Here is a 71,196-nt window from a genome sequence, read left to right on the forward strand (position 1 = left end):
TCCAGCCCTGCCTCACAAAGGCCTCTTGGTTTCACAAGGTCCCAGAGTATCACAATGGTCCTCTTGGTTCTGTGGGGACTCCCAGGGCCACAGTGGTCTCACTGGTTCCATGGGGCCTCATAGTGTCACAATGTCTCCACGATCCCATGAGTCTCCTCAATGTCACAATGGCCCCTTGGTTCCATGAAGCTGTGAAGTGTCTTAGTGGTGTCTTCATGGTTCCATGAGGCCTTGCAAAGTCACAATGGGCCTTTGGCGCCTTGAAGTCTCACAGTGTCACAATGGCCTCCAATGGTTCCATGACACCCCAAAGTGTCACAGTGGTCTCCACAGTTCCATGAGGCCCAGTGGTGTCACAATGGCCCCTTGGTCTGATGGGGCCTCAGAGTAGTGAAAGGATCCCTACATTCCATGGAGTCACACAGCGACAGTACAGTCCCCTTGGTTCTATGAGGCCCAGCAATGTCACAGTGCCCTCCATGATTCCATGACACCCCACATTGTCACAATAGACCTTTGGTCTCACAGGGCCCCACAGTGTCACAATGGTCCCTTGGTCTCACAGGGCCCCACAGTGTCACAATTGTCCCTTGGTGTCACAGGGCCCCACAGTGTCACAATAGTCCCTTGGTTCCATGGGCCCTGTGCTGCTGCATTCCCCCCTCCCCTGCTCAGGCCGCCCTGACAGCTGACAAATGCTCCTTGGGCCTTGGCCTTGGCCAACAGCCCCTGGGCTCAGCTCCTCTGCAGCTCAGCACAAACACTGTCTGCTCCAGGCACTGCTGCTGCCCAACCGGCTCCTGGTTGCTGTAGGAGCAGCCCTGGGAACCGGTTTTGCTCCTTCAGTGGCACAACATCCCTGTCCTCACACTGCCAAAGAAAGCTGTTGATGCCAAGTGTGGCCAGGATGAACCATTGCTGTGACTGAAGCCCTCTCTTTTTCCTTCCTTTCAATAATCTGTATTGGGTCAAATTTTCACCTTTTTTTTTTTTTTTTTTTTTTTTTTACAGAACCTTCCAGCGGCTGAGCTGGAGCTGTAGAGGAACCGATGAAACTTGGAATTGCCTCAGAAGTGGTTCTATTGTTGGTTTATTAAGTTTGGGATTTATTTGTGTTTTCCTTACATGTGACTTGAGAGAAAATAAAATATTCATCAAAATGATTTATGCAGATTGAAGTTTGATTTCTGCCAAGTTTATTTTGTCCAGTGCCCAGGGGATGCTCAAGGGGTCTCTGTGCCTCTCACCCTGGGGGATGCTTGGGAAGGGCTTGGGGGGGGTTGTCCCTCTCACCCCAGGCTGTTCTTGAGGGGGTGTCCCTGTCCTCCAGGGGGGTCCCTGTCACCCCAGGACATTCCCCAGGGGGTCTACATCATTCTCACCCCAGGGAATGCCTGGGGGGTTTCCCTCCCTCTCACCCTCATGCCAAGGGGGTGCTCAGGGCAGTGTCTGTGCCCTCGCCCTGGGGGATGCTAGAGGGGGTATCTGTCCCCTTGCCCTGGGTGATGCTTGGGGGGTCTCCATCCCGCTGGCCTCAGGGAATGCTTGTGCAGGGCTGGGGACCAGGGTCTCTGTGTCCCTCTCACCGCTGAGGGTGCTCGGGGCTGGGGGGGGCTCTCCAACCTTCTCATCCCTGGGGAGGCTGGGGGGGGCGTCTCTGTCCCTCTCAGCCCCTGGTGTGACCCTGCCCAAACATCATTGGGGTCAGAGGGACAGAGACACCCCCAAAACTCCAGAGGCGCTGAACCTGGGATCATAGTCATGCCCCCATTTGTCTGTTTAGCACAGAAATGAGTTCTGCACCTTAAGGCTGGTTCTGAGAGTGAAGGGAGGAAGGAAGAAGTGACCAGTTTGTTTTAGAAACTAAACTCACTCCTCAACATTTCGGCTCCTGGACAGACAGATGGCAGGACAGGGCTCTCCTTTGCTTTTAGTTAGTTTTTAGCTCACTGAGGCAGCTAACTTTCCTGGACTGTGATTTTTCTTTTTCTTTGGAGCTGTTTAAACCTGCTCTGGATAGAACACCCAGAAGGTCACTGACAGCTCGTAACTGTGGCCCACCGGGCTGAACCTGGTCCATGGCATTTCCAATGCCGGGGGAACTGATAAGAGACTGAGTGAGCCCAGCTACAGCCCACGGAGGGACTTTCTCAGTTTGTCATCTCTTTTGGAGCGACAAGAGGTTTTATTGTTTAATATTGTTCAATTCTTGCTGGCTGGTGAATACTTTGCTTGTTAAATAACCAGATTTTTCCACTTTTCTCCAAGGAGATATTTTCCAGATCTGGTTGGGGGAGGAGCCACTTGAATTTGCTTTCTAGGAGAAACCACTGTGAAGGTTCTCTCCCAAATCTGCCTAAACCAGTACAGGGCAGTGGGGAGAGGGGGAGCCCCAAGTGGCTGGATAGGGTGGAGGCTGGAGAGGGTGACCCTAGCACCCCAAAACCCCCCAGCATCCCTAAGCAAGACCCTGGAGAGGGGGGACCACCAGAACCCCCGAGGGATGAGACTGGAAATAGGACACTCCTGGTGGCTTTTTTTGATTCACCTTTGCTTTTTGAAGGTTTTTATGGACAGCAGGTGACTTCTAGAGATAGACTTGGGCAGAGGACCTTCAGCCTCACTGTGCTCATCCCTTGTTTTTCCCCAAACCAGGATTTCCCATAGCCAAATCTTGGCCCAATGGAGGAGAACGCTGCAAGGAAGAGGAGGATGCCCAGAGATATCCAGGCAGGTGAGGAGGAAGTCAGTGCCCCTTCCCCCTCTCTCCTGCTCCATCTCCCAGACCAGCATGGCCCCTGGCTGCAGGACAACCCCACTGCCAATGCCGTCCTACTGGGGATGCACTGGGGAGATCTCCTTTTCCTTCCCTCTGGCACGGAGACACATTCACAGGCTCTGGGGCAGGAGGGGGAACCGCGGGCGGTTTGGGGTGCGTGGCTCGGCTGCTCCTGGCGCGGTTCCCTCGAGCCCCCAATGCGGCTCTGTCAGGACCCCCCACCATGGCAGTGGCTGGAGGTTCTTTAACAGAAATGCTGGTAAATTAACCATCTGGAATTACACTAAATACGATTTCAAGAAACTGCTGATTTGCTGGGCAGTTTGCTGAATTCCACATTGTTGTTTCTTTTAGTAAAACTTCACTTTAAAAGGTCTTATTAAATTTATGCTTGCATAAAATTTGTGGCTACCATGGGCTTCTCACAAAACTAATTTACATAAAATCATGACATACTTATTACAGCGTTTTAATCCCTCCAGTAAATCCTTCATGCTGTTATTTCAATCCCAGATTGTTCAGCTTTTCAGTGCCTTTATCCATTAACAGTATCTGAATAAGTTAAATTTTGTTGTATGTATAACTTTTAAGGATATTAATTTTTGATTATGTGATGTTTAATTTAATGCAAATTCACTGTTAATAAGATTAAACAAAGTTAAGCTTCATTATTGTTAGATTTGAGCAATGTTAAGTTACATTTTATTAATTTGAAATCCTGTTGTTCCGGCTTGAAAGATAATGTGTGTATTCTATTTGCCATCTGTGACAGATAGGGCAGTTATCTTCTGTTAATTGGGCAGTAAATTGGACCCCCAATATCCCCAGACACCTGCAAGGACCTCCAAGCTTTCTAAACTCCTTCTTGTGAGAGGAGCCTTGGAGCAGATTGGAGCAGTATCCAATCCCAGTCCCAGACTTTCAAGATTTTGTATGTAAGGAATTATAAAGGTGGAATGAAACCTTTATAGAATTTGTCCCACAGGATTAAGGATGGCAAACCAGAGATATTTCTACAAAAATACATTATTGACTATATTAATGATTAGACAATATTATCTTAATCAGAAAAATTTACTCCTAGGTATTAGAGCTGCAACATATTATATATCATATCATATATCATATCATATTATATCATATACTAGCAAGTGATTTCAAAGTAACTGTATGAAAGCAAAACCAGTTATTAAGCAAAGATTGATGTCACTCCCTGTCTTGGTTTGGAAAGACAGGTGTCTGCTAAGGAAGGCAGGAGCCTCTCCTAAAATGTAAAATGCAAACCCCCTCCCTCTGAATTGTTGTAAATTTGAAATTAAGGGGCTCTCAGGCAAAAATATGAGAGCAGGAATAACAGCTTTTTATTAGGGAAACAAATAAAAAGATAAAATAAACAATGCAGTAAAGCAAGACAACACTGACAGAGTCAGAACATGACTTGACACCCTGTTGGTCAGGGTGTTGGTAGCAATCCAGTTGGAATGGTGGCTGCAGTCCTCCTGGAGTGTCAGGTGCGGTTCTGTTGGAGCAGGGATCCTGTAGAAAGGCGTAGTCTTCCTCTGACCATCCCATGGACGAGGCAGCTGCTGTTCCTCTGGAAAATCCAGTGGAGAAAGCCATGCTGGTGTTCCAGAAACTAAAGATTATATATCTGGGGAGAATGCTTGGTTCTCCCTTCTGGATGGCGCATCTCCCAATGGGATGCTGTAGTTCTTATCAGTCATGAAGTGACAGTCAATAGCCTGTTATCAGCAGATGTCTCCCTGGAGCAAGGATTGGGTGTGGAAGAGATAAGGAAAACTGCTCACTTAACAGAAGACAACTGCCATACAGATGGCAAATAGAATACAATCTTCTTGGCAATCGAGGATGGTGGGTTAGTGGACTACCCTCAGGGAATGCTCGCCTGGTATCCAGGGGCAGCTTGGGACACCTCGACCTTGGAGCACCCAGCTGCCCCCTATGTTTGGAGGTGCCTGAGGAGGGCTGGGACGATGCCAGGGACATCCTGCAGTGACATCCCCTCCGTCCCGCTCAGGTGAGCTCAGTTCCAAACCTGACCCTGATCCTGGTCTCAATCTCACTCCACATTAAGACACACTCACAGTTCTGTATTTTATCTCATCCCAGTCCCAGACTTGTCTAGCCCCAGATGCAATCCCAACCCCAGCCCTAAAGCCAATCCCATGTCTAGCCTTAACCCCAATCCCAGCTCTAATCCAAATCTCAGCCCTAACTCCAACCCCAGCCCCTTCCTAAATCCTCAGCCCATAACAAATCCCAGGTTCAGCTCTTCTAGGGGTTTGGGGGTGTCTCTGTCCCTCTGACCCCAATGATGTTTGGGTGGGGTCACACCAGGGCTGAGAGGGACAGAGACGCCCCCCCAGCCTCCCCAGGGATGAGAAGGTCAGAGAGCCCCCCCAGCCCCGAGCACCCTCAGCGGTGAGAGGGACACAGAGCCCCTGGTCCCCAGCCCTGCACAAGCATTCCCTGAGGCCAGCGGGATGGAGACCCCCTCTAGCATCCCCCAGGGTGAGGGGACAGAGACCCCAGAGCATCCCCTGGGCTGAGAGGGACAGAGACTGCCCTGAACAACCCCTGGCACAGGGTGAGAGGGAGGGAGACCCCCCCCCCCAGGCATTCCCTGGGGTGAGAATTATGTAGACACCCTTGGAGAATGGTCTGGGGTGAGAGGGACAGGGACAACCCTCCCATGCCCCTCCCAAGCATCCCCCACAGTCAGATGCACCTAGACCCCTCCAGCATCCCCTGGGCACTGGACAAAATAAACTTGGCAGAAATCAAACTTAACTGAGGCATAAAATACTTTGATGAATATTTGATTTTCCCACAAGTCACATGTAATGAAAACGCAAACAAATCCAAAACACGAATAAACTGACAACATAAGCATTTCTGTGGCAATTCCAAGTTTCATCGCTTCCTCTACAGCTCCAGCTTAGATGCTGGCAGGTTCTGATGAAAGAAAAATGAAAATTTGGATCAATAAAGATCATTAAAATGACAGAGAAACTCTGTATAGAAGTCACAAAGGTGACAGGGACAAAGAGAATAATGATTCTCACATTGGGCAAAGTCCCCGAGCCTGTGAATTCAGGAGTTATTCAGGAATTTAGTTACTTGAGCTGGGCCTCTTGTGGGACTTTTAGCAGCCTTGTGTTCCTCACCTTGGGGTGAATGAACCTGGTCAGTCTTGCTGGTATCATTTGCTCCCTTTCCTCCAGTGATTTGAACAAACTTTTCAAGGAAGGACAACAAAATATCTTCTTTACGCTGGCCACCAACAACAGCCATTTTCCTCATCAGTTTTCCCATAAGTTGCTTAGATGAAGCTGCATCCAAGTTTCCAAGGGTTCCTCCGGAAAGACCCACATGCTCCTCAGAGGAGGGAACCATGCTGTTGTCAAAGGCACTTGGGGAAAGACAACAGTGCCTAAACTCAATGTGCCAAAATAATGTCACAATCTGGTTAAGAAAATTGTTAGAGAAATGCCTCTGCCCCAATTAAGGTGCTAATGAGACCAAATGCAAAGTGGATTTTTTTGAACATTAAATGCAAGGTAAAGAGAGATGGAAAGAAAGACAAAAGGGCGAGAGCGAGAGACAGGGACAGAGACCTCCCCTGGCAGGGCAAGTGTGACATTGTCCCCTGTGTGTGTGGCCTTCCCGGGGTGGGGGTTTTACACCTGAGCCGGTTTGAGTAACGGGGGTGGTGTTCACCCCCCAGCAGGGATTACCCCACTGTTTCAGGTTACAGTGTAAGATGTAACCAAATGCATGTTTTCAATCCCCATCTTCATAAACTGTTATAAACAGGCGGGGCAATGTTCTTTATCTCTTCCATGTCTCAGCCCTGATAATGCCCTCCAGGGGCTATCTTCTGTTAATGGGCCATTGAGTGTCCCTGCAGGACTGGTAAAATGACATCATCCCATTGTGGGATGCTCCGCCCAGGGGGAGGAGCCAAGCATTCCTACCTGCATATAAGCTGAGGCTTGCAGCACCAGGAGCACCTTGCCTACTGGATGCCCAGAGGACAAGAGCTCCATAAGCACCACTGGACCTTCAGAGGAAGACCAGACCCTTCTACAGGATCACTGCTTTGACAGAATCACGTTCATCACTGCAACAGGACTGCAGCCATCATTTAACGGGACTGCTACCAGCACCCTGACCAACAGGGTGTCAGGTTATACCCTGACTCTGTCAGTTTAAGGCAGTGTTTCTGCTTCATTGCCATGATCTTAATTTTCTTATTAAATTGTAATTCTGGCTTAGGCTCTCCCGCTGGTTTGCCCGCAAACCAGTGCAAAACTCAATGCACTCATCTCTTGTTTTCCGCCTAAAACAGAATTTCCCATCCCCACATCTTTGCCAGATGGAGGAGAAGGCTGAGAGGAAGAGGAAGATGCCCTGGGACACCCAGGCAGGTGAGGAGAAAGTTAGTGCCCCTTTCCCCCTCTCTCCTGCTCCATCTCCTAGCCCAGCATGGCCCCCAGCTGCAGGACAGCACTGCAACCCACACTGTTCTACTGGGGAAGCCCTGGACGGATCTCCTTCCCCTTCCTTGTTGTACAGGGACAAATCTCATCCTCTCATTGCCCTGCCTTCCTCAGACAAGGAGCTGAGGATGGAGACCAGTGACGACAAATCTCCATGGCAGAACCTTGTGGAAGAGGCCATTTTAAGTGGCTCCATGGCACAGTAATCCAACAGGGAACAAAAGACACAGAGATCCCACAGGATGAGGGGCTCCAAACCCAGCCCAGGGTGCTCTGAGGTGGAAAGACCCACCCTGTGCCAGGAAAGTGGACAGAGCTTCTGCCAGAGTTCAGAGCTGGTGGTCCATGAGCAGCTTCATGATGGGAAGAAGCCCTACAAATGCTTGGAGTTTGGGAAGAGCTTCAGGCAGAGCAGCACGCTGTTCTGTCACCAGAGAATCCACACTGGGGAATGGCCCTATGAGTGTGCGGAGTGTGGGAAGGTGTTCATCTACAGATCTACCCTTGTGACCCACCAACGCATCCACACTGGGGAGAGGCCCTATGAATGTCCTGAGTGTCAGAAGAGATTTCAGACCCGTTCCACTCTCCTCATGCACCAGAGGATTCACACCAATGAGCGACCCTTCCTCTGCCCCGACTGTGGGAAGGGCTTCAAGCACAATTCCCAACTCATCGCCCACCGGCACATCCACACTGGGGAGAGGCCCTACGAGTGCTGCATGTGTCAGAAAAGGTTTCAGACCAGCTCAAATCTCCTCCTGCATGTGCGGATTCACAATGAGGAGAGGCCCTTCCGCTGCCCCGACTGCAGGAAGGGCTTCAAGCACAACTTCACCGTCATCAGGCCCTGGCGCATCCACACTGGGGAGAGGCCCTATGAGTGTCCCCAGTGTGGGAAGAGATTCATTCAGAGCTCTGACCTGACCCAACACCAATTGAGTCACTGGTAAGGGAAGCTCTGCAAATGCCCCAGCTGCAGAAAGAGGTTAATGAACTGCTCTAGCTTCATCTCCCCGTTGGAGGACCCATGTTGGGAAGAGCCATGGTGATCCATGTTCCCTGTAATTCATGCTGGGAAGACACTTGTCCCTTTTCCTGCCCCTGCCAATTACATGATGCAGGATCAAAGAACGTGAGGGTATGGCCATGGCTGTGTCATTACATTCACTCTCACCTCAAGTCATTGCCAGGGGCAGGAAAGGGACTCTCTCCCTGAGGAAAAGGGTGTCCTTTCCAGGCAGGAGGAAATTGTGGCCAGGAATAGACAGTCAGTTGTGTTGTAGTTTTCCCTTTTTTATTGATGGAGAAGGAAGACTTGCTCACCATATGATGATCGACAAGTCTCGTCTTTATTCCCGAATCACCGATTATTATACACCTTTTAATTAGCTCATGCATAGTGCAAAATCCCAGCTCACCATTGGCTAACTAGCTATCAGCTATCTACGTGCTGTTTTTGGTATAACTATCACACTTTCCCAGGCTGTCCCGCTCCATCACCTGCTCGGTGCATTACTTCATCGCTCGGGGCCAAGGACACAGTTTAATTGGAATGGCAACTCCCTTCATTTTCTATCTTGGTCAAATTAATCTCACTGTGAGCTTTAGCTCGGAGCCAGCTTGTTACAAAGCTCTCAACATTTTCCCCGTTTTCTTTTTGGGCCAGAACTGTTGTTTTATAAGCCCTTTCTATCATCTGACTCACCATTCTTTGTATGCAATTAAGCAAGCATGGTAATACAAGCATTAGCAATACTATCACACAATATCTCTATAGCATATTGATACAGAATGATCTGATAAATTCATACAACACATACTCTCAAATTCTTCACAACCATAGCCTTGAGCTAATAATAAGAAATCGATTGCTGCTCTATTCTGCAATACTGCATGATTTACACTTTATACATCTTGAGACCACATGTCTAATACCTGGGAGGTGGCGTTCAGTTCGTCTTTGGCCCAGCAGCCTAACTGCTTGGCCAAATTCATGGCCTTGTTAGCTGCCCCTCCAGGTAAAAGTGTGGCTACTACTACCTGTTTCAGCTCGCTCCAGAATGTGGGTTGCCCTATTTGGCAGTCCTTCTGGAGTGAAGAGAACAGGACTTAAGTTGCTTGATGCAGTCGTCTAGTGCCTCCTCAACCCCACAGTCCTTTTTAATCAGTCCAGCAGTGGATGTCTGTGTGAGGGGCACAAGCTTTCGACAGCGCTAAGCTATTATGTGAGTACGTACTTGCTTTTCTACTCGCTCACACAAGGTTTTAAGTTGCCAAGTAACATATGCTAAAATAATTTGCTCCGGGGCTTCATATAAGCCTAACGATCCTCCGAAATCAAGCCCTGTGAAATCCCTTAGTGCTCGCTGCCACGAGTTCTGCAAGTTCCAAGAGAATCGGCAGCTTGGGCACCAGTTTTGCTGAACGGTCGATTGCTCCAACCAAAACACCTTATTACAGCCTCCACAGTCTAGCGCGATCCATGCAGCGCATTTATTGTCCCCACAGTCCAGGCATGGCTGTGATTGAGGAGCTTTTACTTCTACCGTAAGGTCCTGACACCACTCGATCTAATCGTCAGGAAGATGAACGCAGGCACGTCGCGCGTCGTTAGAGTAGGGCTGAAGGCGTTGCAAATAGGGTCGCAATATCAGCGTCAGCTTGTTGTGCACCCTCTCTTTGTCCTCCGGTGACAAGGCCGCGACGGTCCTGAACATCTGGTACAGCTCGAGTCCACTTTGCGGGGATCCACAAGGGTCCTGTTGGAGAGGAAACACAAAGATATCCCCTCCCCCAGTATAGTACCCTGGCAGCTACTCCTGCTACATAAAGGGAGTCAGTCACAATATTCAAAGGACCTTTTAAATTCATCATTGCCCATACTACAGCTAAAAGTTCCAATGTCTGTAGACTATCCCTGGCATCTGCATCTAACAAATGTTGTCGCCACTGTCCTTGCTGTTTCCATGTCACGGCTGCTCTCCTGGACTTTTTACCAGTGTCCGTAAAGGCCGTGATAGCCCCCCTTAATGGTGACAGACTCCGAATGGGCTTTGTTATCCAGTCCCATTCTGTCATCCACTGGAGGGGACTAGGATGAAGTTTCCCAGTCTCCACGACAGCTCCAGCTCCTAAAAGGGCTTCCTGGAGCTCCCCAGAGTTCACCAAATACTAGTCAAGCTTGTCCCTTTTTGATAGGCAATCGTATTGTAGAAGGCTCTGCTCCTGTAACTTGGATTGCCCTAAAACATCCTTTCTTTATGAGGGATGCAATCATTTCAATTTTCAGTCTCACAGTTCTCTGTTGCTGTAGCGGTGGAGAGAGTCACTCTAATACCCTGAGCTCCCCCGTTTTCTTTTCAAGCTGAGACAGGGCACCTGTTGAAACACAAACAAATCCCACATCCCTGCAGGACTGAAGAATCTTTTCAAAATCCTGGAGGTGAAAAATGGGTCCTGGTTTCATCTTGCAATGTTACATAAAGAAATGTTAAGATAAGAGTAATGATAAGAGTAATTAGGAATTAATTTAGATAATACACACAATTAACAACACATATAAGTGGTGCCGAAACCCGGGAACACAAAAGAAACAGAACCCGGGATCGGGAGTCTCCTGGACAAGGCCAGCGGCTGCGGGGGGTCCTGGACTCCACCACAGCGAGGAGGGACGCCTCCGGAACCGCCACAGCCTCATAGAAGCTGTGGCCTGAGTTTGAATTGGAACCGCCATAGCCTCATACAAGCTGTGGCCTGAGTTTTACGAGGACCGCCGCAACCTTGCAGAAGTTGTGACCAGAGTCGTGTAGGACCGCCAGTCTCGTGGAAGTCGTGGCCCGAGTCGCGTGGGGACCGCCTCAGCCTCATGGAAGCTGTAGCCCGAGTCGTGAGTTATTTTAATTTACAATGGGGTATTAGATGTGACTTCAAGCATTTTCAGCTTGCTATTAATAAGCTCCAAGAGCTAAGGACGATAACTCGTCCCGTAGACATATTAAATTCGGAGGTGTGGGAGAGATGTACACTCGCTTTAGCCGAGGATTTAAAGGTTACAGGCAGTGGGAAATGCCTTAAGGTGTGGGCTAAAGCAGAGGAAGCTTTAAAAAAGGCCTCAGAACAGCAGGAGGCATGGGAAGCAGCAAAGACCATGCTGTTAGCAACCCCAAAAATCGGGAGCGTGGTTGCGACCCAAACTGCCCCGGGAAACAGCCCGGAGGGGGGGGGGCAACACGCGGGAGGCGGGCGTTCCCCGCCCGAACCCGCGCACGGACGCGAGCCCGGGTCGCGACCACCCGGCGCCCCGGGGGGACCCCCCGACCCCTCCGCAGTGCCCGCGGGACTCCCCGACCCCGCAGCCCACCTTGCGGGACCCCTTGAACCCCCCACGGAGCGCGCCCGGCCCCGGCCCGCCCGAAGAGCCCGCCGGGGTCGCGGAGCCGCTGCCCCCTCCCCTCCCCCCACCGCGAACCGCCGATTCGGGGACGCTGACGGCGGAACAGGACTCGCGTTCGTTCTAGGAAGGTTTAATAGCAGACGCGCGCCGCACGGAGAGTATCGCGGCCGCGGAGTCCGGCAGCGCCGTGCCGGCGGCGGCCGGCGGACCCGGCACCTCACCAATGACAAGGTGCTCAGACACGTCATTACACCAGACGCCCCATCCTTCATACTTCGCATTACAAACCTGTTCCCGGGACGACCAAAGCCAGACCCTCATTCCCCATACGCCAAAAACACATACCTATCCTATTGGTACCCAGCCTCAAACCCCGGAAAAAGTTACTGTAATCGCCCGGGGTGGAGATATTGCGGACACTACGGTTGTGAAACAATAGTCACAGACACCAGACCGACAGGGCCGGGGTGGGACCCACAGGAACCCGACAGATTCTTGCAGTTCACTTGGGCGCCAAAAGGCTGCAAAACACCACTCTTCCATCACGAAAGCACCCATCGAAACAGCCACAAACTCCCAAAAATCCAGAGATGCATTAGGTACAACATGACAGTCTTGCAGCCCAGAGACCCCAGTTGGGCCTTCGGAAAAATGTGGACAGTAGTCCTTCACGGGACAAACGAGTGGGTTAACGTGCAGATTATCAGGCTCATACCGTCAGCACCCCGAGCGGTCGGACCAAACAAAGCAATCAAAAGCGTGCAGAAAGGGAGAAACACGACCTACCCCAAAACCTTACCTACAAGGGTCGCGAATACCCAGACAGGCCTAGCGAGAACCATTCAGACACATCGCTTAGCTAAGTCGGATTCGGACCCAATCCTTCGCATGTTAGAAGCTACCTTCCTATCCCTAAACGAATCCAACCCTAACCTAACCAATTCCTGTTGGCTATGTTACGATGTCAAACCACCCTTTTACGAAGGAGTCGCCCTAGATACCCCTTTCACATATTCCTCAGCAGACGCCCCTCACCAATGCAGATGGGACACTCCCCGCAAAGGAATCACCCTAAGTCAGGTCACGGGGAGGGGGAGATGCTTTGGAAATACAGCCCTAGCTAGGCGGGAAGGCAATGTGTGCACCAAAGTAGTCAAACCCGACAGGAGAAAAAAGTGGGTAGTCCCATCCGCATCAGGCATGTGGGTTTGCAAAGATCCGGAGTGAGTCCCTGTGTGTTCCTAGACAAATTCAATGACTCAACAGACTTCTGTGTCCAAGTCTTAATCGTTCCCAGGATCCTGTATCACTCAGACGAGGAGGTGTACCAACTCCTCGGAGAACCCAGCCGACTCCACAAGAGAGAAATAATAACAGGCATAACAATCGCAATGTTGCTCGGCCTAGGAGCAGCAGGAACGGCAACGGGAATCACGGCCTTGGCGACCCATCACCAGGGTTTGTCCCAGCTGCAGAGGACCGTCGACGAGGATCTGCAGAGAATAGAGAAATCCATATCCTTTCTAGAGAAATCAGTTTCCTCACTTTCAGAGGTGGTCCTGCAGAACAGGCGAGGACTGGACCTCCTACTCATGCAACAAGGAGGCCTGTGCGCCGCCTTGAAGGAGGAATGCTGTTTCTACGCAGACCACACAGGAGTCGTCAGAGACTCCATGGCAGAACTCCGAAACAGACTGGCTCAGAGACAGAGAGACAGAGACGACCAACAAAGCTGGTTCGAATCCTGGTTCAATCAATCACCATGGCTAACCACTCTAATTTCTTCCCTAATAGGTCCGTTAGCAATCCTGCTTCTAGCCGTCACCTTCGGACCGTGCCTACTGAACAAGCTAGTCTCATTCGTCCGGACCCGCTTGGAGCAGACCAACATCCTGCTTTTAGGCAGACATCCGATGCTGTGAATTCAACAGGGAGTTCAACAGGGAACGCTGCCAGACGCAAGAACCCGAGAAAGAACTTGCCAGGCAGAAAAACTAACTCAGGAACCCCAAATCCCCTTTCCTTGTCAAGCGACAACCTTAGATACCTCATATCAGCATGTAGACAACTACCTCATCCATTTGTGGGAGAAGGGGGGGGAGATGTGGCAGAGAGAATAGGGACAGGCGGTCGGAAGATTTCGGGCTGTCACGGAAACCTGATAGGGCCTCCCTCACCTGACTCCTAGAGATAAGGAGAGCCGCAGGACAAGAGACCAAGAATGTTGTAATCCCCCCAAGAATGTTGTAACCCTACCTAACACGGCCTCCACCCAGTCCCCTTACTAACCATATAAGGTAAAAGTCAGACCCCGAAGGTAGGGGAAGGACCAAGGGTATATATACCGAGGAGAAAACCAATAAAGGGCCTTTTGGACCGTCTATCACATTGATGTCTGCGTGTCCTTAGCCCGAGCGGCCAAGAGCATTGGGCCGTCGTGCTGCGTTTCCTTGGAACCAGGTCGTTACGCCTTGCCTGCAAGGCAACATATAAGATCAGAAAATTACTAAACACTATAACACTAAACTCTTATCCCAGAGTCTGCGACAGCTGATAAACTTTAAAATGACAGAGAATTGGAGAAATCATGTCCGGACTCATGTTTCTCCAAATCACTTTTGAAAATGGCTCAGCTGTCATAGATGGTCAAATTGCCAAGTCAAAAGGACTTGAATACTTTTTGATGCAGAAAACATCTGGGTTGATTATCAGTCACTCCATCCAAATAGAGTTAGAACTTGGCCAGAGCTCGAACTCTAATTGGTGAGTATCACTTAACATACCTTTTAAACAGGACTTTTAAAAACAACTGTTATAAACAAAAAACCTTAGGGTTACAAACCAATAAACCAGCAAATAATTGAATCCTTCTGAAGTTTCTGTCAAGACAGAGATTTTCCAAACACAGCAAACTTCTTGAATTCTCTGCTGGAGTATTCCTGTAATAATAATTAAAAGACTACAAAACTGGAAATTTGGATAAAAACCCTCAGAAACATCTAAATAGTTAGGAAATAAAAAGACAGGATCTTGAAGAGACACGTGTCTTGCAGGTGATCACACAAAAAAATAGAAAAACACATGAAAGGAAAACACATGAAAGTCGGCTGCAAATGTTACAATATACCAACAACAATTTTCATCACAAAAATCTGAAAACTCCCTAACAAGAAGTGCTTGAAGGGGTTAAGACAACCTTCCCAGAGTATTCATCTAGTATTAACAACAATCACTATCTATCAGCATTACTTACAAAAACTAAAAATAACAAAGGTTATAAACTTAATATAAATAATTCTTAAAACTTTGAATCTTGGATAGATATTTTAAAACAAAACTGAGAAAGATGACAGATAATCTTAAACACAAATAATTTCACTTAAAATAAGGATAGTACAAAATAATTAGCACATTTACATCCATTTATCTAATGCTATCTCTTAATGAATAGAAGAGAGCAAAGACTATAAAAACCATAGTATACAGAAATATTACAGTTTAAATCTTCTTACACGTAGCCCAAACAGAAACTAGGAAGTTTACTTAAGACTCTGCCCCCCTAAAAGGTTGTTCTCGCCTCAGGCAAGGGAAAGGTAATAAAGTCATCAAACTTAAAGCCATCAAACCCAAATACTGAGTCACTTTTAGAAAAGCAAACACATTTACAAAAAAAAAAACCAAACTGGTAAACTAATTGTAAAGTCTGTGGAACAGTTGGGTGAAATGCCTTGTATAACATCTGCTGTATGATGCACTGTGTGAAGTTTCAGAAGTTTTCTATCCTGATCTTGAAGGAAAAATTCCTGACCTGTTTTTTCTTAGACACTTGTTTGAATTGCTGTGATGGGCTGGTTGCCGAGCAGCTGTGACAGGGTGGTGCCCCGAGGAATGTCTGCTCGCGCCTGTCTCCTGCCTGCTCCGGCAGCCTCAGTCTGCGCTATCCCGGGGGTGCAGAAAGGAACGCCCTCGCCCGAACCCGCGCAGCCCCGATCTCCTTTGGGCTCCACTCTGCTTGGATTTCCGCTCGGGCTGGTTCTCCCTGGCTCTGCGCCAACACCCGCAGTCAGCGGGAGCACGTCCCACACCGCTGGTGCTCTTGTGCACTTGCAAAAAGTGAAAAAGCTCTCCTAGCTCCAGCTTTCAGGTTTTGCATTACTGGTGCGCGTCCGCCGCCGCTACCATTGGCACTGCGCTTATCGCTGCCGCGTATTCGGCTGCCGCGTCTCTCTTTGGCCGGCTTGGCCCTGGCCGGCACCCCCCTCCCGATCTGTGCGCTTTCCCCACGGACAGCTGCCGTGCGAGTTTTTGTCACCGTGCGTGTCACTGGACCCGCGGTGCGCGTAACCGCTGCCGGCACCGAGCACGCCGCCGCCACAGCGCTCGGTCCGCTCCGCCGCCGCACTGCCGGGACCGCCGCTACTATACACGTTTTCGCCGCCGCGTCTGCCCTGGGCTCTCCCGCGGCGCGCATAACCACCCTCATGGTCCCGAACTTACGCCACTCTGTTAACTCATGTAGTGCACAAGGATCTTGAGAAACTCCTTGTGCACAACCGGAAGCTAACAACTGTGGGAGCTCTTTCTGCAAGTCTATGTCCTTAATCTGCTGCTTTTTTAAAAAGCAAATAAATAAATCATATGCTGCTTGCCTTTCCATTTCTAATCAGCGCTGTTGCAAGGCTTACAGACTTCGGCAGCACGTAGGCTAGGACCACCTATATGGCTCCTAGGGCCGCGAACGCAGTGGTTCGTTTGCCATCCCCCCCCTTGCTTCAGAAGGACCCGCTCCTACTTCCCCATCCGTGGCAGCCGTGTCCGTCCGTAGTCGTCGACGTCGGGGTCAGCCATTTGATGGAGAAGGAAGACTTGCTCACCATATGATGATCGACAAGTCTCGTCTTTATTCCCGAATCACCGATTATTATACACCTTTTAATTAGCTCATGCATAGTGCAAAATCCCAGCTCACCATTGGCTAACTAGCTATCAGCTATCTACGTGCTGTTTTTGGTATAACTATCACACTTTCCCAGGCTGTCCCGCTCCATCACCTGCTCGGTGCATTACTTCATCGCTCGGAGCCAGCTTGTTACAAAGCTCTCAACATTTTATATCCCTTCTGTTATCAATATTGTTTTTGTTTCTGTTTGTTTTTTGCTGTCACCAATAAATTGTTCTTATTCCATCCCTCAATCTTTGCATTTTTGCTTTCGATGGAAGGCGGGAGGGTAGCAAGCGGCAATGCAGTTTTACAGGAGCTGGAAATTGGGGAATCCTATTCGTAAAACCAGGCCTGTGGAAACCAAGCATCCCAGTTGGTCCCAGCCCTGCTGGCCATGGCAACAGCCTTGGGAGCGAGTCCCTGGCTGGGGCTGTGGGAACCTCTTCCCTCTGGTGCCCAGGCACAGTACTGGAGGGAATGGCTGCAGCTGAGTCGGGGAAGGCTGAGGCTGGATCTCAGGAAAAGGTTTTTGCCCAGAGGCTGCTGGGGCACTGCCCAGGCTCCCCAGGGAAGGCTCCCAGCTCCAGGGCTCTCTGAGTTCCAGCAGTGTTTGGACAGCACTGCCAGACCCAGACTGGCATTGTTGGGGTGTCCTGTGCAGGGCCAGCAGTTGGACTCCAGGTTCCTGATGGGTCCCTCCCAGCTCAGCCAATTCTGTAGATATAGGATCCCATGACCCTGGGTATGGGACTGCCAATGGTTGCCATGGCAACGGGCTCTGGTTGCAGGCCTGAGCTGGTGTCCATGGCAACCACCTCTGGCCTGGGGTCTGCATGGAGCTGCCAAGGGACTGAGCACAGCAACAGGGGGCTGGGGATGGTTGCCTGCTAAGGATCAGATTTGTCACAGGCACTCAGAGGGGTTCCACCCGTACTTTCCAAGAGTCTCCAGGCTGTTCAAGAGCTGGAATGTCACGGGCAGAGACAGGGGCTCCATGGAGACCTCCCAGGGGTTTCTGGGGATGGTAAAGAGCCCTGTGCTCAGATGCAGTCACAGCCATTCCACAGTGACATCCCAGGGGACCTTGGGCTGCAAAGGCACCGATCTGTCACAGGCACACACAGGGGGCTCCATGGTGACATCCCAGGAGTCCCCAGGCTGCCAAAGAGCCGGGATGTCCCAGACACTCCCACGGTTTCCTGTCATAGGCACAACAGGAACTTCAGGCTAAGTTTACTGGAGAAGCTCCTGTTGGGTCACAAGGTGCAGAAAGGATCCCCAATAGGCCCCACAGATCCCCAAATATCACCATGGAGTCAGAGATGACACAGACTCAGATGAGAAGGTTAAGGGCTAAAAGCCACCCATTTAGTCAATCGTCTTATTTTATAGTTTGGTTTGCTACAAGTGGACCTCATTGGTCATTTAATCAACACATTTCACACGATTGGCTAATTAATAAAACACCTTCCATTAAACAATTTTATGGAAAAAAAGCCAACTTATTCCAAACACCACCTGTGGATAGTTTACAATTCCTTCTCTCCAGCTCCCTAAACGTTCCCAGACCAATTCATGGGAAAGCTTATCTTGCTTTCTTTGTCTCTGACCGGACTGTCATATCCACACTCAAACACCCCCAAGAACCTCCAGGCTTTCTAAGCTCTTTTTTGTGAGAACAGCCTTGGAGCAGCTGGTTCCAATCCCAGCCCCGGACTTTTCAAGCATTTGTGTTTGGAGAATTAATGAGGTGGAATTAACATTTTGTTGTGGTTTGACCAGGAAGTGAGTTTCTGGGAAAGTTGTGGTCAAACCAATCAGTGGCCAGATTTGAAAATTGGCACCAGGTGTGGCCAATGGGGACCTGGATACGCCTCTGAGAACACACAGGTGTTAAAAGCAGAAGATTCCCAGAGGGACTCTCTCTTTTGAGTCCAGCGATGAGTTGATTTGACCTCCCCCCTGCCCAGCTGCATCTGGCTGGGGGACTGGGAGGCCATGCGGCCTGAGGGAAGGGAGGCTGGAGCCCTGCAAGGTGCAGGGTGGAGGAGATCTGGGATGTTTGGGCAGAGAGTGATAGAGACTGTGCTGGCTTGAAATTTGATATCTTGTGCCAACACCACGGCCAGGAGGAGAAGGGGGGGCGGGGGGGCAAGGTGCCCAGCCGCTGGCAGACCGCTGCTGAGGTTTTAACCCCTTTTGGTACTGAAACAATGGAAGCTGTAAAAACAGTGATCCTCCCCAGCTGAGAATTGAGAGGGAACGAAGGATGAGCAAATGAGAAGAAGGTTTGAGTGAATAAAGAAATGCCAGCAGATGAGAAGTGTCATAGATGGAGGAGATGATGGAGTGGACTGTTGGGCTAGACTTTTCTCTTACATGGCCACGGGACAGAACCAATTTCTTCTTGTAATGTAGAGACTGCACCTTGGGGGAGGCAGTTGGCCAAAAACCAAAAGTGACAAAGCTGTTGTAAGAAGAAGTAGAGGGAACAGAGACTGATGAGGAGGATGTGGTGGAGCCCTCTGCCTTCAGAGGAGAAAGATCTCTGTTCACGAGGTCCTTCGGCCCCAAGGGGTGAAATATGGGGGGGACTGGTGTCCCAAATAGTGAGAGGCTGCCACTTCTTGAAACTGAGCAAAGCATTCTTAAAAAGACCTAAGAAGCAGTTTAGATCCATGGTCAGTGGTGAGAGCACTGGACATGGAAGGAAGATGGTCACCACGGCAGATTCTCTCCGGGCGGCTGCCACGTGTGACACAGAAGCACAGGAGGTTCCAACTGTGTTTCGTGGGGAGGCCCATGGTGTAAAAGGGAGACTCCTCTCTCCTGATGAACTGGGGGGAGGTTGTGTGAGAGATGATATTGGACTGAAAAGTGAGTGTTAGAGAGGATTGAGTGTTAGAAAGGTAGAAGGAGGAAGAGTGTTTTGGAAGTGTTCCATTGTGGATTGTCGTGTGTAATTTTTTTTCCTTTTTTTCCCTTTTGTCTCTATGTTGTAGATTAATAAAGTGTTGGGTTTTTTTTTCTGCTCCATTCCCAAGTTGGAGCCTGCTTTGTTCTGTTTCCGAGTCCCATCTCACGGTAACCATTTTGCAAATATACTTTTCATGGGGGCACTGGTATTGTGCCAGGGTCAAACCATGACACCTTTATAGAATTTGTTTCACAGGATTAAGGATGGCAAAGCAGAGATATTTATATAAATATCTATTATAGCAATGATGAGACAAAATTATCTTAATCAGAAATATTTACACCAATATATAAGAGCTATAACATATTATTTGTATGGAGCACTTGGAAGTGATTTCAAAGCAACTGTGTTAAAGCAAAACCAGTTATTTAAGAGAGATTAATGTAACTCCCCCAGACTAATGATCATAGGCAAATTCCTTTGGCTCAGCCTGGAGAAGTGACCTTGAGCGGTGTCCCCACTGCAGGGAATCTCCACACCCCCAAGTAGGGAAATGTCAGGAGACGCTGCTGTTAAAATTTGGGACGGGGCTTCTCTAGTCTGAAGTGCTGCCCTCTCAGTCAGATGTGCCCAGGCTGGGACAGCTCAGCAGCTCTGCAGAAGCTCTCAGTGCTGTCCCTTGGTTATTCCTTTCTCTGTGAATTATTCCATCCCTGCCACAGTTTCCTCTCCCTCTCAGGATGTCGAATTTTGGGATGGAGAAGTCTGCTTTCAGCATTATTCACACCAAACGCAACGTGACTGTCCTGGGTTGACTATATGATGCTTTTATCCCCAGTCGTCTTGTTCTGTTTATACTGAATAATAAGTTTTACACCTTTAAGACTCTCTTCCAGACAGTCAGGAGGGGAGGGAAGAAGCGCACAGTTTTTTTTCAGACTTCTCTCACTCCTCCACATTCCTGCTCCTGGACTGTGTTGTCCGCGGATGGACAGACAGCCGGACAGAGCTCCTTTTTCCCTTTTTTTCTGCTTTTAGTTAGTTTTAGCTAGCTGAGGCAAAGAAGTTCCCTGGACTGTGCTTTTTCCTTTTTTCTTGGACCTGTTCAAGTCTGCTCTAGACTGAACACTCAGAAGAGCACCGTCAGCTCCACCTGTGGCCCCCCTGGCCAGGCCTGAGCCACAGTGTTTCCAGCACCAGAGAGACTGATCAAAGACTGAGTGAGCCGAGCTGCAACCTGGGGAGGGGACTGTTCTGAGTTTGCTTTCTTTGGAGCAGGAGAAGTTTTATTGTTTAATATTGTTTGGTTTCTATTATTTAATAAACAGGTTTCTTTCCACTTTTTCTCCAAGGAGATATTTTCTCCCGAACCGGTTGGAGGGGTGAGGGGCAATTGAATCTGCTTTTGTAGAGAAGCCCCTTTGGGGGTTATCTCCCAAACTTGCCCTAAACCAGGACAGCTGGGCAGTGGCCGCTCAGTTCCATGGACTGGACTCGCCTCTGGACGCTTCCCTTGGAGCATCTGCAGGGAGGGAATGCTGGGGCTGTCACCACTGGGGTGTCACACACAGGGGAACGCTGGGACTGTCACTGCTGGGGTGTCACAGACAGGGGAATGCTGGGGCTGTCACCGCTGGGGTGTCACACACAGGGGAACGCTGGGGCTGTCACTGCTGGGGTGTCACACACAGGGGAACGCTGAGACTGTCACCACTGGGGTGTCACAAACAGGGGAACGCTGGGGCTGCCCCACTCCTGCCCTGTCCCCAACAGCTCTGCCAGCGCCTGCAGGGGACACAAATGCTGAGCCAAAGGGTGAGAATTGCAGAAGGGGCTGAGCTGGCAGGGGCCCATTGGGATCACTGAGTCACAGAATCAAAGAATTGCAGGGTTGGAAGAGACATTCAAGATCATTGAGTCCAACCCAGCCCTAACAGCACCTCAACTAAACCACAGCACCGAGTGCCACATCCTGCCTTTTATAAACACATCCAAAGATGGTGGCTCTACCATCTCCCAGGGCAAACAAATCCAATTCTTTATCACCCTTTCTGCAAAACACTTTTTCCTAATATCCAACCTATATTTCTCTTGGTGCAGCTTAAGACTGTGTTCTCTGGTTCTGTCAGTTGTTGCCGGAGTAAGAGATCGACTCCCACCTGACTACAACCACATTTCAGGAAGCTGTAGAGAGTAATAAGGTCAACTCTGAGTCTCCTCTTCTCCAGTCTAAACAACCCCAGCTCCCTCAGCCACTCCTCACAGAATGTGTGTTCCAAGACCCTCACCAGCCTTGTTGCCCTTCTCTGGACATGCTCCAGGTCCTCAATGTCCTTCCTAAATTGGGGGGCCCAGAACTGGACACAGCACTCAAGTTACAGTGCCAGTACACAGGAAGAATGCCAAGTACACCAGTGCCAAATACAGGGGAAGAATGATCTCTCAGCTCCTGCTCGCCACACCATTCCTGATCCAGGCCAGGAGCCATTGGCCTTCTTGGCCACCAAGGCACATTGCTGCCTCATGTCCAGCCGGCTGTTGACCAGTATGCCCACGTCCATTTATGCTTGGGCACTGTCCAGCCACACCATCCCCAGCCTCTAGCATTGCAGGGGGTTATTGTAGCCAAAATGCAGGACTTGGGATGTGGAGTTACTAAACTTCATCTGATTTGACTCTGCCAATCCATCCAACCATTCCAGATCTCCCTGCAAAGCCCGCCTACCTTCCAGCAGATGGACACACGCTCCCAGCTCAGTGTCATCTGCAGATTTACTAATGAAAGACTCAATCCCCTCATCCATGTCATCAATAAAAATATTGAACAGAGCTGGTCCCAGCACAGAGCCCTGAGGGACAGCACTGGTGCATGGCTGCCAGCTGGATGCAGCAGCGCTCACCAGCACTCTCTGGGCCGGCCATGCAGCCAGTTCTGAACCCAGCACAGAGTGCTCCTGTCCCAGCCCTGGGCTGCAGCTTTTCCAGGAGTGTGCTGTGGGAGACAGTGCCAAAGGCCTTGCTGGAGTCCAAATAGACACATCCCCAGCCTTTCCTGCATCCACCAGGAGGGTCACCTGGTCATAAAAGGAGACCAGGTTGGTCAAACACCACCTACCCCTCCTGAACCCCTGCTGGCTGGGTCTGATACCCTGGCCATGCTGTAAGTGCTGGGTGATGACACTCAGTATAAATTGTTCCATTTCTTTACTGGGTACCAAGGTCAGATTGACTGGCCTGTATTTATTAGGATCCTCCTTCCCACCCTTGTTGTGAATGGGTGTCACATTGGGCAGCTTCCAGTCATCTGGAACCTCACCAGTGAGCCAGGACTGCTGGTAAATGATGGATGGAGTGTGGCTTGGCAAGCTCATCTGCCAGCTCCCTTATCAACCTGGGGTGGATCCCATCTGGTCCCATGGATTATGAACATCCAAGCAGCTCAGAAGTTCTCTGACTGCCTTCTCTTGGATAATGGGGGGACCATTCTGTTCCCTGGCACCATCACCCAACCCAAGAAGACAGTTGTCCTGGGGAAAAGTTATGTTCCCACTAAAGGCTGAGGCACAGAAGGTGTTAAGCACTTCTGCCTTCTCCTCATCTGTAGTTACTAAGTTCTCTCCCTCATCCAGTATAGAACAGAGGTTGGTCTTACCCTTCCTTTTACCATTAATATACTTGTAAAAAATTTTTTATTATCCTTTACAGAAGTCGCCATTTTAATTTCAAAATGAGCTTTGGCCTCCCTGATTTTTTTCCTATATGCTCTAGAAGCCCTCTTAAATATTTCCTGAGATACCTGACCCTCCTTCCAAAGATGATTCATCCTCTTTTTATGCTTAAGGTCCTCCAAAACCTCCCTCCCCATCCAGGCTGGGCAATTGCCTCGTCGCCTCATCTTTCACCACACAGGGATAGTCTGTTCCTGTGCCCTCAAGATCAGTATTTGGAAGCACATCCACTTTTCCTGAACCCCCTTGCATTTAAGGGCTGCTTCCCAAGGAACTCTTTGAATAAGCCTCCTAAATAGGCCAAAGTCTGCTCTCCAAAAGTCTAGTATAAAAGTCTTATTAATGTTCCTCCTGACTTCACCAAATATCAAGAATTTTATAATTTCATGATCACTCTGCCCCAAGCAGTCTCCAGCCACCACATCTCCCACCTGCCCATCTCTATTTGCAAACAACAAGATCTAACGCAGTACCTCCCCTGGTGGGCCCACCCACCAGCTGTGCCAAAAGTTGTCCTCCACATACACTAAAAATTTTCTGGACTGCCTTTTTTCTTCTGTATTAAGTTCCCAGCAGATGTCTGGCAAGTTGAAGTCACCTACAAGAACAAGGGTTGATGATCCAGAAACATTCTCTAGCTGTTTATAGAATGAGTTGTCACCTCTTCTTCCTGGCTGGGTGGACAATAACAGACTCCCAGTAGGATGTCAGCCTTGTTGGCCCTCCCCCTAATTCTCACCCACAGGCATTCAACTTCATCATTACTTTCAACATCCATAGCATCAAAGCCCTCCCTAATATAAAGAACCACCCCTCCACCTCTTCTCCCTTTTTTATCTCTTCTGAAGAGTTTCTAGCCATCTAATGCAGTGCTCCAGCCATGTGAGTCATCCAAACACATTTCCATGATGGCAATTACATCACAGCTCTGCTGCTGGACCATGGCCTCCAGCTCTTCCTGTTTGTTACCCATGCTGCGTGCACTGGTATCCATGCACCTCAGCTGGGCTGCTGATTTCACCCCTAACTCAGGTTTACCACCCTTGGGTCTGCTTCCAGAGAGCCCAGCTGCATCCCCTTCCCCCTTCAATCCTAGTTTAAAGCTCTCTCAACAAGTTCTGCCAGTTCACGAGCTAAAATTCTTCTGCCCTTAACAGAAGGATGGAGCCTGTCTGGTTCAAGCAGACCAGCTGCCATACAAGTTGCCCCGTGATTAAAGAATCCAAAATTCTGCAGGTAACACCAAGCCTTGCGCTACTTGTTAGTAATTTGAGCTCTCCTATTCCTTTCACTGTTCTTCTTAGCCACCAGAGGAACTGAGGAAAAGACAACCTGTGCCCCTGTCCTATCAACCACTTGTTCCAGTGCCCTAAAGTCCCTTTTAATTGCCCTGACACTCCTCTTTTCAATCGCATCACTGCAGGCCTGGAGTATCAGCAGTGGGTAATAATAAGAGGGCTGAATCAGCCCAGGCAGTCTCTCAGTGATATCCCATTTCTGAGCCCCAGGGAGGCAGCAGACCTCTCTGTGGGGTGGGTCCAGTCCACATTTGGGGCCCTCTGTTCTCCTCAGAAGGGAGTCACTCACCATGATTATCCTTCTTTCCTTTTGATGCTAGAGGTGGTAATCCTTCTCAGACATGAATCATAATTGGGAGGCTCAATGGACAGATAATTTTCTTCTAAATCATGTGGCTGACTCTCCAGATCCAGGGGCTCATACCTGTTCTGAAGTGGCACCTGGCTTGGGAGTGGGGGTCAGGAGGAATTTTTATAAATATTATTTATTATTTTTATTATTACCCCCTCCTCGAGTAGATATCTCCTCCCACTCCCCATCATCTACCAGGTGTTCTTCTATTGTCTGAGAGTAAGAGGTACAAAAGACTGTGGGAACCAAGGAGAACATTGCTGCAGTGCCAGACCTCAGGGAACCAAGGATCCATTGTGATATTGCAGGGACTTGGAGGACCACGGCCCCACTGTGAAACTGCAGGGACCAAGGATCCAAGGGACTTTGTGACACCAAGGGGTTCCATGGAACCAAAGGGACATTGTGACACGGAGAGGCCTCATGGAATCATGGAGACAATTGTGACACTCATGGGCCTCAAGGAAGTGTGGTGACACCAAGTTGGCTGGGAGTGTGGATCTGCTGGAGGGCAGGAGGGCTCTGCACAGCGCCCTGGATAGGCTGGATCCAGGGACCAAATCCAACAAGGTGAGGTTGAACAAGACCAAGTGCCAGGTCCTGCACTTTGGCCACATCAACATCTGCAGCACTACAGGCTGAGGACAGAGTGGCTGGAGAGCAGCCAGGCAGAAAGGGAACTGGGGGCACAGATGGACAGCAGGCTGGACATGAGGCAGCAATGTGCCTTGGTGGCCAAGAAGGCCAACGGCTCCTGGCCTGGATCAGGAATGGTGTGGCCAGCAGGAGCAGGGAGGTCATTCTTCCCCTATACTCAGCACTGGTGAGGCTGCACCTCGAGTGCTGTGTCCAGTTCTGGGGCCCCAATTTAAGAAGGACATGGAGGGGCTGGAGCATGTCCAGAGAAGGGCAACAAGGCTGGGGAGGGGTCTGGAGCAAAAGTCCTTTGAGGAGCAGCTGAGGGAGCTGGGGTTGTTTATCCTGGAGAAGAGGAGGCTCAGGGAAGAGAAGGAGGTGTCAGGGCACAGGTTGGACTTGATGATCTCCAAGGCCTTTTCCAACCTTGCTGGTTCTGGGATTCTCTGAAACCACCCTTGCGGCAGTTGCAGGATGAGCCCTGGGCCTCCTCTTCAGAAGCTCCAGCAGCCCAGGTGCCTCAGCTTCTCCTGCCAGCCCCAAAGCCCATCCTGTCAGTCCTGCAGAGCCTCTGCAGCTCCTCCTCATTGCCCAGAACAGGGAGCCCCACAGGCAGACACAGCAGCCCAGATCTGCCCCCCTGGCCTGGTGTGCCTCTGGCAAGGGAGGAGCAACAGGCACTGCAGGAGCCTGCAGACAACTCCTGCAGCACTTGGAGGATGATCCTGCTCCCCAAGGGACATTCCCATGGTGCCAAGTCAGGAACTGCAGTGGGGAGTGGGGCCGCAGAGGGAAGGGCAGACAGGGATGGGCTGTTTGCAGGGGAAGGAACAGGGGTAGACAATAGGAAGAGATTTGTAAAAAGGTAGAGAAAAGAAAGGAAAGGTGAAGCCAAGAAAATGCTGAGGGCAGTTTGGGGGTGGCTGCCAGGCAGCCCCAACTCTGAGCAACAATGTCTGCAGTGGCACAAGAAACTCCCAGCTGATGGGAACAAACTTTGTGGCTGACTGCAGAGGCCACGACAAAGCTGAGTGCTTTCCCTGGTGTCCCCCAGCCCTTACTGGCCCCAGGGGCTGATGGCATTTGTGCTGCCTCAGGTTCATGTCCCCACAGCAACAGCATGGGGGTGCTCCCGCCTGCTCTGTGCAATGCAAACAGGGGCTCCTGAGCCACTGCTCCTGTGTCTGTGCCTGCAAGGATGTGGCACCTCTGTGAGCTGGGGGAGAGGCCAGGGCTGCAGAGGGGGGATGTTGTTGGCAGCTCCATCAGGATTCTCTGGGACGCTGCCCTGGGCTGTGCAGTGCACTGGGGATGGATCAGCCCCTGCTCTGCTGCTCCTTCCCGTCTCCCCCAGGGCCCTTGCAGAGCCCCAGCCATGCTGTTTGTTCCCAGCCTGCCCACGGCCAGCCTGGGGCTGCTCACCCTGGGGCTTTTCTGTGTTGAGCATTGGCCTGGCTGTGTTCTTGAGAGAGCCTGGGCAAGGAGCCTGGAGCCCCCAGGGCCTGGCCTGAGGCGTCAGCGCTGCCCCAGCAGTGCCCATGGCCTGTCCCTGCTGCAGCCCCGGCACTGCCACCCCCAGGACTGTGCCCGGCCCCAAGAGCACTCAGGACCTGCAGCAACACCAGGGCCACCAGGGCAGCGGGACAGGGCCACGGCAGCAGCACTGGCAACACCAAGTGCTGCTGCTGCTGCTGGGCACAGCTGCTGTGCCAGCACTGATCTGCCCCCAGCTCTGCACACAGACATTGCTGCTGCAGCTCCAGAGAAGGCAGCAAAAGGGCATCTCTGCAGAAAACTCTGCTGGGAGATCCTTTCGTTCCTTTAAAGCCACTGAGAGTGCAGCCCCGTATTGACACAGTCTGTGGCCACAGGGACTGTGGAGAGAAACAAAATGAGTAATGGCACATAGAATGGCATTTCACTGTGGACAATATTAATAAATTTTTTAAACTAAAAAAAAACCCAATGAAAACAACAAGAAGCATCAAAAATGACATTTATTAAAAGTGATTTGCAAACACTGGCCAGGAGATTAATTTTCCTGAAAACATCCAGTCATCAGTCTTCTCACTTCAGCCTTTAGCTCCTGGTTCCTGAGGCTGTAGATGAGGGGGTTCAGGGCTGGAGGCACCACCGAGTACAGAACTGACAGGGACAGATCCACAGGTGGGAAGGACATGGATGGGGGCTTCAGATGAGCAAACATGCCAGTGCTGATAAAGAGGGAGACCACAGCCAGGTGAGGGAGGCATGTGGAAAAGGCTTTGTGCCATCCCTGCTCAGACGGGATCCTCAGCACAGCCCTGAAGAGCTGCACATAGAAGAAGACAATGAACACAAAACAACCAAATACTAAACAGGCACTGATAGCGATAAGCCCAAGTTCCCTGAAATAAGATTTGGAGCAGGAGAACTTGAGGATTGCCGGGATTTCACAGAAGAACTGGCCCAGGGCATTGCCATGGCACAGGGGCAGGGAAAATGTATTGGCTGTGTGCATGAGAGCATTGAGAAAGCCACTGGCCCAGGCAGCTGCTGCCATGTGGTCACAAGCTCTGCTGCCCAGGAGGGTCCCACAGTGCAGGGCTTTGCAGATGGACACGTAGCAGTCGTAGCACATGATGGTCAGGAGGGAAAGCTCTGAGCAAAGGAAGAAGAAATTCAGAAAAACCTGAGCAGCACATCCTGCGTAGGAGATGTTCCTGGTGTCCCAGAGGGAATTGTGCATGGCTTTGGGGACAGTGGTGCAGATGGAGCCCAGGTGGCTGAGGGCCAGGTGGAGTAGGAAGAAGAACATGGGCGTGTGCAGGTGCTGGCCGCAGGCTACGGCGCTGATGATGAGGCCGTTGCCCAGGAGGGCAGCCAGGGAGATGCCCAGCAAGAGGCAGAAGTGCAGGAGCTGCAGCTGCCGCATGTCTGCCAACGCCAGCAGGAGGAAGTGCCTGATGGAGCTGCTGTTGGACATTTGTTGTGTCTGCACATGGGGACCTGTTGATGGAGAAAAGACAGTGACAAGTGAGGACAGGCTGCTTTGAGCCAAACCTGGGCCATCCCCTGTGCCTGCCTCGCTGGGACTCACCCACCCTTGTCCCTGCTCTGGGAAAACCTTCCCCCAGGTCCCTGCCTGAGCTCCAGTTGAGCAGGTAGAGTGTGCCAGGAGCAGCCAGGCCTGTGCATGGGGGCTCTCAAGGAGCCATCCCTGCCCCACTGCTCATGGTTTTTGGCCATGTGTCCGAGGGACAAGGCTGGATATTCAGGATTTGGCAATGGAATCATTCCTGATGCAGAAAGGCTTGGTAGCATCTGCATTCCCAAGTCTAAAGGATGGCAGGAGTTGGTTTTAGGAATTGTTTTCCTACCCATGCATCATTCCTGGTTGTGTGAGGTCATAAATCCCCAGCATTTCTGATGCACTCAGAGTTTGCCACTGAGAGATGGGAGAGGCAAAGGATTCCCTGTGGCTGAGGGGAGGTGAGGGGCTGGATGGGCTTGTTCCCAGCTGCCCTGGCTTTGCACCTTTGGCTGCAATCAGCGCACAGACACACTCCCAGGTCAGCCTGGGATAAGCCAGACCCTGCCCAGAGCAGAGGAATCCCTGAGTGTCTCACCCTCTCTAAAAGTCTCTGGACAAGTTCTCCGCCCACCTTGTGCCAAGGACACTCACGGCTTACTTGGCAAACCCAGCAGCATTTCCTCAGCTCTGGCAGCTCTGCCCTTCCCCGTGGGAAATTCAAGGAACTGCCAGAGGCTCTGGCACAGATTTGCACCCAGGAGGGCAGCTCAGAGCTTGGAAGGGCACAGCAAGGAAATCCTTGGCTGTGCCCATGATGGGATCTCAGGGAGGGGGCTCAGCTCATTCCCCTTTCCCATGGACTGCTTTGCCCACAGCCCCACAGGTCCCAGGGAAGCTTGGACACCCCATTCCCATGGACACCCCTGCCTGGCAGGAATGCCAAGGGCAGTGCCTGACTCAGCTGCTGCAAATGCCAGAGCCTCCCTGAGAGCAGCAGATAACAGTGACAATATCAGGGCAGGGCAGAAACAAGAGAAGATGTTGTGGTGCTACGCCTGAGAGGGCAGGGCAGAGACAGCCAGGCACGCAGGACAGTGTTCCCGTGCCCAGCTGTGCCCGGCACCTCCCACACACCAACAGTGCCCTCCTGCCCCAGCACTGCTCTCTTCAGCCCCCTCTCCTTGCCTGAACATCTCCCTGGGCCTGGACATTCCCTCCTGAGAGGAGCCTTGTCCCTGCCAGCGCTCACAGAGCCCATCCCACCCCGTGTGCCCTGGCCCCGGCCCTACAGAAACCTGCCTGTGTGCAAGGCCCTGGCTGGGGCAGGCTCTGTGTGCAGGTGGGCAAGGGCAGCTCAGGAGAGCCCTGCTGGGCCCTGCAGAGGGGATGCTGCTGCTGCTGTCCAGGGCTGAGGAGTGGCTGAGGGCCCTTTGGGAGGCTCCCAGCAGAGACTGACGACCCAAAGTTACAGTTCAGGAGTCTCTGTAAATGTTCAAACATTCCTTTGATGATCCTGTATGTCTCATTCAACTCAGAATGTTCTGTGATTCTGGGATTAAAATTCCTGCTCTGCCTCTCATTCCTCTGTTGGTCTATAATCAAAAGAGTAAAAACAACTTGCAACAGTGTTGGAACAATAAAATAAAAACCAGACCTTTATTGGAAGCTTCCAGGTGTCCCAGTGGGGATGGGGCACACCTGGCCCGTGATTTCAACAATTTATTAAGGTTGAATAATCGGGATATTTAACAGGAACATCCAATAGGAGACTCAGTTGCCCTGGTTACACACCCCTGGCTCAACCCATTGGAGTATGTCCTACTCTTTGCCCCACTCTTTCTTATGACTGCTCACATGCTGGTCAAAAACCAAAGCATTCTCCTTGTAGGTCCTCTACCTGATAATAAGACTATACAGTATTTCAGGACTTTATTTAGACAGTCGGATTATTGTTCTAAAATCTAATAGAAAGGTTAGGAAATGTACTAGAGTTAATTAAGGAGTATAAATATAGAAGTATATCATAGTAGTTTAATAGAGTTAATAAAGAGTTTAATAGATTTAAATAAGGATTATAGTTTTGTAACTGTATAATAGTAATTTACAGAGCTACGAATATATGAAGAAATGTATAAAATGCAAGAATCTTTTTTGTCATCACCCCAAATTTCCCATCCTTTTCCAAGCAGGAAACTGAAAACACTCCCAGGAAAGCTCCTGATCTTTCCAGCAATGCCAGGCTTACCTTCTTTGGGAAGTTTCTTCCAGAGCTGTGCCCAGGCTGGTCTGGAGCTGGGAGCAGCCCTGCCCCACCCAGCCCCTCACAGCAGCAGCACCTGCCCTGCTCAGGATGGCTCCTTCCCCCAGCAGCTTCTCCCCAGTGCTGGGAGCAGCTCCCCGGGCCGGCTGAGAGCTGTCCCTGGCAGGCAGCAGAGTCCCTGCCCCAGCACAGCACCCTGGTCTGCAGGAGCCTGCTCTGCAGGACAGCCCTGGGCACCCCTGGCTGCACCCGCGGCTGTTCAGCCCTGCAGCAGAGCCTGGCAACAGGAGCTGCCTTGGGCTGTGCCTCGGCTGGGGCAGCAGGGAAAGCCAGCCCTGCCCTAGGGCCACATCCCTGCCCTGGAGCAACTTTGAGTGTCCTCCTGAAAGCTCCTACAACCTGTGGGATGTGCCAGCTCCAGGAGATCCCTGCAGGAGCTGCAGCTTCTCTTCCACAGCCAGAGAATTACTGTTTGAAACCTGGGATGATTTCTGCTCTAGTGAGCTCTGAGTGAGCTCTGCTCTGTGCTCCCAGCCCAGGCTGAGTTTAACCCCTCTGTGCCTCTGGGCTGTGCCCGGGGTGGCTGCAGGCAGTGCCCCAGCCCTGCTGGGCTGGTAGAAGAGCTGCTCATCAAGAGAAATGTGCTTTTGAAGCTCTTCTTGGTTACCAGGAGCTGCCTCTGTGCCAGGAGCCCAGCCCAGCTCAGCAGCACAGACCCAGCACAAGGACTTTAATGACCCTCTGGAGCTTTGTGCTCAGGCCCTGAACATCAGTCCCTGAGAGGCAGCTGAAGAAACCTCTCCAGAACTCCAAGGCAGAATTCAACTCCAAAGTTTCTTGGACTTTTAATGGGTCCTACTGAGGGACACGACTGAGGAAGTGTCCCCAGGCCCCAGGCAGAGCAGAGAACTGGAGGCAGTGATGACAGGTGGGGACAAAGAGGAGCCAGGTCTTGGTGGCCTGGGGCACAGCACCAGGGTCTGTGCCACCAAGGGCTGGGAGGAGACACCTTGTCCTGAGGCCCTGGGGCCTCCTGGCACAGCCCCAGCCAGGCTGGGCACTGTCAGCCCCTTGCCCTGCCCTCAGCATCCCCCCCTAGCCCACATCCCAGTGGGCTCAAGGATCTGCTGGAAGGAGTCCCTGTGGAGCCTTGCTCAGGAATGGCCCTGGGGGCTCCTGAATGCTCCCAGGGACTGCAGGTTTTTCAAAGGACTTTGGGTTTTGCTTTTGCCTTGGAGTCTCTGAGAAGTTTGTGCAATCATGGCCTCCAATTATCTGCTGTAATTAGTCCCTGGAGAGGCTTTGTCAGAAACAACACTCAGTGGGGCTCATTAATGCTTCAGGGTACTTCAGTTATTTTCAGGTACTTGATGTTTCCCTTTTGATACAGACTCTGTGAGAGTTTTGTGCAATCATGGCCCCAATTATCTGCTTTAACGAGTCCCTTGAGAGCTTTGCATTAACACTCAGTGGGGCTCATTAATACTTTGAGATACTCAAGGTTTTTAAGGCACTTTGGATTTTCCATTCCACACTGAATCTTTGAAAGGTTTTTGTGCCATCCTGACCCCCTAGTTCTCTCCTCCAAAGAGTCCATGAGGAGCCTGTGTTGGGGATGGACCTCAGTGGGACCCATTCATACTTTGCAACACTTTGGGGTTTATTTCTGACTTGGACTCCTGGAAAGCTTTGTGCAATCTCCTCTCATGCCCTGAGCTTCAGGGGCTCCACTCCAAATGTACCACGGGGCTCATTAGGATCAAAGAGTCCTGACAGACCATGGCTCTGCCTTGATTTCCCTCTGCTCTGGGCAATTCATCAGGAAGATTTCTGTAGTGGTTTTGTTTCACCAGTTTGACATTTCTTGGAGGAAGGATTAAATAGTATGGTGTGTTCAGTTTTGCCTAATTTCCAGTGAACTCACTAGTATATTCTTACTCACAGAATCACAGAATCACAGAATAATGAGGTTGGAAGAGACCTCTAAGATCATCAAGTCCAACCTATGCCCTAACATCTCAACTAGACTATAGCACCAAGTGCCATGTCCAGTCTTTTTTTAAGCACATCCAGAGATGGTGATTCCACTACCTCCCTGGGAAGACAATTCCAGTGCTTTATTATTCATTTTTATGAATTCATTTATATTTATTACTCATTTCCTGCTGGGAGATAGGATTAAGAGAAAGGCAAAGTAGGCTCAAAACTTCAGAAGGGTATAAAGATAAGTTTATTAATAGTAACTGAAAGACAGAGAATTAAGAATCAGGAAAAAGCTTTCAGAACACTTCTCTCCCTACAACCTTTTCTTCCTTACTGACTACGTAAGGAGACAAAACATAAACATTCCAGTTTGTTTGCCACCTCTAGAATAGTCTTTCTTCAGTTCACTTAGGGAGAGGATTCTCTCTTTCATGCTATGGAGACGTCTCCATAACAAAACAGTTCTCTCATGGCTCTCAATTTCCAGGAATAGAAGCCGTCCAGAATATCATGAAGTCCTTCCAATTTTTTCACAGCCTTCCCACAGCTGTGTTTATGGGCTATGCTGGCTTATGGGGCATTAGTTTAAAAATGAGCCATTTAAAATCAAAAGTTCTTTTCATCCATTCTTGATACAATTTTCATCTCTGAGATCTTCTTCTCTCCCTGAGGGCACAAGGTCTCATCAGTCTTGCCAGTTTCAATATTCAAACTTCTCATGGGATCACATCTACTTCAACATTTGCTTACTGTAGCATGGAGGCCTTTGCTGAAGAAGTCATCCCCCCATATTTTTCAGTGAATTATAGGGCAAAAGAGAGTCTTCTGTATCAATTACGTCCTTCTCCATAGCTTTACAAGAGGATTTCAGCCCCAAGATCAAGACATTTCCTCATCCCTCCCATTTGGGACTCAACTTCCTCCTCACTGATCTCGGTTGCTCCTCTGTGTGCCTGCACTTTGTCCATTTCTCTCCCTCGAGGGAGGATGGAAGCACTGAAAGAGTTAATATCTCTCCCGGGGCCTGCAGATGGTTCCGTGACTGTGGCCGGGCTGGGTCCTTGAGGCCGCAGCTGTTTTACGATGGAGGTTTCTGCAGCGGCTGTGCTTGGGCTGTGTCAGGATGGGCCGCGCTGGGGCAGGGCCAGGATCTCTTCAGCCAGGCCAGAACACAGCAGCAGCACTGCCGGGGCCCATGGCTTCTCCTCCCCCTCTGCCCGGGGCTTGTGGGTGAACCCCAAGGGTGGCAGAATCTTGGCCGAGCTAGCCCGGCCCGGGGCTACTCCTGGGGCCTGGCGGATCCTGGCTCAGCCCGGGCTGGCGGCAGGGCAGGCCTCGGTAATGCCCAGGTGTTGGCAACCGCAGCCATGGCCCGGCCCGGCCTCGGCCCCGCGGCCTCCCCTGCCCTGCCCGGCAGCCGATGGGGCCTGGGGGGCTCCCTGGGAAGGGGCCCGGCCCCACGTCAGGAGCCGCCTGGCCCGGCCCGGCTGAGATGGGGGCTGGGCCAGCCTTGTTACCTCTTTGCTGGCCAGAAGGGAAAGAGACCCTCACAGGCTTTCTAGTCTTTAACATGTGTCTTCACAGAGGCATGTACAGTTTCCTTAGTGGTTTAACAGACTTTCAGTCCTCAAAGCTAAATACTGATTGTTTTTTTTGTCAGACACCAACAAAATTGCTAGCAGCTTCTCTATAAAACATCACTTCCATGACGCAAAACCCCCACAACAGCACAGAGCACAGAGCTCCTTTTTCTGTATGCAGTAGTCATGAGCCGTAGGACTCAAAACCCATCCTTGGAGATCTCTGGGCCCTGTCCAAAGTGTGTCCAAATGAAAATATTCAACTAAGAAAATCAGCAGAGGACAGTGCCATCCTGAGGTGCCTGTCCTGGCTACTTTTGTCTGGGAGCAATCCATGGGTATACAGAATTTGGGAGGCCAAATTCTAATTTTGGTCATGGCCCCTGGATATGAAAGCCAGTTCTTTTCCACAGGAATGAAGGAACAGAGCCCCAGTGTTTCAGGGGCAGATGAGAGGTAACCACCAGAGGCCAAGGCCAGGCAGAGGTGCCAGGTTTTATTCGGAGAGATACCCCTCCAGGAGCTGATGAGAGGCAGCCCTTGACATCCCAAGATCAGCCAGACCTGTCAGGTGGCCCCTGGGAGGCCAAGCCAACCAGACCTGTTCCATGTTCCCTGGGTTCCATCAGGCCCCACAGAGTCATAATGATCTCTGGGTTCCATGAAGCCCCGCTGTGTCACCATGGCCCCTTGGTTCCATGGGCTCCAGTGGTGCCACAATGATCCCCTTGGTTCCATGAGTTCCCCACAGTGTCCCAGGGATCTCCATGGCAAGGAAAGAACCAAGCCCCTGTGTTGCAGAGGCAGTCACCAGAGGCCAAGGCCAGCCAGACTTGATGGGACTGGCAGATTTTGCCTGGAAGCAACCCTTGGATATACAGAATTTTAGAGGTAGAATCCCAGTTTCACACATGGACACTTGGGGGAGAATCTCAGTCCTTTTCAATAGGAAGGAAAGCACAGAACACTGGTGTTTCAGGGGCAGCTAAGAGGCAGCTATGCGAGGCCAAGGCCAGCCACACCTCTCTGTCCTGGTAGCTTTTGTCTGACAGCAACCCTTGGATATAGGGGATTTTGCAGGTGGAATCCCAATTTTGGCCATTTCTGTGTAGATAAGAAGGACACTTCTTTTCCATAGGAAGGAAAGCACAAAACCCAAGGGTTTCAAAGGCAGAAGAGGAGAGAGGTGGCTCCTGGGTGGCCAAGCCAGCCAGACCTGTTTGTCCTGGCAGCGTTCATCATGGAGGAATCCTTGGATATATGGAATTTGGTAGGAAGAATCTCAGTTTTGTCCACGGGCATCTTGAGAAGAAGGATGGTTCTTTTCCATTGGAAGGAAAGCACCGACACTCAGTGTTTGGAAAGCAGATGAGACGCAGCCCCCAAGAGGCCAAGGGCAGTCAGACCTGTCTGTCCTGGCATCTTTCATTGGGGGGAAATCCTTGGATTATTGTGTTCTTGAGATGGAATCCCAGATTTGACCATGGGCACCTGGTCAAGATGGATGGGTTTTTTTGTATTGGAAAGAAAAGTGCAAAGTCCAGGTGTTCTGGAAGATGATGAGAGTTGGCCACCATTAAGACAAGCCAGACAAACCTCTCTCTGCTGGCACCTTTTGTCTAGGGGCTATCCTTGGTCACAGGGCATTTTGGAGGTGGAATCTCCATTTTGGCCATGGGCACCTGGACAGCAAGAAGAGTTCTTTTCATTAGGAAGGAAAGCACAGAGCCTCAGTGTTTCAGAGGCAGATGAGTGCCAGCCCTCAGGAAGCCAAGGCCAGCCAGACTTGTCACTCCTGGCAGCTTTTGTCTCAGAGTTATCCTTGGATATAGGGAATGCTGGAGGCAGATGCCCAATTTTAGCCATGGGTCCTAGTCCAGATGGATGGTTTTTTCCCGTAAGAAAGAAAAGCACATGGTCCCAGTGTTTCAAAGGCAGATGAGAGGTGGTTCCTGGATGGCCAAGGCAGCCAGAGCTGTCACTCCTGGCAGATTTCATCTGGAAACAACCTTTGCATATAAGGAAATTTGGAGGAGGAATCCCAATTTTGACATGGGCCCCTGGAGGACAAGGACAGTTCTCTCCCATAGGAAAGAAAGCCCAGAGCCCCAGTGCTTCAAGGGCAGATGAGAAGCAGCCCTCGACATGCCAAGGTCAGCTGGACCTGCCAGGTGGTCCCCAGGAGGCCCAGCCAGCCAGACCTGTTTCATGTTCCCGTGGTTTTGTGAGACCCCACAGTGTCCCAATGGTCTCCTTGGTTCCATGAGGCCCTGGAGTGTCCTTTGTGCTCCCACAAAGCCCTGATCTGTCACCATGACCCCTCGACTCCATCTGCCCTCACTGTGTCACAATGGCTCCTCTGTGACACTACAGGATCCACAAGGTCACCATGGACCCTTGGCTCCTTGGGGCCCCTGAGTTTCACAATGGAGACAGTCCTGGATTGCCAAGCAGATTGTATTCTCTTTGCCATCTGTATGGCAGTTGTCTTCTGTTAAGTGGGCAGTTTTCCTTATCTCTTCCACACCCACTCCTTCCTAAGGGCAGACATCTGCTGATAACAGGCTATTGAATGTCACTGCATAACTGATAAGAACTACAGCATCCCATTGGGAGATGCTCCGCCCAGAGGGGCGAACCAAGCATTCCTACCAGATATAATCTTGAGTTTCTGGAACACTAGCATGGCTTTCTCCACTGGATTTCCCAGAGGAACAGCAGCTGCCTCTTCCACTGGATCTTCAGAGGAAGACTACACCTTTCTACAGGATCCCTGCTCCAACAGAACCGCACCTGACACTCCAGGAGGACTGCAGCCACCATTCCAATTGGACTGCTACCAACACCCTGACCAACAGGGTGTCAGGTTGTGTTCTGACTCTGTCAGTGTTGTCTTGCTTTACTGCATTGTTTATTTTATCTTTTTATTTGTTTCCCTAATAAAGAACTGTTATTCCTGCTCCCATATTTTTGCCTGAGAGCCCCTTAATTTCAAATTTATAACAATTCAGAGGGAGGGGGTTTACATTTTACATTTTAGGAGAGGCTCCTGCCTTCCTTAGAAGACACGTGTCTTTTCAAACTGACACAGGGAGTGACATCAATCTCTGCTTAATAACTGGTTTTGCTTTCATACAGTTACTTTGCAATCACTTCCTAGTACATGATACAATATGATATGATATGTGATGTGATATGATATGATATGATAGGATATATAATATGTTACAGATGTTATACTTAGGAGCAAATTATTCTGATTAAGATAATATTGTCTAATCATTACCATAAACGATAATATATATTTAGAGAAATATGTCTGGTTTGCCATCATTAATCCTGTAGGACAAATTCTACAAAGGTTTCGTTCCACCTTTATAATTCTTTACATACAAAATCTTGAAAAGTCTCGGGCTGGGATTGAAACCAGCTGCTCCAAGGCTCCTCTCACAAGAAGGAGTTTAGAAAGCTTGGAAGTCCTTGCAGGTGTTTGGGGATCTGTGGGGGCTATATGGGGTACAATTAACTGCCTAATTAACAGAAGGTAACTGCCCTACCTGTGACAGATGGCAAATAGAATACACACATTATATTTCAATCCAGAACAACAGGATTTCAAATTAATAGTATGTAACTTAACATTGCTCAAATCTAACAATAATGAAGTTTAACTTTGTCAATCCTGAATTTACATTAAATTAAACATCACAGAATTAAAAAAATAATATTCTTAAAAGTTATAGATTCAGCAAAATTTAACTTATTCGGATGCTGTTAATGGAAAAAGGCACTGAAAAGTTGAACAATCTGCGACTGAAATAACATCATGATGGATTTACTGGAGGGATTCAAAGAATGTAATAAGTGTGACATGATTTTATGTAAATTAGTTTTGAGAGAAGCCCATGGTAGCCACAAATTTTATGCAAGCACAAATTTGCTAAGACCTTTTAAATTGCAGTTTTACTGAAAGAAACAACAATGTGGAATTCGGCAATCTGCCCAGCAAACCAGCAGCTTCTTGAAATTGTATTTAGTATAATTCCAGAGGGTCAATTTACCAGCATTTCTGTTAAAGAACCTCCAGCCACTGCGGTGGTGGCGGGGGCTGGCGAAGCCGCGCCAGGGGCTTGGGGGAACCGCACCAGGAGCAGCCGAGCCACGCACCCCAAACTACCCGCGGTTCCCCCTCCTGTCCCAGAGCCTGTGAATGTGCCTCCGTGCCACAGGGGAGGGGAAGAAGATCCCCCAGTGCATCCCCAGCAGGACAGCGTTGGCAGTGGGTTGTCCTGCAGCTGGGGGCCAGGCTGGGCTGGGAGATGGAGCAGGAGAGAGGGGGAAGGGGGCACTGACTTCCTCCTCACCTGCCTGGATATCTCTGGGCATCCTCCTCTTCCTTGCAGCCTTCTCCTCCATTGGGCCAAGATTTGGGAATGGGAAATCCTGGTTTGGGGAAAAACAAGGGATGAGCACAGTGAGGCTGAAGGTCCTCTGCCCAAGTCCATCTCTAGAAGTCACCTGCTGTCCAGAAAAATCTTCAAAAAGCACAAGTGAATCTAAAAAAGCCACCAGGAGTGTCCCATTTCCAGTCTCATCCCTCTGGGATTCTGGTGGTCCCCCCTCTCATGGATGTCAAGGATACCATTGGTGCTGGGGATCCCCCCTCTCCAGGGTCCTGCTTAGGGATGCTGGGGGATTTTGGGGTCCCATGGTCCCTGTCTCCTGCCTCCCCTCAACCCAGCCACTTTGGGATCCCTCCTCTCCCTACCGCCCTGTCCTGGTTTAAGGCAAATTTGGGAGAAAACCTCCAAAAGAGGTTTCCTCTAGAAAGAAGATTTAAGCGGCTCCTCCCCCAACCAGATCTGGAAAATATCTCCTTGGAGAAAAGTGGAAAAAACCTGGTAATTTAACATGCAAAGTATTCACCAGCCAGCAAGAACTGAACAATATTAAACAATAAAACCTCTTGCCACTCCAAAAGAGATGGCAAATTCAGCAAGTCCCTCCGTGGGCTTTAGCTTGGCTCACTCAGTCTCTTATCAGTTCCTCCAGCACTGGAAATGCCGTGGACCAGGCTCAGCCCAGTGGGTCACAGTTACAAGCTATGGGTGCCCTTCTGGGTGTTCAGTGCAGAGCAGGTTTAAACAGCTCCAAAGAGAAAGAAAAATCACAGTCCAGGAAAGTTAGCTGCCTCAGTGAGCTAAAAACTAACTAAAAGCAAAGGAGAGCCCTGTCCTGCCATCTGTCTGTCCAGGAGCTGGAATGTGGAGGAGTGAGTGCAGTTTCTAAAACAAACTGCAGCTTCTTCCTGCCTCCCTTTGCTCTCAAAACCAGCCTTAAGGTGCAGAACTCATTTCTGTGCTAAACAGACAAATGGGGGTACGAGCATGATCCGAGGTTCAGCTCTTATGGGGGTTTGGGGTGTGTCTGTCCCTCTGACCCCAATGATGTTTGGGCAGGGTCACACCAGGGGCTGAGAGGGACAGAGATGCCCCCGGCCTCCCCAGGGATGAGAAGGTTGGAGAGCCCCCCCAGCCCTGAGCACGCTCAGCAGTGAGAGGGACACAGAGCCCCTGGTCCCCAGCCCTGCACAAGCATTCTCTGAGGCCAACGGGATGGAGAGACCCCCGAGCATCACCCAGGGCAAGGGGACAGAGACCCCTGAGCATCCCCTGGGCTGAGAGGGACAGAACTGCCTCGAGCATCCCATGCCAGAGGGTGAGAGGGAGGGAGACCCCTTGGGCATTCCCTGGGGTGAGAATGATGGAGATTCACTGGGGAATGGCCTGGGGTGACAGGGACAGGGACAGCCCCTGGGGAATGGTCTGGGGTGACAGGGACAGGGACAACCTTCACAAGCCCCTCCCAAGCATCCCCCAGGGTGAGAGGCACAGAGACCCCTCGAGCACTCCCTGGGCACTGGACAAAATAAACTTGGCAGAAATTAAATTTTACTCTGCATTAATCACTTTGATGAATGTTTGATTTTCCCACAAGTCACATGTGATTAAAATGCAAACAAATCCAATACACGAATAAACCGATAATAGAAGCAATTCTGTGGCAATTCCAAGTTTCATCGGTTTCCTGTACAGCTCCAGCTCAGCTGCTGGCAGGTTCCCATAAAAGAAAAGTGGAAATTTGGCCCAATACAGATTACTAAAAGGAAGAGAAAGCACTGTGGGGCTGTCACAAAGGTGACAGGGACAAAGAGAATAATGATTCTCCCATTTGGCAAAGCCCCCATGCCTGTGAATTTGGCATTTATTCAGGAATTTAGCTGCTTGAGCTGGGCTTCTTGTGGGACTTTTAGCAGCCTTGTGTTCCTCACCTTGGGGTGAATGAACCTTGTCAGACTCACTGGTAACATTTGCTCACTTTCCTCCAGTGTTTTTAAGAAACGTTTCAAGGAAGGACAAGAAAACATTTTCTTTCCACTGGCCGCCCAGCCACCTACAGCCTTTTTCCTCATCAGTTCTCCCATAAGTTGCTCAGATGAAGCTGCATCCAAGTTTCCAAGAGTTCCTCCAGAGAGAACCACAACCTCCTCAGAGGAGGGAACCATCCTGTAGTCAAAGGCACTTGGGGGCAAAGAACAGTGTCTATACTCACTGTGCCAAAATAATGTTGCAGTCTGGTTAAGAAAATTGTCAGAGAGATGCTTCTGCCCCAATTAAGGTGCTAAGGAGACCAAATCCAAAGTGGATTTTACTGAAGAGGAAATGTGAGGTAGAGAGAGACATGGAAAGAAAGAGAAAAAGAAAGAAGAGGGGGTAGGGCAAGGTAGTGAAGGGGACAGAGACCTCCCCTGGCAGGGCAAATGTGACATTGTCCCCTGTGTGTGTGGCTTTCCTGGGGTGAGGGTTTTACACCTGAGCCAGTTTGGGTAAGGGGGGTGGTGTTCACCCCCCAGCAGGGATTACCCCACTGTTTCAGGTTGCAGTGCAAGATGTAACCAAATGCATGTTTTCAATCACCATCTTGACAAACTGTTATACACAGGGGGGCAGTGTTCTTTATCTCTTCCATGGCTCAGCCCTGATAACGCCCTCCAGGGGCTATCTTCAGTGAATGGGCCATTGAGTGTCCCTGCAGGACTGGTAAAATGACATCATCCCATTGTGGGATGCTCCGCCCAGGGGGAGGAGCCAAGCATTCCTACCTGCATATAAGCTGAAGCTTGCAGCACCAGGAGCATCTTGGCTACTGGATTCCCAGAGGACAAGAGCTCCATAAGCACCACTGGACCTTCAGAGGAAGACCAGACCCTTCTACAGGATCACTGCTTTGACAGAATCACGATCATCACTGCAACAGGACTGCAGCCATCATTTAACGGGACTGCTACCAGCACCCGGACCAACAGGGTGCCGGGTTAGATCCTGACTCTGTCAGTTTAAGGCAGTGTATCATTGCGTTGACCTTATTGTAATTCTGGCTTAGACTCTCCCCCTGGTTTGCCTTCAAACCAGTACAAAACTCAATGTACTCATCTCTTGTTTTCCTCCCAGAACAGAATTTCCCATCCCAAACTCTTTCCCAGATGGAGGAGGAAGCTGTGAGGAAGATGAAGATGCCCTGGGACACCCAGGCAGGTAAGGAGGAAGTCACTGCCCTTTTCCCCCTTTCCTTTGCTCCATGTCCCAGCCCAGCATGGCCCCTGGCTGCAGGACAACACCACGGGCAATGCTGTCCTGCCAGGGATGAACTGGGGGGATCTCCTACCCCTTCCCTCTGGCACGAAGGCAAATCCCATCCTCTTCTTGTCCTTCCTCCCCCAGACAATGACTTGAGGATGGAGACCAGTGAGGACAAAACCCCATGGCACAACTTCGTAGCAGAGGCCATTTTGAGAAGCTCCACAGCACAGGAATACAACAGGGAAGAAAAGCCCCAGAGATCCCACAGGAAGAGGGGCTGCAAACCCAGCCCAGGCTACTATGAAAAAGAAAGACCCACCCTGAGCCAGGAAGGTGGACAGAGCTTCAGCCAGAGCTTGGAGCTGGTGGTCCAGGAGCAGCTTCCTGATGGGGCTAAGCCCCACAAGTGCTTGGAGTGTGGGAAGAGCTTCAGGCAGAGCAGCACCCTGATTAGCCACCAGAGGATCCACACCGGGGAATGGCCCTACAAGTGTGGCGAGTGTGGGAAGGGCTTCAGCTGCAGATCCACCCTTGTGACTCACCAACGCATCCACACCGGGGAGAGGCCTTATGAGTGTCCTCAGTGCCAGAAGAGGTTTCGGATCAGCTCAGATTTCCTCCTGCACCAGCGGATTCACACCGATGAGAGGCCCTTCTGCTGCCCAGATTGTGGGAAGGGCTTCAAGCGCTACTCCCACCTCATCAGGCACCAGCTCATCCACTCCGGGGAGAGGCCCTGTGAGTGCCCCCAGTGTGGGAAGAGGTTTCAGACCAGCTCCAATCTCCGTCTGCATGTACGGATTCACACAGATGAGAGGCCCTTCCGCTGCCCCGACTGTGGGAAGAGCTTCAAGCAGAAATTCACCCTCGTCAGGCACCAACGCATCCACATTGGGGAGATGCCCTACAAGTACCCCACATGTGGGAAGAGCTTCACCCAGAGCTCTGACTTGACCAGCCAGGAGTCACCAGTAAGGGATGTCCTGCCAGTGCCCCAACTGCAGGAAGAGATTGATGAACTGCTCCAGCTTCTTCCCCCATTGGAGGATCCATATTGGAAAGAGCCCTGTGACCCATGGTGGGAAGACATCTGTTAATTTTCCTGCCCCTGCCAATGAGGTGGTGTGAGATTGAAGAACATGAGGGTCTGGCCATGGCCCTGTCATCACATTCACTTCCACCTCAGGTCATTGCCAGGGGCAGGAAAGGGACTCTCTCTCTCTCTCTCCCTGAGTGTGGTATTCACATGCCTTCTGTAAACATGTAAATGTTCAAAGCTGTGAGACAAGCAGAGAAGAAGGAAAACATAATTCTTACCTCTCTTGCTGTGCCTGTGTTGTGCTAAAGTAGAATGCAATATGGAGATTGTTTACTGTTGTGTTGTGTTTTTCAGGTTCTTAAGCTAAGTTGTATATTGTAAGTTGGTTTGTTCCATTTGCCCCTGTGGTTGTGTAATGGTTCTACCCAGGTTGTCTCCTCCCCCGCAATCCTTGTCAGTCTCCCTGTCCCCTCCCCTGTTACCCCAGTTAACATTATATCCTTTGTTTTGTCGCACCCTGGTGCCTTGTCTGTCACTCAGCAACCCATCCTCTCTATCTAGAAGCTTCTCTTCTGGGCACCAAGTGATTGGTTCAGCAGCTGGGGCCCTTCCCCTAGTCACTCCCCATTGGTCCCATAAGCAGTGTCCTTCTTTCCTTTTCCACTCCCTCCTGCTCCTCTATTGGTTGGAGGGCAGGCTCCATCCCTGTTGCCACCTCCCTTTATAAGTTGCTGTAAGCCCTTTTCCCACTGTCTTCAGCTTCTGGATGCACCTGGACTTTTCATCTCCCTGCTCCTCCCAATAACCCTGTTTCACCAGAAGTCGGAGCCCGCTTTCTTCACTCCTGTTGGCAGCGGCCCAGAGTCTGTCATGGCATTCGTGCCTAAGGCTCTCTCCTTGCAAGTGCAAGCGAGGAGAGTGCCCCCCACACCTCGCTGTCACTCACATGCTAAAAAGCTAGCTTGGGGCAGCCCTCAAGGTGGGCTTTTGGATGCATGTGGCCACATGTTTGGCACCCAGTGCGAGGGCTGAGATCATCACTGGACCCTGTGGAAAGTGGACTCTGGGCTCTTGCAGATCTCCATCTGGACCTGCTGTGGGAGTGACCTCTTGAAACCACCTGGCCGTGAAGCTTCCTCCAGCAGGAGAAGACCCATCTCTGGTGGGTGGCACTCCTGGAGGCTCGAGGAGGCAGCTCCTGCACCCGAGGAGTCTTCCCCTGACAGGAACCACCCCCTTTGGTCTTTTGTTCACCTAACACTGGATTTTTCCTGAGAGGGGGCCCGAGTTGAAGTGGTGTCGAATTCTGCGCCTGACTGTAAGTGGTCTCCTCTCCCCTTCTCACCTCCTTCTTGTTCCCCTGTCTCTCTACCCCAGATCCTTTCTATTGTTGAAGGGTCAGGGCATCCTGAGTTCCTTTCATTTACTGTGAGCCAGGTCTTTTTAACTTAGCACCTTTGCCTCTTTTTCTGTGCTGTGCAGCCACTATCTTTTTCGACAGGGGCCGGTGTGGGTTTTTCTGCCTTTTCCTTTTTTATTTTCTTACGGGTGGTGGGTATTGGTTCTCTCTCTTAACATCATAAGCCATGGGTGCGAGGCTTTCTGGGATCCAGAAAACAGTGTTTATCCAAGTTGAGGGAATCCTTGCGGGTGGGGATGTTCATGTTAAAAAGTGAGAATTAAGAAAGTTAATTGTTTGGTTGTTTTCTCACTTCCTGGAGGTTACCACTGGCCAATTGTATGGGGTCGATTTTTGGGATGTAGTCATTGCAAAGTTGGCAGAATTAGGACGGTCAGGGAACTCCTCCCTTTCTAAGATCATTTTCTGGTTTCACCAAGTTAGAGCCATTTTAAATTCAAGGTGGGAATGGAGAAAGCAACCGGCAGTTAACACTTCAATCCCCAGTTCATGTGGTTCTCCCCGTCCTACCCCTCTTCCCTCTCCCATGGGCCCAAAAGGTGGAATCTTGAAGGGAGCTTCCACAGTTGTCCCAGATCGGGGTCCCCATCTCCCCGGCTCTCTACAAGGTTCTCACCCCTCCCGCCCAAGAAGTCCCACTACAAACCAAGGCCTAACCCGGCCCTGGCCCCACATGGGCATTCCAAGCATCCCAAGGTGTCTCAGGACATTGATCTCATCCTGCCTCTGACAGCGACCACAGTGACCGTACGGAACCTCATGGAACCAGGGGTCAGTTGTGACAACACGGGTCCAAGGACACCACGGTGACACTACGGAACCTCATGGAACCAAGGGGCCACTGTGACACTCTGGTGCCTCATGCAATCAAGGAGACCATTGTGAAACTCGGGGCCCCAAGGAACCAAGGGTCCATGGTGACCTTGTGGATCCTGTAGTGTTACAGAGGAGCCACTGTGACACAGCGAGGGGGCATGGAGCCGAGGGGCCATGGTGACACATCAGGGCTTTGTGGGAGCATGAAGCCATTGTGACGTTGCAAGGTCTCATGGAAGCACGGGGCCATTGTGACACTGCAGAAGCAGGGGGAACATTGTGACACTCCAGGGCCTCATGGAACCAAGGAGACCATTGTGACACTCTGGGGTCCCACAAAACCAAGGGAACAGGGAACAGGTCTGGCTGGCTGGGCCTCCTGGGGACCACCTGACAGGTCCAGCTGACCTTGGCATGTCGAGGGCTGCTTCTCATCTACCCTTGAAGCACTGGGGCTCTGGGCTTTCCTTCTTATGAGAGAGAACTGTCCTTCTCCTCCAAGGCCCCATGGCCAAAATTTGGATTCCTTCTCCACATTTCCTTATATGCAAAGGTTGTTTCCAGATGAAATCCACCAGGAGTGACAGATCTGGTTGCCTTGGCCACCTGGGGGCCACCTCTCATCTGCCTTTGAAACACTGGGACCATGTGCTTTTCTTTCTTATGGGAAAAAAACATCCATCCCGACCAAGTACACATGGCCAAAATTGGGCATCTGTCTCCAGCATTCCCTAGATCCAAGGATAACTCTGAGACAAAAGCTGCCAGGAGTGACAAGTCTGGCTGGCCTTGGCTTCCTGAGGGCTGGCACTCATCTGCCTCTGAAACACTGAGGCTCTGCGCTTTCTTTCTTCATAGAAAGAACTATTCCTGTCCACATATCCACAGCCAAAATTGAGATTGGACCTCCAAAATGCTCTATGTCCAAGGATAGCCCCTAGACAAAAGGTGCCAGGAGAGACAGGTCTGGCTGGCTTGGCCTAAGGGTGGCTACCTCTCATCATCTTCCAGAACACTTGGACTTGGCACTTTTCTTTCCTGTAGGAGCAAATCATCCATCTTGACCAGGTGCCCATGGCCAAAACTGGGATTCCACTTCCAAAATTCTGTACATCCAAGGATTGCTCCCAAGTGAAAGTTGCCAGGACTGACAGGTCTGGCTGCCCTTAGCCCCTTGGGGACTGCTTTCCAAACACTGGGGCTCAGTGCTTTCCTTCCAATGGAAAAGAACCATCCTTCTTCTCAAGGTGTCCATTGTCAAATTAGAAATTCTTCCTCCCAAATTCCATATATCCAAGGACTCCTCCATGATGAAAGCTGCCAGGAGAAACAGATATGGCTGGCTGAGCCTCCCAGGAGCCATCTCTCTCCTCATCTCCATTTGAAACACTTGAGCTCTGTGCTTTCCTTCCTATGGAAAAGAACCATTCTTCTTCACTGTGCAGAAATGGCCAAAATTGGGATTCCACCTCCCAAATTCACTATATCCAAGGGTAGCTTTCAGGCAAAAGCTACCAGGACAGAGAGGTGTGGCTGGCCTTGGCCTCGGATAGCTGCCTCTTAGATGCCCCTGAAACACCAGTGTTCTGTGCTTTCCTTTCTATTGAAAAGGACTGAGATTCTCCCCCAAGTGTCCATGTGTGAAATTGGGATTCTACCTCTAAAATTCTGTATATCCAAGGGTTGCTTCCAGGCAAAATCTGCCAGTCCTGTCAAGTCTGGCTGGCCTTGGCCTCTGGTGACTGCCCCTGCAACACTGGGGCTTGGTTCTTTCCTTGCCATGGAGATCCCTGGGATACTGTGGGGACCTCATGAAAGCAAGGGGATCATTGTGGCACCACTGGAGCCCATGGAACCAAGGGGCCATGGTGACACAGCGGGGCTTCATGGAACCCAGAGACCATTATGACTCTGTGGGGCCTGATGGAACCATGGAGACCATGAGGGCCTTTCAGGGCATCATGTCACCAAAGGGCCATTGGGACACCTCAGTGCGTCATGGAAGCAAGGGACCATTGCGACACTATGGGGCCCCGTGTAACCGAGGGAACATGGAGCAGGTCTGGCTGGTTTGGCCTCCCCATGGGCCACCTGAAAAGTCTAGCTGACCTTGGCATGTCAAGGGCTGCTTCTCATCAGCTCCTGAAACACTGGGGCTCCGTGCTTTCCTTGCAATGGAAAAGAACCATCCCTCTTTTCAGATGCCCGTTGCCAAAACTGGTACTCTCCCTAAAAGATTTCTGGTGGGCAAGGGTATATCTCAGAACAAAACTTACCTGCTCTGGCTAGCCTTGGCCTCTGGTGGTCACCTCTCATCTGCCCCTGAAACACTGCGGCTCTGTTCCTTAATTCCTGTGGAAAAGAACCACCTTTCATGCCCAGATGCCATGGCCAAAATTAGAATTTTATCTCCCAAATTCTATATATCCAAGGATTGCTCAGACAAAAACAGCCAGGTCAGGCTGGCCCTGTCCTCTGGTGATTTTCTTAGACTATGAGCTGAATGTTTTCATTTGAAAACACCTTGGAGAGACCCCAGAAACCTCCCAGGGAGGGGTTTTGATGCCTCGGGCACATGAGCACTACATATGGACAAAGGAGCTCTGTGCTCTGTGCTGTTGTGGTGGAAGTCATGTTCTAAGAGAAGGTGCTAGCACTTGCCTCCATGTCTAACATAAAACCAATCAGTAATTAGCTTTGAGAATTGGCAATCTGTTAAACCACTAAGGAAACTGTACACACCTCTGTGAAAACACATGTTAAAGACGAGAAAGCCTAGGAGGGTCTCTTTCCCTTGGGGCCAGCAAAGAGGTAACAAGGCTGGCCCAGCCCCCATCTCAGCCGGGCCGGGCCGGCTCGGCCAAGATTCTGCCACCCCTGGGGTTCACCTGCAAGACCCGGGCAGGGGGAGGAGAAGCCATGGGCCCCGGCCGTGCTGCTGCTGTGTTCTGGCCCGGCTGCTGAGATCCTGGCCCTGCCCCAGCGTGGCCCATCCTGACACAGCCCCAGTGCGGCCCATTCTGACACAGCCCCAGCGCAGCCGCTGCAGAAACCTCCATCGTAAAACAGCTCCGGCCGCAAGGACCGAGCCCAGCCAGAGTCACAGAACCATCTGCAGGCCCCGGGAGAGATATTAACTGTTTCAGTGCTTCCATCCTCCCTCGAGGGAGAGAAATGGACAAAGTGCAGGCACATAGAGGAGCAACACGAACACACCGACTTCAGTGAAGAGGAAGTTGAGCACCCGATGGGAGCTATGAGGAAATGCCCTCATCTGAAGATTTAAATCCTCTTGTAAAGCTATGGAGAGGGATGTCATTGATACATCAGACTCTCTTTTTCCCAATAACGCATTGAAAATATGGGGAGATGACTTGTTCAGCAATGGCATCCATGCTAAAGGAAGCAAATGTTGAAGTAGATGTGATCCCACGGGAAGTTTGAACAGAGAAAGAGAGAAGAGTGATGAGACCCTGTGCCCTCAGGGAGAGAAGAAAAAGGTCTCTGTTCTCAGAGATGAAGATGATTTCAGAAATAGATGAAGAGAACCTTTGCTTTTAAATAGCTTATCTTTAAACTAATACCCCGTAAGTTGGCATGGCCCATAAACACAGCTATGGGAAAAGCTGTGAAAAATGGGAGGGACTTGACGATTGCAGATTTTCCAGGCAGCTGCTATTCGTGGCAATTGAGAGCCACGAGAAAATATTTCTTATGGAGAAGTCTCCATAGCATGCAAGAGAGACTCCTCTCCCTAAGTGAACTGAAGAAAAGTATTCTAGACATGGTAAACTGACTGAAAATTTTTGGTTTTGTCTCTTTTCATTGTCAGGAAGAAGGAAACAGTTGTAGGGAGAGAAGTGTTCTGAAAGTTTTTTCTGATCCTTACTGCTCTTTGTTTTAGTTATTATTAACAAACTTTGCCTTTCTCCTAATCATATCTCAGAGTAGGAAATAAGTAAGTATATCCTAGTGAGTGCCTTGGAAATTAGCCAACACTGAACGCAACAGACCAATTGATGCATTGCCCAAGAAACCTCAAAATAGCGAACCAAAACCACTACAGAAATCTTCCTGATGAGCTGTAAGAGAGAGAGAGAAATGAAGGCAGGGGCATGGTTTGTCAGGACTTGCTTGATCCTAATGAGCCCCTTGGTGCATTTGGAGTGGAGCCCCTGAAGCTCAGGGCATGAGAGAAGACTGCAAAAACCTTTCCAGGACTCAAAGTTAGAAGAAAAACTCAAAGTGTCTCAAAGAATTAATGGGTCCCACTGAGATCCATCCCCAACACAGGCTCCTCATGGACTCTTTGGAGGAGAGAATTGGAGGCCAGGATGGTACAAAAAATCTCTCAGAGACTCAGTGTGAGAAAGGAAATTCCAAAGTACCTTAAAAACCTTGACTATCTCAAAGTATTAATGAGCCGCACTGAGTGTTAATGCAAAGCTCTCAAGGGACTCGTTAAAGCAGATAATTGGGGCCATGATTGCACAAATCTCTCGCAGAGTTTGTATCAAAAGGGAAACATCAAGTACCTGAAAATAACTGAAGTATCCTGAAGCATTAATGAGCCCCACTGAGTGTTGTTACTGACAAAGCCTCTCCAGGGACTAATTATAGCAGATAATTGGAGGCCATGATTGCACAAACTTCTCAGAGACTCCAAGGCAAAAGCCAAACCCAAAGTCCTTTCAAAAACCTGCAGTCCCTGGGAGCATTAAGGAGCCCCCCAGGACCATTCCTGAGCAAGGCTCCCCAGGGACTCCTTCCAGCAGATCCTTGAGCCCACTGGGATGTAGGCCAGGGGGGGATGCTGAGGGCAGGACAAGGGGCTGACAGTGCCCAGCCTGGCTGGGGCTGTGCCAGGAGGCCCCAGGGCCTCAGGACAAGGTGTCTCCTCCCAGCCCTTGGTGGCACAGACCCTGCTGCTGTGCCCCAGGGCACCAAGACTTGGCTTCTCTTTGTCCCCACCTGTCATCACTGCCTCCAGTTCTCTGCTGTGCCTGGGGCCTGGGGACACTTCCTCAGTCGTGTCCCTCAGTGGGACCCATTAAAAGTCCAAGCCAATTTGGAGTTGGATTCTGACTTGCAGTTCTGGAGAGGTTTCTTCAGCTGCCTCTCAGGGACTGATGTTCAGGGCCTGAGCACAAAGCTCCAGAGGGTCATTCAAGTCCTTGTGCTGTGTCTCTGCTGCTGAGCTGGGCTCAGCTCCTGGCACAGAGGTAGCTCCTGATAACCAAGAAGAGTTTCAAAAGCACATTTCTCTTGATGAGCAGCTCTTCTGCCAGCCCAGCAGGGCTGGGGCACTGCTTGCAGCCACCCAGGGCACAGCCCAGAGGCACAGAGAGCTTCAATCAGTCAGGGCTGGGAAGGTGCTGAGAAGTGCCTGGGGCAGAATCACTGCCAGCCCTTGGCACAGGAACCTCTGGCTGCAGGACAATGCAGCTGCAGCTCCTGGAGCCATCTGCTAAAGCTGGAACATCCCAATGCCTCCAGACCCTGTGAGTACAACTCTGAGTATTTCTGGTGCAGGGGGCATGACATGCTCCTGAAGCTCTGACATGCTGAGGGGTTCTGATCAGTCATAGAATATTTCCAGGACAAGGATTTTGATAAAAATAAGGAAATTTCTTAAGACTTTTTATTCAGTTTCGTACTATTTTGGAATGGCAGGGAGGGAAGATAAATATTAAAGGTTGATTATGAATTATATTGAGTTATGAATTATTGAATTATTATTAGTTATGAATTTATTATTTGTTCTGAATTTTGACAAGTGCCTGAGACATCCAGACTGTTATTTTTAGTGATCAGTAGGTTAACAGGAGATCCCCAATGTGTTTTCAGCCACTCTGCCCATGGACAGGAGCAGCATCACCTTTGCTGGAGCCATCAGGCTCAGTCTGAGCTGTCCTTTCTCCAAGCTGCAAAGAGAACCTGCCCCCAGCCAGTGTCCTGCAAACAGGCAGGGTTCTGTCAGGCCAAGGAGAGTGCACAGAGATTTGGGGTCTGTGAGTGCTGGCAGGGAGAGATGAGGCACAGGGAAACACCTGCAGGAGAAAAATCTCCAGGAAACAGATAGAAGATCAGGGAACGGGAGAAAACAAATCTGAGAAATGCTGAGGCAGGGAGAGTTTAGAGATGTCCACAGAAGGCCCTCCAGTGCAGCCCCTCCCTCTGAACAAGCCCCCTCCCTCCTGTCCCCCAGCCAAGCCTCTGCCCTCAGGGCTGGGGCTCCAAGGCGTGAAGCCCCTCCTGTGCAGGCAGAGCTGCAGCAGAGCCGTGGGGCAGCTCTGCAGCCCTGGGCCCAGTTTCCTCTGCAGAGTACAGGGCTGGGAGCAGCTGCCCGGCACTGGGGGCTCTGGGAGGGGGCACAGCTGGCTCAGGGTGACGCTGTGCCCAGTGCCCGGCTCTGGGCAATGCTGTCGGTGCAGCCAGGGAAGGAGCTGCATCTCCCTTCATCCAGTGCCAGCATAAGGACACTTGGAATTCTCCCTGATATTTCAGTCCAAGCTAGGAGCTTCAATCTAGGGGGCAAACCTGTCCTAGAGCATCTCTGAGTGATAAGATTGATGGGGAAAGGCAGAGGTGTTCTGACACTGAAAATGCTGTTGGGTTCATGAAATGAGCATTGTGAGTTCTTGGCTACAAATGTGGTGCTGGGCTGTGGTGGATCCATCTGCTCTCAGCAGTACTTGGTGACCTTTACGAATAACTTAGGAGTGCACAAATCCTCCAACTGAGGAAAGTGAAAGCCCAGAGAAACTCCAAACACAGTCAAGTGAGAGACCATCTCCCTACAATCTCCACTCATAATCTTTCCTCCGGGAAACTCACTGTGTTCTACCAGAGTGAAACAGAAATGCTGAGGGTTTCTGATATCCAAGAATACCAGGAGATTCATGGGGGGAGCTTAAAAAGAAAACCTCAGAACTCGTAAACACTAAAGAGGGTCTGTGTGGGTTACAGAGGAGGGTGTATGGGAAATGCCTTTGATTTTAGTTACAGGCATCTCTTCACTGTCCTTTCTCCATGAACAAGTCCCCATGGCCAGCCCCTGCAAATGTCCAACAGCAGCTCCATCAGCCACTTCCTCCTGCTGGCATTGGCAGACACGTGGCAACTGCAGCTCCTGCACTTCTGCTTTGTGAGCCACTCAGGAGCAGGAGGTGGAGCTTCCTTGTTCCGGAGTGACCCATTATAAGAGACCTCTGGGGAGTGCGGCGACCTGGAGTGCGGTGAACAGGAGCAGGCAAACAGGGTCACAGCAGTTTGCGCAGGCAGGGCAAGCAGGCAGGGCTGCAGGTTCTAGCTAGTTTGTTGAAGTATTGTTTTATTGGTTGATTGATCTTGGGCTTTCTCCTAAGCAATGGTTTTAACCCGGTCAAAATCCGTGGTTGGTACAAGTGTACATGACCAAGTAGAGCCCTCCAAAAAGGATGTGTCCGTACAGACCCATTCCTGCCCGGAGTGTTTGAGCTTATCAGTGGCTTCAGGGGATGTTATGGAGAAGGCCTGCCTGAGGTGTGAACAAGTGAATGACCTCCTTTCGCTAGTGGCTGAGCTTAGGGAAGAAGTTGAAAGGTTAAGGAGTATCAGGGATAGTGAAAAGGAAATAGACTGGTGGAGTTCAGCCCTTACATCTTTAAGGGAGGCCCACCAGGAGTCAGAGGGCTTATATGTCTTTCACTCTCAGGCAATAGAGGGGCACCTGGTAGATGAAGGGGAGTGGAAATGGGTCCCTGCTCGGGGTGGTAATAACAAAAAATCCCTCCTGCCCCCCATCCCCTAGCCAGGTGCCACTTCAGAATAAGTATGAGGCACTGGATCTAGACAGCCAGAGAGATGATTTAGAGGAAAATCATCTACCCAGTGAGCCTCCCAATTATGACTTGCCTAAAAAAAGGATTACCACCTCTAATGTCAAGAAAAAAAGAAGGGTAATCGTGGTGGGTGATTCCCTTCTGAGGGGGACAGAGGGCCCTGTATGTCGACCTGACTCATCCCACAGGGAGGTCTGCTGCCTCCCTGGGGCCTAGGTACGAAACATCACTGAGAAACTTCCTAGGCTGATTCAGTCCTCTGATTATTACCCATTGCTGATACTCCAAGCTGGCAGTGATGAGATTGAAAAGAGGAGTGTCAAGGTGATTAAAAGGGAGTTTAGGGCACTGGGTCAAGTGGTTGATAGGACAGGTGCACAGGTAGTATTCTGCTCAGTCCCTTTGGTGGCAGAGAAAAATAATGAAAGGAATAGGAAAACTCATATCATTAACAAATGGCTCAAGGGTTGGTGTTATCGGCAAAATTTTGGATTCTTTGATCATGGAGCAACCTTTATGGCACCTGCTCTATTGGAATCAGATGGGGTACATCTCTCTGTTAAGGGTAGGAGGTTTTTAGCTCATGAACTGGCAGACCTTATTGAGAGGGCTTTAAACTAGGTTTGAAGGGGGAAGGGGATGCAGCTGGGCTGTCTGGAAGCAGGCCCAGGGGTGGTAAGACTGTGTTAGGGGAGAAATCAGCAGCCCAGCTGAGATGCATGTATACCAATGCACGCAGCATGGGTAACAAACAAGAAGAGCTGGAGGCCATGGTACATCAGCAGGACTATGATGTAGTTGCCATCACAGAAACGTGGTGGGATGACTCACATAGTTGGAGCACTGCACTGGATGGCTACAAGCTCTTCAGAAAAGACAGAAAAGGGAGAAGAGGTGGAGGGGTGTCCCTTTATATTAGGGAGGTTTTGGATGTCACAGGTATTGAGACTAATGATGATGAAGTTGAGTCCCTATGGGTAAAAATTAAGGGGAAGGCCAACAAGGCTGACATCCTACTGGGAGTCTGCTATCGTCCACCCAACCAGGATGAAGAGGTGGACAACTTATTCTATAAACAACTGAACAAAGTCTCAGGATCATCAGCCCTTGTTCTTGTAGGTGACTTCAACCTACCAGACATCTGCTGGGAACTCAATACAGCAAAAAAACAGCAATCTAGAAGGTTTTTAGAATGTGTGGAGGATAACTTTTTGTCACAACTGGTGGGCAAACCCACCAGGGGAGGGGCTATGTTAGACCTATTGTTTACAAATAGAGATGGACTGGTAAGTGATGTGGAGGTTGTAGGCCGCAGGGGGAATAGTGATCATGAAACTATAGAATTCTCAATAATTGGTGAAATAAGGAGGAATATCAATAAGATCTCTACACTGGACTTCCGGAGGGCAGATTTTGGCCTATTTAAAAGACTTATCCAGAGAATTCCTTGGGAAACAGCCTTTAAAAACAAAGGAGTCCAGGAGAGATGGGTGTGCTTCAAAGCAGAGATCTTGAGGGCACAAGAACAGACTGTCCCTGTGTGCCAAAAGATGAGTAGACGAGGCAAACGTTCAGTCTGGATGAGTAATGAGGTTTTGAAGGAACTTAGAAATAAGAAAAAGATGTATCATCTTTTTAAGGAGGGAGTGATTTCTGAGGAATTATTTAAGGGTGCTGCCAGGGCATGTAGAAAAAAAATTAGGGAGGCCAAAGCTCAGTTTGAACTCAACTTGGCAACTTCTGTTAAAAATAATAAAAAAAGTTTTTACAAATATATTAATGGTAAAAGGAAGGGTATAACCAACCTCGGTTCCTTATTGGATGGAGCAGGCAAACTAGTTACTAAAGATGCGGAAAAGGCGGAAGTGCTTAATGTTTTCTTCACCTCAGTCTTTAGTGGTAAGACAGCTTATCCTCATGACAACTGTCCTCAAGGGTTGGTAGGTGGTGCCAGGGATCAGAATGGTCCTCTTATTATCCAAGAGGAGGCAGTCAGAGAACTGCTGGGACACTTGGATATTTATAAATCAATGGGACCAGATGGGATCCACCCTAGGGTGATGAGGGAGCTGGCAGATGAGGTTGCCAAGCCGCTCTCCATCATTTACCAGGAGTCGTGGCTCACTGGTGAGGTTCCAGATGATTGGAAACTGGCCAATGTGACACCTGTTTACAAAAAAGGTGGGAAGGAGGATCCTGGTAATTACAGGCCAGTTAGCCTGACCTCAGTACCAGGTAAGATAATGGAACGGTTCATACTAAGCGCTATCACACAGCACTTACAAGATGGCCGGGGTATCAGACCGAGTCAGCATGGGTTTATGAGGAGTAGGTCATGTTTGACCAACCTGGTCTCCTTCTATGACCAGGTAACTCGTCTGATGGATGCAGGAAAGGCTGTGGATGTTGTCTATTTAGACTTCAGCAAGGCCTTTGATACTGTCTCCCACAGCACACTCCTGGAAAAGCTGGCAGCCCGTGGCTTGGATAGGAGCACTCTTCGATTGGTTAGGAACTGGCTGGATGGCCGGGCCCAGAGAGTGGTTGTGAATGGTGCTGCATCCAGCTGGTGGCCAGTTACCAGTGGTGTCCCTCAGGGGTCTGTACTGGGACCAGTTCTATTTAATATTTTTATAGATGACATGGATGAGGGCATCGAGTCCTTTATTAGTAAATTTGCAGACGACACTAAGCTGGGAGCTTGTGTTGATCTATTGGAAGGAAGGAGGGCTCTGCAGAGAGACTTAGATCGGTTGGATGGATGGGCAGAGTCCAACAGTATGAAGTTTAATAAGTCTAAGTGCCGAGTTCTGCATTTTGGCCCCAAAAATCCCCTACAGCGTTACAGGCTGGGGACGGTGTGGCTGGACAGTGTTCAGGCAGAAAGGGACCTGGGGGTGCTGGTTGACAGCCGATTGGATATGAGCCAGCAATGTGCCTTGGTGGCCAAGAAGGCCAACGGCATCCTGGCCTGCATTAGAAATTGTGTGACCAGCAGGAGCAGGGAGGTCATTCTCCCCCTGTACTCGGCACTGGTGAGGCCACATCTTGAGTACTGTGTCCAGTTCTGGGCCCCTCAATTTAGGAAGGATATTGAGATGCTTGAGCGTGTCCAGAGGAGAGCAACGAGGCTGGTGAGGGGCTTGGAAAACAAGCCCTACGAGGAACGTTTGAAGGAACTGGGGTTGTTTAGCCTGGAGAAGAGGAGGCTTAGAGGTGACCTTATTGCTCTCTACAACTTCCTGAAGGGAGGTTGTAGACAGGTGGGGGTCGGTCTCTTCCACCGGGCAGCAACTGACAGAACAAGGGGACACAGTCTCAAGCTACGTCAGGGAAGGTATAGGTTAGATATTAGGAAAAAATTTTTCACTGAAAGAATAATAAAGCACTGGAATTGTCTTCCCAGGGAGGTGGTGGAATCACCATCTCTGGATGTGTTTAAAAAAAGACTGGACATGGCACTTGGTGCTATAGTCTAGTTGAGATGTTAGGGCATAGGTTGGACTTGATGATCTTAGAGGTCTCTTCCAACCTCATTATTCTGTGATTCTGTGTGATTCTCTTGCTGGGCATCTCCCTGGCTGCCCTCCTGGCCAACGGCCTCATCATCAGCGCCGTAGCCTGCGGCCACCACCTGCACACGCCCATGTTCTTCTTCCTGCTCCACCTGGACCTCAGCCACCTGGGCTCCATCTGCACCACTGTCCCCAAAGCCATGCACAATTCCCTCTGGGACACCATGATGATTTTCTACACAGGATGTGCTGCTCAGCTCTTTTTCTTTACGTTCTTAATCTCAGCAGAATTTTATCTCCTGACCATCATGTGCTACGACTGCTACGTGTCCATCTGCAAACCCCTGCACTACGGGACCCTCCTGGGCAGCAGAGCTTGTGCCCACATGGCAGCAGCTGCCTGGGCAAGTGCCTTTCTCACTGCTCTCATGCACACAGCCAATACATTTTCCCTGCCCCTGTGCCATGGCAATGCCCTGGGCCAGTTCTTCTGTGAAATCCCTCAGATCCTCAAGCTCTCCTGCTCCAAATCTTACCTCAGGGAAACAGGGCTACTTGTAGTTACTAGCAGTTTATCACTGTGTTGTTTCGTGTTCATTGTTTTCTCCTATGTGCAGATCTTCAGGGCTGTTCTGAGGATCCCCTCTGAGCAGGGACGGCACAAAGCCTTTTCCACATGCCTCCCTCACCTGGCCATGGTCTCTCTGTTCCTCAGCACTGGCATATTTGCCTACATGAAGCCCCCCTCCATCTCCTCCCCATCTCTGGATCTGTCCCTGTCAGTTCTGTACTCGGTGGTGCCTCCAGCCCTGAACCCCCTCATCTACAGCCTGAGGAACCAGGAGCTCAAGGCTGCAGTGTGGAGAGTGATGAATGGATGCTTTCAGAAACATTTAACTGCTGGCCAGTTTCAACAAATTGCTTGAAATAAAAGTTATCTCTGATGGTTCTTTTTTTGTTTGGTTCTTGTATTTTTTTCGATGATTCCCATTTTAAATATTGTCCACACAATGATGTAATTGTTTGTGCAATTTCTCATTTTGTTTCTCTCCTCATTTACAGTGGCACCAGATTGTGTCAACAAAGAGCTGCTCTCTCAATGGCTTTAAACAAGCTAAAGGATCTCCCATCAGCATTTTCTGCAGAGTTGCCCTTTTGTTGCCTTCTCAGGCACTGCAGCAGCAATGTCTGTGTGCAGAGCTGGGGGCAGATCAGTGCTGGCACAGCAGCTGTGCCCAGCAGCAGCAGCAGCACTTGGTGTTGCCAGTGCTGCTGCCGTGGCCCTGCCCCGCTGCCCTGGTGGCCCTGGTTTTGCTGCAGGGCCTGAGTGCTCTCGGGGCCAGGCACAGTCCTGGGGGTGGCAGTGCCGGGGCTGCAGCAGGGACAGGCCATGGGCACTGCTGGGGCAGCGCTGACGCCTCAGGCCAGGCCCTGGGGGCTCCAGGCTCCTTGCCCAGGCTCTCTCAAGAACACGGCCAGGCCAATACTCAGCAAAACACGTATGAGCAGACCCAGGCTGTTGGTGTGGTGACAGGCATCTGAGGGACCACAAATGCCATCAGCTCCTGGGGCCAGCAAGGGCTGGGGGACACCAGGGAAACCACTCAGCTTTGTCCTGGCCTCTGCAGTCAGCCAGAAAGTTTGTTCCCATGGGCTGGGAGTTTCCTGTCCCACTGCAGACCCTGTTGCTCAGAGCCAGGGCTGCCTGGCAGCTACCCCCAAACTGCCACAAGCATTTCCTTGGCTTCACCTCTCCTCTCTTTACTCTTTCCTAATACAAATTTCTACCTATTGCCTACCCCTGTTCTCTCCCCTTGAAACAGCCCATCCCTCTTTGCCCTTCCCTCTCTGGCCCCACTCCCCAATCCAGTTCCTGACTTGGCACCATGGGAACGTCCCTTGGGCAGCAGGATCATCCTCCAAGTGCTGCAGGACTTATCTGCAGGCTCCTGCAGTGCCTCGTGCTGCTCCCTTGCCAGAGGCACTCCAGGCCAGGGGGGCACATCTGGGCTGCTGTGTCTGCCTGTGGGGCTCCCTGTTCTGGGCAATGAGGAGGAGCTGCAGAGGCTCTGCAGGACTGACAGGATGGGCTTTGGGGCTGGCAGGAGAAGCTGAGGCACCTGGGCTGCTGGAGCTTCTGAAGAGGAGGCCCAGGGCTCATTGTGCAATTGCTCCAAGGGTGGTTTCAGAGAATCACAGAATCAGCAAGGCTGGAAAAAACCTCGGAGATCATCAAGTCCAACCTGTACCCTGACACCACCGTATCTCCTTTGAGCCTCCTCCAGTGTAAACAACCCCAGCTCCCTCAGCTGCTCCTCAAAGGACTTTTGCTCCAGACCCCTCCCCAGCCTTGTTGCTCTTCTCTGGACATGCTCCAGCCCCTCCATGTCCTTCCTAAATTTGGGGCCCCAGAACTGGACACAGCACTCAAGGTGCTGCCCAGCCAGGGCCCAGCACAGGGGAAGAATCACTGCCCTGCTCCTGCTGGCCACACCATTCCTGATCCAGGCCAGGAGCCATTGGCCTTCTTGGCCACCTGGGCACACTGCTGCCTCATGTCCAGCCTGCTGTCCATCAGTCCCTGCAGGTCCCTTTCTGCCTGGCTGCTGTCCAGCCACTCTGTCCCCAGCCTGTGGCACTGCAGGGGTTGTTGTGGCCAAAGTGCAGGACCTGGCACTTGGTCTTGTTCAACCTCACCTTGTTGGATTTGGGCCCTGGATACAGCCTATCCAGGGCCCTCTTCAGAGCTCTCCTACCCTCCAGCGGATCCAGACTATCAATGCAGATACTGTAATCCACGCTGGCTGGCTCCGATCCCTCGGCCATCCTGTGGGTGCCCTGCGATGGCACTGAAGGTGATCTGTTCCATAACCTTGCCAGGCACCAAGGTCAGGCTGACAGGCCTGGAGTTCCCCAGATCCTCCTTCCAGCCCTTCTTGGGGATGGGCTCACACTGGCACCTCCACTCCTCTGGGACCTCCCTGCTGAGCCAGGACTGATGGTAAATGATGGAGAGCAGCTTGGGGAGCTCATCGACCAGCTTCCTCATTGCCCTAGGGTCGATCCTATCTGAACCCATACACCTGAGTGGCTGAGCAGGTCCCCAGGCTGCTTCCTCCTGGATTCCAGGGGCTGTTCTGCTCCTTGTGCCCATCTACCAGCTCAGGAGAACACTTGTCCTGAGGACAATCTGTCCTAATATTGAAAATCAAGACAAACAAGGTGTTAAGTATCTCAGCCTTTTCTTTATCTTTAGTTATTTTATTCTCTACTGCGTCCAATAAAACGTAGAGGTTCTCCTTATCCCTCCTTTTGCCATTTATTTTTTTACAAAAACTGTTGGTATTTTTTAATAGAAAAGCCACCACATGAAGTTCTAACTGAGTCATCACCTCTCCACTTTTCTTTTTGTATAACCTAACATCATCTTTGGACACTTCCTGAGTTTTAAGTAATTTTTTGCTTTGAGTTGCCACAAAAGCTCCATGGGTAGCTAGGCCAGTCATTTTCCTCACTAACTCATCTTTTGCCACACTGGGACAGGCTGCTCCTACTCCCTTAAGATTATTTTCTTGAAATGTCTCTCTCCTTCCTGGATCCCTTTGTTTTAAGGGCTGTTTCCCTTAAAAAATCAGTACCTGATTCGGTACTCCCCAAATCAGCATCTTAAAGAGGACAAAGTCTGCCCTACCTAATTCCAGTGCAGAAGTTTTGTTGCTGCCCCTCCTTCTTTCACAGAACATTGAAAACTTGATTATTTCATGGTCACGGTGCCCCAGGCAGCCTCCGACCCCCACATCTGCCACCATCTCTTCTCTGTTTGTGAACAGCAGGAGACAGAGCTCCCCTTGGCAGTGAGAGTGTTACCAACAATTTGGTAAAACAGAAGACTCCTTAACACCACTGTAGCACTAAGAAGCAGCATTCTTTATTCAGCCAGATGCACAGAGCATAGCTTCTCCCAAAGCTGTGCATGCTGAGTACAGGAAAGTTTCTGTTTATATTCTGTATTTTGCACACATATTCATTGATTGCCCTGGACTAAACACACATATGATAATAATTTCCCCAAAATCATTAACATACTTCTCCTCCCCTTTACCCATGTGTTCTTCTGTCCTAGGGGTCTCTCTGGTGGTCCCTGGTGGTCGTGGACCCCAATGTTCCAGTGGGCCTGGCTGAGCTGGCAGGACACTGAGGCTGGTGAACTTCCAGTTCCCCTCCTCACACAATGGGCATTGTGTGGTTTCCATAGGCCTGGGGTTTTGGAGAACAAGCTCCAGGTGTGAGCTCACCTGCTGTAGGCAATTGATCATCTGGTAACATGAGGTGACAGAATGGGCTATGACATCACAGAGTGCATTAGGTGAGGTTATCAAGAACTATGACATCATAGACTGTCTCTGTGACATCACAGAACTAGCTGTGACATCACAGGGCAGAGGTCTGACATCACAGAGAAGACTACGACATCATAGAGTCACCTGTGACATCAAAGACCACCTGTGCGACATCTAAGAATGCACTGTGACATCCCAGAGGGGCTGTGTGACATCCCAGAAGGGCTGTGTGAGGTCACTGGGTTGCTCACACCACCCCAGCTCCCCCTCACAGTTTCTCCCAACAAGTCCAATGCTGTTCATGCCCAGCGGGGTCCCTGTCCCCCGGTATCCACCCGGTCCACCTGGAGCCACAGCTCCAGCAAAGGATGTTCCACAGGATCCACCCCAGAGCCTGACATGGGGACGAGGGGCCAGGGCTCTGTGACCAGGACATCAAGGACGTGGATGATCCAGGTCACTGTGGCCTGATTTGGGTTACCCAGGGCAGGAAAGATATCTGGCAGCTGGAGCAGGGTTAGGGAAGGGCCTCCAAGGTGGGGCTAGAAGCCTTGGGCTGTGGGAAGAGGCTGAGGGAGCTGGGCTTGTCCAGCCCAGAGCAGGGAAGGCTGAGGGACTCCTCATCCCAGCCCAGAGCAGTGCCAGCCAGGAGGTGATGGAGAACACTGAGCCAGGCTCTGCATCCGGGGGCCTGGTGGGAGCATCCTGATACAAGAACCTAATTGTGTTTATATCTATCACAGAAACACGTTTTTCTGAAATTAATTCTACTATGGAAATCACTTGTGGATGGTGGACTCATCAGACACTGCTGGGGCATTGCACACAGCTCAGGGAAGAGTGTGATTGTTATTAAATTGTATCCTGTTCAACCATGGTCTGTTTGCCATGAAGAGAAACTTTCAGTTGGTTCCTGTGCCCTCAAGATTTCCCTTTTTGAAGCATGCCCACCTTTCCCGAACTCCTTTGTTTTTAAGGGCTGCTTCCCAAGGAACTTTCTGAATAAGTCTCCTGAGAAGCCAAAGTCTCCGGAAGTCCAGTGTAAGAGTCTTACTGACATTCCTTCTCATTTCACCAAATATCAAAAAGTCTGTAATTTCATGATCACTCTGTCCCAAGCGGCCTTTAACCACCACATCTCCCACCAGCCCATCTCTACTGGAAAACAAAAAGATCTAACACAGTTCCTCCCCTGATGGGCCCACCCACCAGCTGTGACAAAAGTTTGTCTTCCACACACTCTAAAAATTTCCTGGACTGCCTTTTTTTTCTACTGTATTGAGTTCCCAGAAGATGTTAAAGTCACCTACAACAACAAGGGCTGATGAGCCTGAAACATTCTCTAGCTGCTTATAGAATGAGTTGTCCACCACTTCTTCTTGGCAGGGTGGACGATAACAGACTCCCAGTAGGATGTCAGCCTTGTTGGTCTTCCCTCTAATTCTCACCCAAAGGCATTCATCTTCATCATCATTAGTTTCAATACCTGTGGTGTCCAAAGCCTCCCTAACATAAAGGGCCACCCCTCCACCTCTTCTCCCTTTCCCATCTCTCCTAAAGAGCTTGTAGCCATCCAGTGCAGCACTCCAGCCATGTGAGTCATTCCACAATGTTTCTATAATTGCAATTACATCATAGCTCTGCTGTTGGACCATGGCCTCCAGCTCTTCCTGTTTGTTACCCATGCTGCATGCACTGGTATCCATGCACCTCAGCTGGGCTGCTGATTTCACCCCTAACACAGTCTTACCACCCTTGGGTCTGCTTCCAGACAGCCCAGATGCATCCCCTTCCCCCTTCAATCCTAGTTTAAAGCTCTCTCAACAAGTTCTGCCAGTTCACTAGCTAAAATTCTTCTGCCCTTTATAGAAGGATGGAGCCTGTCTGCTCCAAGCAGACCAGATTCTGTAAAAGTTGCCGCATGATTAAAGAATCCAAAATTCTGTTGGTAACACCAACCCTTAAGCCACTTGTTAGTAATTTGAGCTCTCCTATTCCTTTGACTGTTCTTCTTAGCCACCAGAGGGACCGAGGAAAAGTTCCAGTGCCCTAAAGTCCCTTTTAATTGTCCTGACACTCCTCTTTTCAGTCTCATCACTGCCAGCCTGGAGTGTCAACAATGGTAATAATCAGAGGGCTGAATCAGCCCAGGCAGTCTCTCTGTGATATCCCATACCCGGGCCCCAGGGAGGCAGCAGAGCTCTCTGTGGGGTGGGTCTGGTCGATATATGGGGCCCTCTGCTCCCATCAGGATGGAGTCACCCACTACTACTACTCTTCTTCTCTTTTTGATATTAAAAGTGGTGATCCTTCTCACAGATGAATCATAATTGGGAGGCAGATAATTTTCTTTTAAGTCTGACTCTCTAGATCCAGAGATCCATACATGTTCTGAAGTGGCACCTGACTAACGGATGGGGATCAGGAGGAGTTTTTATTAATACTTCCCCGAGCAGGGACCCATTTCCACTCCCCTTCATCTACCAAGCATTCTTCTATACAGTGGGAGGCATAGGAGTCCTTTGGTCTTTGGTGGGCCTCCCTTAAGGATGGAAGGGCCGAACTCCACCAATCTATTTCCCTTTCCCTTTTCCTGATACTCCCTTAGTCTTTCAACTTCCTCTCTAAGCTCAGTGACCAATGAAAGGAGATTGTTCACATCTTCACACCACAGGCAGATTTCTTCCACAACACTCCCTGAAACAACTGACAAGCTCAAACACTCCACACAGGAATGGGTTTGGAGAGATGGATCCTTTTTGGAGGGCTCCACCTGGTTACATACACTTTTACTAACTGCAGTTTTCGATCACATAAAAACCATTACTACCAGAAATCCCAAAACCAACCAACCAACCAACAGAAACACTGCAAACAACACACAGTAAAACTTACTAGCAAGAAAACTTGCAACCCTGCCTTAAAAATGCAGGTGTTAGAATGGTGGGTGCTGCTGCCTATTATCTGTTCCCAACAAACCTCTGCTGTAGAAAAGCAGGTTGAATTAACATTCAGACAATACAGTCAAGCCCCCACTCAACACTCACCACAGCTGGCTCAGCAACAAGAGGCATGAAAGACTCTTTTTGCAAGGTTTTATTCCAGCAGAGTATCACATGTGGCTACAAGGAACCCAGCTGAAAAGAGAACAACCACGTGGAGCAGGCAGCTTAAGAAGGGGAAGGGGTGGAGGGTGGAGCTAAGGGCAGAGCAGAGGGGTTTGGTCTCCAGGGGAAAGGGCACAGCCAGGGGTATCCAACCAATGAGGGGACAGGGCAAGGAGAAACCAGGAATCCGTGAGACAGAAGTCCAATGGGGAATCTGTCTTTTCCCCCAGCAGGACCACCTCTATGGTAAGTAGTTACTGCTGTTGCCAGGGCCAAGGACTTGGGAATTGACTGAGACGGGAGAGTTTGTGGGATGCTACACTGCCTGCTTGCCCTGCCTGCATGAACTGCCTCGCAAACTGCTGTGCCATGCTCTCAGAGCCGTGCCACACCCATTTGCCCACAAACTGCTGTGCCACACTCTCAGAGCTGTGCCATGCCCCTGTTTGCCCACACACTGCCGTGCCACACTCTCAGAGCCGCGCCACACTCCTGTTTGCCCACACACTGACATGCCACACTCTCAGAGCCATGCCATGCCTGTTTGCCCACACACTGACATGCCACACTCTCAGAGCCGTGCCACACCCCTGTTTGCTCACACACTGACATGCCACACTCTCAGAGCCATGCCACACCCTTGTTTGCTCACACACTGACATGGCACACCCTCTGAGCTATGCCACACCTGTTTGCCTGCTCCTGTTTGCCACGCTTGTTTGAAGCCTCTTTTAATCAGCTCGCTACTCAGCAACAGAAGAAGTTGCACCCCGTCCCTGCCTGACTCACGAGTGCAATGATGCACCTGCTCAGCGTTCTATGGGTTTGGGATTTAATGTTCTGTTTAGGAAGGTTTTGTCCTCATCATTGAAGTCCAAACATCAGCACTAAACACACTGAGGCCCTTTGCTCAGCTTCTCTGCTCTTCCCTTCTTGCCAGCACTGGATGACAGCGTCAGACTTCACTTGAAACAAACTCCTCTGCGTGCCTCCCCTCTTGCTGAAGGAAAGTTCATGCTAAACTGTTCCTTCCCTGCTTTCCAGCCACCATGTCCACAGCCTCTTCCTGAAACATCCTCCCATGAATGTCTGTCCATTTAGAGGAGCACACACCCTTAGTTGTGTTTTGCACACAGGGTCTCTACTTCTGTGGTGTTTGTATTTCAGCCCAGTAAGGGGAACACATGGTGCAAGGAGAATGCCAGAGGCTAAAGATAACAGGAAGTCATCTGATTGCAAACAAACAATTTTGAAAAGTTTATTCCTTTGCTTAAATCTTATCTTATTAATGGAAGTCTAGTATTTATAACATTGAAAACAGAGATTGTTTCTAACAATCAATACAGAGAGTACTTCTAACAGTCAATACAGAGAGTATTTCTAACAATCAATACAGAGATTACAGCAATCAATACAAAGTATTTCTAACAATCAGTACAGAGTATTTCTAACAATATGGAGAATTTCTAACAATCAATATAGAGATCATAGCAATCAGTACAGTATATTTAACAACCAATACAGAGAAATAAAGAAATTCTTAACCTAAGGAACTTAAGGAATTTCAAGCACCAAGTTTTTCTTACTGGAATGACGTAATTTAAGAGGTAATTCAACAAGTCTATCTGCAAATACTGGAAGATATCGTCCAGTTCTGCCCATTGAGATGCAAATGGCCCTGAGCAGCACAAAGGGCTTTGTCAGGAAGGCCACTCCTTTCCAGGCTTTCCCCAGGAGCCCTGGGCCAGTCTCTTCTTCTCTGTTCTCCCCTCCATTCCTACACTGCCTCCAGATCATGAACATGGCAGAGACAACCAAGCAAATCACTGTGCATGTGTGCCATTGGATCTTTCTCTCCAGTTCCCACAGAGGCCATGCCAGAGACTCCTGCCTGGCTTCCAGGTCTGCCATTTCCTTCTCCAGGTGCAGCTGGTGCTGCCAAAGGATCAGATCACCTCCCGCTCCTTCATCCTCTGGACAATTTCTTTGTCGTCCTCTGGAGGAATCCCATTCGTTCCAGAGGGCTGGTTGATGCTGACAATGGCCATCAGCACCAGTTACCTAAGGAAGATTCCTTCAGCCATGGCTGATCCTTCCTTGAAAGAGAAAGAAAGGAGGAAAGAGCCAAGTTCCAGACTGTATTGCTTTGGGAAGAGAAAGGAAAGAGGCTCTCCACTGGAAGGAAAGCTCTGGCTCGCCCTGCAGAAAGGCTGGAGGCCAGAGGTGCTCCTCAGGGCACGCCTGCTGCTGCAAGTTCCAAGTCCAGCTGCCCAGAGAGGCTCCATGAGCATATGGTGAGGAGGAAGGGGAGGAAGGTACGAGACATAGGGACACAAATGCTGAACAGCCACGTTTGAGGAGAGAGAAGCTCAGCATTGCAGATGACAGAGGAAACCAAGCCCGCTCCCCCAAGCAGGAGGAGGAGAGGAAGGGCCCCCCAAGCTGGCTGCAGGCAGACAATGGAGACCTTGCCCAGATGTTCCCAAATGGGCTGGAGAGAGGGAATACACGGCCCTGCTTTCCAGCTGCTCCCACCACTTCTGACCCTGCCACTGTCTTGAGACAAAGCCTGATGAAATCCTGCTCAACGTGGGCAACTGGGCCCTTGAAGGGCTTAGTGTCAGGTCAAGGCTTCCTTTCCCTCCCAAAGCCCTTTCCTTGGCAGCCTTGGGCAGGGGATTCATCCTCCCTCCCTCCTCCTTCCCACAGCTCTGAACCACTCTGTGGGCACACTTTCCGTTCTCTGTGTCCTCCTCAACTGCAGTGTCAAACTGGGTCAGTGGGCTCTGCCCTGAGCTCCCAGGAACTCGCAGGCTGCAGATGGCAATGCTCAGCCACACCTGAGGACACTGCCACTGCCAGCAGCACCCCCACAAGCAGCAGCAGCAGCAGCAGTTGCCTCTCAGCTGTTGGTGCCCCTGCACTGCAGCCCCTCCCGCTGGCACCAACATTCCCTCCTTGCCTTGGAGACAGTCCTCAAATCCATCCATGGGGTCATAGAGCCATGAAATCCCAGAGTGCTAAGTTAGTGGAATCCTGGAGTCGTTGACACAATGATCCCTTGGTCTCACAGGGCCCCACAGTGTCACAATGGTCCCTTGGCTCCATGGGCCCTGTGCTGCTGCATTCCCCCCTCCCCTTCTCAGGCTGCCCTGCCAGCTGACAAATGCTCCTTGGGCCTCGGTCTTGGCCAACAGCCCCTGGCCTCAGCTCCTCTGCAGCTCAGCACAAACACTGTCTGCTCCAGGCACTGCTGCTGCCCAACCAGCTCCTGGTTTCTGGAGGAGCAGTCCTGGGAACTGGTTTTGTTCCCTCAGTGGCACAACATCCCTGTTCTCACACTGCCAAAGAAAGCTGTTGATGCCAAGTGTGGCCAGGATGAACCATTGCTGTGACTGCAGCCCCTCTCTTGGGGCCCTACAAACGGCGCTGCAAAAGTAGCCCCTTGGAGCTCTCCTGGGCCAGCGACTCCCTCTGAGTGGGGCCTCTCCCAGCCGGGAACTCTCCCGTTTGCTGCACTCAGGGATCTGGAACAACGACGGAGCCTGGGCCAATTCCCCCACTCCTCCAGGCTCAACCCTTCATCTGCTGGGGAGATGCCAAAGCATCCACAGGGAGCATTTCCTGCCCTCAGGGGAATTTCTCACAGGTGCCTTGCACTGACTCTTTGTGTCTGTGTGCACACAGGAGTGCTTGTGCTGGGGAAATGTGGCAGAAATTCTGCTCTTAGAGGGGATGGAGTGCCTTGGATAGCTGACTCAGTAAGGCCTGTAAGTGAGGTTAAGTCACAAGGTCTAAGCTAAGTTAAATGCTGCTAAGTGTTATTCTTTTGCTAAGTTGTTAAGTTTGAGTTATAAGCTAAGTTAAATATTGTTATGTGTTATTCCTCTGTTAAATTGCTAAGTCATATTTAAACTAACTTATAATGACCTATAAGTCATTATAAGTCAGGTTAAATACTGTTAAGTGCTGTTCTTTTGCTAAACTCTGATGTGTAAGGTATCAGTTAAGGTTAAGGTATAAGTTTAGTCCTGTTAACTTTGAGCTCTGTTAAGCTTTTAAGCTGTATTCCTTTTATCCTTGCCCTCACTGTCCTTGTGTCACACACACACACACACACACACACACACACACACACACACACACACAGGGACTGTTCATGGTTCATTTCTGGTTTGACTGCCTGAATTTGATTTGGTTTTGTCGTTGCTTCCTCAGTGTGCCTGAAGTGTCCAGTCAGGAGTAGAGTGACTCTTGCCAAGGAACTTTGTGGTGCTGTCACTTAATATTAAATCTGATTTTTGCTGATCCCTTGATGGGGATTTTTTCAGAGCTCTCAAGCCCTTGTTCGTAACCGGGTGAAGAAGCCCTGGCCCAAGCTCTGGCCCTGGGGGACACAGGGACACTGCCTGTCCCCCTGTCCCACCCCCATGGCCCCGTCCCCCTGTCCCCGTGTCAGGCTCTGGGGTCGATCTCGTGGAACATCCTCTGGGGGAGGCTGCAGTGCCAGGGGCGGGGGGACCTGAGGGGACAGGGGACCCCACTGTGCATGAGCAGTGTTGGACTGCTCTGGGGGGAACTGTGAGGGGGGCTGGAGCAGAGTGACCTCCCCAGTGACATCACACAACCCCTGTGATGACACACAGACCCAGTAATGTCACACTGCCCACATTATGATGTCATGGTATTTGAATGTTGTGATATCACTCAACTTACCCTGGGATGTCACACAGCCATTCTGTGATGTCACAGCCTGGTCTGTGATGTCAGAACCCCTCTGTGATGTGACACAGATACCCTGTGATGGCAGAACCCATTCTATGATGTCACAGCCTATGATATCACAGAGCCTACTCTGTGATGTCACAGGCAACTCTGTGATGACACACAGCTGCTCTGTGATGTCACAAAACCCCTTCATGACATCACAAGGCCAGTGCTGGGAAATCACTCTGTGATATCATACAGATGCAGTGTGATATCACAGAAGATTCTGTGATGTCACAAAATCACCCTGTGACATCAGTCTCTCCTGTGATATCATAGCTGGCTTTGTGATGTTACTCAGTCACCCAGTGATGTCACAATCCACTCTGTGATGTCAGAGAGCCACCCTCCATGATAGCAGAGTCTGCTCCATGGCCTCATATCCTACTCAGTGACATCACAGCCAGCTCTGTGACGTCACTAACCCCTCAGTGATGTCACTAAACCATCCCTTGATGTCACACTGCCACTCTGTAATGTCACAGCACACACTTTCACATCACAGCCTGCTCTATGATGCCATACAGCCATGCCATGATGTCACAGCCTGCTCTGTGACCTCACACAGCCCACTCTGTGCTGTCACACAGCCCCTTGCTGACATCACAGCTGCTCTGCTTCTAGGACACAGCCACAGAGGTGCCGCTGTGACACAGCCCCCTCGGGGACATCCCCCAGCCCCTGCCAGTGCTGAGCCCCTGTCAGCTCTGTCTGTGCCCTGCTGGTGTCCCTGAGCTGCCCTGGCAGTGCCCCAGCCCTGCTGGGCTGTGCACAGGAGCTGCTCCTGGCCAGAGCTGTCTCTCTGCAGCGCTGCCCTTGCCAGGAGCTGCCTCTGGGCCAGGAGCCCAGCCCAGCTCAGCAGCACAGACACAGCACAAGGGCTTTAATGACCCTCTGGGGCTTTGGTGCTCTTTGTGTCTGCCATGGCCCAAGTGCTGCCCAAGTTGGCTCTGTCAGGGCCTTGCAGCTGCTGCACATCCCTGGGCCCTGTGCAGCCCAGGCTGTCCTACGGTGTCCCTGCCCTGTGCCTCTGTCCCTGCAGGCTGTCGTCATCCCCTGGCTGCCCCACCTGGCTGGCCCCTTCCTTTGCTGACAGCTCTGCCTCCTGCCTGTCCACACAAAGCCTTGGGCTGCTCCAGACTCTGACTGGGGGATGTGTTGCACCACAGCCCTGCCCTGGCAGGGAAATTCCTTTCTCCTGCTGTCCACTCTGGCCCTCCCCGGCTGCCCCTCGTGCCATTATTGTCTTCTCATGCTTATATCCTCTATGAAGAAAAGCTCCAGCCTCTCTGAAACCACCCTTCACTCCCTCCCGGACTACTCCTGTTCTGTCCTCAGTCTTCACACCAGTGAGCCCAAAGCCTGCAGCCTCTCCCTGCTGGTTATGTGATGAGGTCTCCAAACCTCATCTTGGGAGATTTTTGGGTCCTCTCCAAGACCTGTGAAAATGGAAGAATAGTGGTCAAAGTTATTTTCTCCCAAATCTTGCAGTGACAGAAAAGGCTCAACATCTTTCAACTGAATGAGGGTGGATTTATATTTGCTAGAAGGAGAAAATATTTTATAATGATGAGAGTGGCACAAAGCTGCAGCTCTTTTCCTGGAGAAGTGGATTCCCCATCCCAAGAACTGTCCAAGAGCAGGAGCTTTGTGCAGCCTGACCCAGTGAAACCCTCTCATCTACAAGGACAGAATTCCTGTTGTGTGGGTTCTCTGATGTGCTGGGTGCCCTCACAACGCTTCTGGCCAGAATGTCTGCTGAGGGCAGCCAGGCTGCTGCAGGGGCAGTGACCTCACAGCCATCATCATGGCAGCCCTGTCCCCTGGGCCTGGCTCTCCCCTTTCCTCTGCCCCTGCCTTGTCTCTGCTGGCATGAAGAGTTTTGTCATTCATATCTTGTCCCCAAGGTGCTGGGGCCAATGGCTTCGCAGGCAGGCTCCTGGAGCAGAAGTGGCTTTTCAGAGCCCAGGCAGAAATGAGCCCTGAAGCAGCAGCTCTGCAGGGGTGGCTTCTGGCCATGCCCTGCAAGCAGCTGCTGCTGCCAAGGTGCCTTTGGTGCCTCAGGCTCTCCCTGGCACAGCTCCCAGCACGGCACTCTGCCCTTGTGCCCGAGCCCTTCCCTGTGCTGGGGCTGGCCTGGGGCTTTTCCTGCAGCGGGACCTGTCCTGCTGATGGCACAGGAAAGGCAGTTCCTGCTGGATCAGGAGGCTCTGCCTGCAATGGGCTCCATCATCTCCAGCATGGCCCTGTTTGCAAAGCCCCTAGTGGGAAATAAAGGAGGGGGGTCCTGCTGATTTTGGGGTGAATAAAGCTGGAACCAGC

General features: G+C 50.6%; 1 protein-coding gene and 1 long non-coding RNA gene across 3 annotated transcripts; one reads left to right on the forward strand and one right to left on the reverse strand.

The window, feature by feature from the left end:
• Positions 1-9,498: 9,498 nt before the first annotated feature.
• LOC135283241 (uncharacterized) lies at positions 9,499-25,287 on the reverse strand. 2 transcript variants are annotated; one of them, XR_010349082.1, is made up of 3 exons: positions 25,131-25,287; positions 24,873-25,028; positions 9,499-10,683 (listed from the first exon to the last, which is right to left on the reverse strand). It is a non-coding gene; the product is annotated as an uncharacterized LOC135283241 (long non-coding RNA). The 2 variants fall into 2 exon arrangements; XR_010349080.1 differs by lacking the exon at positions 9,499-10,683 and adding an exon at positions 23,152-23,883.
• A 31,681-nt stretch (positions 25,288-56,968) lies between these two features.
• LOC135283347 (olfactory receptor 14J1-like) lies at positions 56,969-57,597 on the forward strand. Its single transcript, XM_064394058.1, has one exon. It carries the CDS (start codon positions 56,969-56,971, stop codon positions 57,584-57,586), a length of 618 nt encoding a protein of 205 aa, XP_064250128.1. The 3' UTR covers positions 57,587-57,597.
• The last annotated feature ends 13,599 nt before the right edge of the window (positions 57,598-71,196 follow it).

This window comes from Passer domesticus, chromosome 18 (genome assembly GCF_036417665.1).
Source record: "Passer domesticus isolate bPasDom1 chromosome 18, bPasDom1.hap1, whole genome shotgun sequence".
Taxonomy (NCBI): Eukaryota; Metazoa; Chordata; class Aves; order Passeriformes; family Passeridae; genus Passer; species Passer domesticus.

Bases quoted from the DNA above. Each gene is read 5' to 3' on its own strand.
- LOC135283347 (XM_064394058.1), top strand. From the start codon at position 56,969: ATGTGCTACGACTGCTACGTGTCCATCTGCAAACCCCTGCACTACGGG.